The 72,089-nt window shown below is 39.6% G+C and overlaps 1 protein-coding gene across 1 annotated transcript; it reads right to left on the bottom strand.

Annotated features, from left to right (window-relative positions):
- Window positions 1–28,326: 28,326 nt before the first annotated feature.
- On the bottom strand, window positions 28,327–54,682 carry ZNF14 (zinc finger protein 14). The gene is given in 6 exon segments (XM_032625083.1): window positions 28,327–28,991; window positions 28,993–29,450; window positions 29,538–30,142; window positions 30,510–30,570; window positions 31,474–31,600; window positions 54,579–54,682. Coding segments are annotated over 6 exon segments (1,623 nt in total). The 5' UTR covers window positions 54,618–54,682; the 3' UTR covers window positions 28,327–28,658.
- Between the last annotated feature and the right edge of the window lie 17,407 nt (window positions 54,683–72,089).

The following is a 72,089-nucleotide window of genomic DNA, read 5'->3' as shown; positions in this document are numbered from 1 at the left end:
ATTATCATATGGTTTTTATCTTTCAGTTTGTTAATATGGTGTATCACATTGAATGATTTGTTTATATTGAAGAATCCTTGCATTCCTGGGATAAACCCCACTTGATCATGGTGTACGATCCTTTTAATGTGCTGTTGGATTCTGTTTGCTAGTATTTTGTTGAGGATTTTTACGTCTATGTTCATCAGTGATATTGGTCTGTAGTTTTCTTTTTTTGTGATATCTTTGTCTGGTTTTGGCATCAGGGTGATGGTGGCCTCGTAGAATGAGTTTGGGAGTGTTCCTCCCTCTGCTACATTTTGGAAGTGTTTGAGAAGGATAGTCATTAACTCTTCTCTAAATGTTTGATAGAATTCCCCTGTGAAGACATGTGGTCCTGGGCTTTTGTTTGTTGGAAGATTTTTAGTCACAGTTTCAATTTCAGTGTTTGTGATTGGTCTATTTATATTTTCTATTTCTTCCTGCTTCAGTCTCAGAATGTTGTGCTTTTCTAATAATTTGTCCATTTCTTCCAGGTTGTCCATTTTATTGGCATAGAGTTGCTTGTAGTAATCTCTCATGATTGTTTGTATTTCTGCAATGTCAGTTGTTACTTCTCCATTTTTATTTTTAATTCTATTGATTTGAGTCTTCTCCCTTTTTTTCTTGATGAGTCTGGCTAGTGGTTTATCAATTTTGTTTATCTTCTTAAAGAAACAACTTTTAGTTTTATTGATCTTTACTATTGTTTCCTTCATTTCTTTTCCATTTATTTCTGATTTGATCCTTATGATTTCTTTCTATTAACTTTGTTTTTTTTTTTTTTTTTTCTACTTTCTCTATCATTTCTCTGAATTCTTTTTCAGGCAGATTGTGTATTTCCTTATTTGGTCTTGTAGATTTTTACCTTGTTCCTTTATCTGTGACATATTTTTTTGCCATCTCATTTTTTTCTTTTTGTAGGGTGGGATTTTTTTCCTGTCTTACTCATTGTTTGGCCTGAAGCTTCTAGCACTGGAGTTTGTAGGCTGTTGGATAGAGCTGGGTCTTGGTGCTGAGATTAGGACCTCTGAGGGACTTCACGCTGATGAATATTCCCTGGAGTCTGATGTTCTCTGTTACTCCAGGGGTTTGTACTCAGAGCTCCCACTGCAGGAGCTTTGGTCTGACCCCTTGCTCATGAACCAAGATCCCGCCAGCTGCACAGGGTGACAAAGAAGAAAAAAAAGAAATAAAGGAGCAGAATAACAAAGATTAAAAAATAAAATTAGATTAGGAAACTAACAGATATGTTAGAAAGAATATAAAAATAAAAACATAGATGAAACAACAAACAGAATGTTAAACATAACCACAATAGTAAAAAAAGAGGGGAAAAGGCCTTGGCTGTGGGTGTGGGGATCAGGCTGGGGTAGGGTTTAGGCAGCGGGCGCAGCCTATGCTTAGGACCCACAGGGCTGCTAAAGGTCCTCGTGTGGAGTGGGGGGTGGGGCTTAGGGTCAAGCAACAGAAGGGTCCCAGGTGTGCCTCTAGTCTCGGTGAGTGTGGGACCCGGCCTGGGAGTCCAGCAGGCTTCCTGGGCCCGAGTGGGCAGAGCAAATGCCCTCTGCACCTCTCATGCTCCTCTGGTCCTGGAGGGCCCCTCCTGCCTTCCTCTCCTGTTCTCCCCTGGCCTCCCTCCTACGCCCCCAGGACCAATGCTGCCCTGAGGGGTCCTTGGAGGGCAGGGGACCCGGCCTGGGAGCCCCAGTCTTCCCGGGCCAATTGGGCAGGGGAAACGGTAGGTGACCTCCCCCCGATCCAAGCCCCTGAGTGTCCCTCCGGGTGTGGGAACCCATTCCTCCCAGTCACCCCTCAGGGGCATCGGTCCTGTCCGGGCTCCACTTCTCCTCCACACTCAGTCACCCCATATCCTACTTGGTCGCTTGTGAGTTCCTCCCATCTCCTTGGACATCGAGGTCCCCCAACAGTGTCTGGCAGGTGCCCTCGTTGTGGGGAGACATGAACTGCGTGTCTTCCCATGCTGCCATCCTGACTCTGTCCCACCCTATTTCTTTTGATTGGAACATTTAGTCTATTGACATTTAACTACTTATTGATAGATATGTACTTACTGCCATTTTTTTCTTACTGCCATTTTATTACTTGTTTTCCACTTGTTTTTGTAGTTCCTTTCTGCTTATTTCTTTTTGTTTCTTCCCTTGTGATTTGTTTCTTTGTTTAGAAGTATGCTGTGTTCCTTCATTTTTAGTATTCATGCATCAATTATAGGTTTTTGATTATCCTGGGGCTCACATATGTTAACCTATAATTATATCTACTTTTTTTTTTTTTTTTTGCAGTATGCGGGCCTCTCACTGTTGTGGCCTCTCCCGTTGCAGAGCACAGGCTCCAGACACGCAGGCTCAGTGGCTATGGCTCATGGGCCCAGCCACTCCACGGCATGTGGGATCTTCCCAGACTGGGGCATGAACCCATGTCCCCTGCATTGGCAGGTGGACTCTCAACCACTGTGCCACCAGGGAAGCCCTATCTACTTGTTTTTAAACTGGTATTCCTTTAAGTTCAGACATGTTCTAAACTTTTTTTACTCTCCCTCCTCACGTTTTTACTCCCCCACCTCACATTTTCTGTTTCTGAAGTCATATTTTACATCTTTATGTTTGTCCCTTAACTGTGTATTGTAGTTATAGTTACTTTTATAATTTTTTGTCTTTTAAACTTTGTACTAGCTTATTTGAGTTGTTGATCCTCAGTTTTTAATATATATTTGCTTTCCTAATGGGATTTTCTCTCCCCTATAGATTCTTAATTTCTTTATGCTTAGAGAAGACCCTTCAACATTTCTTTTGGAGTAGGTTTATTGTTGTTGAACTCGTTTAGTTTTTGCTTGCCTGAGAACTTCTTTATCTCTCCTTATATTCTAAATGATAATCTTGCTGGGTAGAGTATCTTTGTTGCAGGTTTTTCCCTTTCAGAACTTTGAATATGTCATCCACTCCCTTCTGGCTTGCAAAGTTTTGGCAGAGAAATTAGTTGAAAGCTTTATGGGAATTCCCTTGTAAATGTCTCTTTGTTTTTCTCTTGTTGCCTTTAGAATTCTCTCTCTTTAACTTTTGCAATTTTAATTATGATATGTCTTGGTGTGGAATCACTGGCAGTGGAATTGCTGCCATATTAGTGCTCTGAGGTGGCCCATAGCCCCAAGCAGTGTGCTAAATTGTGCCTGTGGTTCCTTATCTTGTGGGTGCTGGGCAGTTTTCAGGTCTACAACTCCTCTAGCTCCTGCCAGATCTCCTTCTTCACCTTCTCTGGGTCGTGGACCAGGCCTGTGTGAGGCTTCACATTGCAGGGGTCCAGTCTCTCAGTCATGTCACCCATCCTCTGGATCTTCTCTTTTGACTTCTCTTAACCCTGGGCCAGTTATCAAAAATCCATCAAATTGGGGCTTCCCTGGTGGCACAGTGGTTGAGAGTCCACCTGCCGATGCAGGGGACATGGGTTCATGCCCCGGTCTGGGAAGATCCCACATGCCGTGGAGTGGCTAGGCCTGTGAGCCATGGCCGCTGAGCCTGCGTGTCCGGAGCCTTTGCTCCACAATGGGAGAGGCCACAGCAGTGAGAGGCCCACGTACCGCAAAAAAAAAAAGAAATTCCATCAAATTGGAGGAAGACCAGAGACATTATGGTGGAGTAGAAGGACTTCAGCTCACCTCCTCTCATGAAAACACCAAAATCTCAACTAACTGCCAAACAACCACCTACAAAAAGGCTGAAACCTACCAAAAAAGATAATATACATCCAAATACGAAGAAGTAGCCACAATGAGACAGTTAGGAAGGGAACATTTGCAATACAATACAATCAAATCCCATTCCCACTGGGTAGGTGACCCATAAACTGGAAACTTGCAGAAGTTCCCCACAGGAGCAAAGTTCTGAGCCCCACATCAGGATCCCCAGTCTAGGGGTCTGGCATTGGGAAGAGGAGCTCCCAGAGCATTTGGCTTTGAAGATCAGGAACTCCACAGGACTGGGAGAAACGGAAACTTCACTCTTGGAGGGTGCACACAAGGTCTCATGCACACTGGGACCCAGGGAAAAAGCAGTGACTTCATAGTAGCCTGGATCAGAACTACCTGCTGGTGTTGGAGGATCTCCTGGGGAGGTGGGGGGAGGCTGTGGCTCACTGTGGGGACAAGGACAGTGGTGGCAGAGGTACTGGAGAATATTCATCAGCTTGAGCTCTCCTGGATGTCACCATTTTGACACCAAGACCTGGTCACACCCAACAAAGTGTAGGCTCCAGTGCTAGGATGCCTCAGGCTGAAAAAGCAACAGGGCAGGAACACAGCCCCCCACCCCCACCCCATTAGCAGACAGGCTGCCTAAAGTCTTTCTGAGCCCATAGCCACCTCTAAAGACACCCACTGACATGGTGCTGCTCACCAGGGGGAAAAAAACCCAGCTCCACCCACCAGAAGCCTCCACAGGCCTCTTAGACCAGCCTCACCCACCCACTAGGGGGCAGACACCAGAAGCAAGAAAAAATACGATCCTGCAACCTGTGGAACAGAGACCACAAACACAGAAAATTAGGCAAAATAATATGGCAGGGGAACATGTTCCAAACGAAGGAACAAGAAAAAACCCCAGAAGAACCACTAAGTGAAGTGGAGATAGGCAATCTATCCAAAAAAGAATTCAGAGTAATGATTGATAGTAAAGATGATTGAAGATCTCAGAAAGAGAATGGAGGCACAGACTGAGAAGATACAAGAAATGTTTAACAAAAAGATATAAAGAACAAACAAACAGGGTTGAACAATACAATAACTAAAATGAAAAATACACTAGAAAGAAACAATAGCAGAATAAATGAGGCAGAAGAACGGATAAATGAGCTGCAAGACATAATGGTGGATATCACTGCCATGGAACAGAATAAAGTAAAAAGAATTAAAAGAAATGAGGAGAGTCTCAGAAACCTCTGGGACAACATTAAACACACCAACATTTGCAAAATAAGGGTCCCAGAAGAAGAGAGAGAGAAAGTGTCTGAGAAAATATTTGAAGAGATTACAATGAAAACTTCCTTAATATGAGAAAGGAAAAACTCACTCAAGTCCAGGAAGCACAGGGAGTCCCACGTAAGATGAACCCAAGAAGGAACATGCTGAGAGACACATTATTCAAACTGACAAAAATTAAAGACAAGTATGTTAAAAGCAACAAGGGAAAGGCAACAAATTACAAGGGAATCTCCATAATATTTTCAGCTGACTTTTCAACAGAAACTCTGCAGAACAAAGGGGAGTGGCATGATATATTTAAAGTGATGAAAGGGAAAAAGCTGCAACCAAGAATACTCTACCCAGCAAGGCTCTAGTTCAGATTCTATGGAGAAATCAAAAGCTTTACAGACAAGAAAAGTTAAGAGAATTCAGCATCATCATGCCAGCTTTACAACATTTGCTAAAGAAACTTGTTTAGTTGGAAAAGGAAAGGCCACAACTAGAAACAAGAAAATTACGAATGGGGAAGCTCACCAGTAAAGGCAACCATGCAGTAAGGGTAGGAAATTATCCACACACAAATATGATACAAAACCAGCAACTGTGAGAAGAGGAGAGTACAAATGCAGGATATTGGAAATGCATTTGCAATTAAGAGACCAGCAACTTAAAACAATCCTGCATATATAGACTGCTGTATCAAAACCTCATGGTAACAAGAAACCAAAAATCTAAAATAGATACACACACAAAAAAGAAATCTAAACACAATACTAAAGATAGTCATCAAATCACAAGAGAAGAGAACAAAAGAGAAAGGGAAAAAAAAGACTAGGAAAAAAACCCCACCAATAACTGAAAACAACAAAATGGCAATAAGAACACACATATCAGCAATTACCTTAAATGTAAATGGATTAAATGCCCAATCAAAAGATAAGAAGGGCTGAGTGGATACAAAAATAAGACCCATATATTTGCTGTCTACAAGAGACCCACTTCAGATTTAGGTACATATACAGACAGAAAGTGAGAGGATGGAAAGCAACATTAAACGCACCAACATTCAAATTATAGGGGTCCCAGAAGCAGAAGAGAAAAAGAAAGGAACTGAGAAAATATTTGAAGAGATTATAGTTGAAAACTTCCCTAATATGGGAAATGAAATAGTCAATCAAGTCCAGGAAGCACAGAGGGTCCCATACAGGATAAATCCAAGGAGAAACATGCCAAGACACATATTAATCAAACTATCAAAAATTAAATACAAAGAAAAAATATTAAAAGCAGCAAGGGAAAAACTACAAATAATATACAAGGGAATCCCCATAAGGTTAACAGCTGATCTTTCAGCAGAAACTCTGCAAGCCAGAAGGGACTGGCAGGACATATTTAAAGTGATGAAAGGGAAAAATCTACCACCTAGATTACTCTACCCAGCAAGGATCTCATTCAGATCCGACAGAGAAATTAAAACGTTTACAGACAAGCAAAAGCTAAGAGAATTCAGCACCACCAAACCAGCTTTACAACAAATGCTAAAGGAACCTCTCTAGGCAGGAAACAGAAGAGAACGAAAAGACCTACAATAACAAACCCAAAACAATTAAGAAAATGGTAATAGGAACATACATATCGATAATTACCTTAAATGTAAATGAATTAAATGCTCCAACCAAAAGACATAGACTGGCTGAGTGGATACAAAAAGAAGACCATATATATGCTGTCTACAAGAGACCCACTTCAGACCTAGGGACACATAGAGACTGAAAGTGAGGGGATGGAAAAAGATATTCCATGCAAATGGAAATCAAAAGAGAGCTGGACTAGCAATTCTCATATCAGAAAAAATAGTCTTTAAAATAAAGACTATTACAAGAGACAAAGAAGGACACTACATAATGATCAAGGGATCAATCCAAGAAGAAGATAAAACAATTGTAAATATTTATGCAGCCAACATAAGGAGCATCTCAATACACAAGACAAATGCTAACAGCCATAAAAGGGGAAACTGACAGTAACACAATCATAATAGGGGACTTTAACACCCCACTTTCACCAATGGACAGATCATCCAAAATGAAAATAAATAAGGACACAGACGATTTGAATGACACAGTAAATGAGATGGACTTAATTGATATTTATAGGACATTCCATCCAAATACAACAGAATACACTTTCTTCTCAAGTGCTCATGGAACATTCTCCAGGATAGATCATATCTTGGGTCACAAATCAAGCCTTGGTATTTTTAACAAAACTGAAATCGTATTAAGTATCTTTTCCGACCACAGTGCTTTGATACTGGATATCAATTACAGGAACAAAACTGTAAAAAATACAAACACATGGAGATGAAACGATACACTACTAAATAACCAAGAGTTCACTGACGAAATCAAAGAGGAAATCAAAAAACACCTAGAAACAAATGACAGTGAAAACACGAGGACCCAAAACTTATGGGATGCAGCAAGAGCAGTTCTAAGAGGGAAGGTTATAGCAATACAATGCTACCTCAAGAAACAAGAAAGATCTCAAATAAACAACCTAGCCTTACACCTAAAGCAATAGAGACGGAAGAACAAAAAAACCTCCAAAGTTAGCAGAAAGAAAAAAATAATAAAGAACAGATCAGAAATGAATGAAAAAGAAATGAAGGAAACAATAGCAAATATCAATAAAACTAAATCTGGTTCTTTGAGAATATAAACAAAATTGATAAACCATTAGCCAGACTCATCAAGGAAAAAAGGGAGAAGACTCAAATCAATAGAATTAGAAATGAAAACGAAGTAACAACTGACACTGCAGAAGTACAAAGGAACATGAGAGATTACTACAAGGAACTGTATGCCAATAAAATGGACAACCTGGAAGAAATGGACAAATTCTTAGAAAAGCACAACCTTCCAAGACTGAACCAGGAAGAAATAGAAAATATAAACAGACCAATCACAAGCACTGAACTTGAAACTGTGATTAAACATCTTCCAACAAACAAAAGCTCAGGACCAGATGGCTTCACAGGCAAAGTCTATCAAACATTTAGAGAAGAGCTAAAAGCTATCCTTCTCAACCTCTTCCAAAATATATCAGAGGGAGGAACACTTCCAAACTCATTCTACGAGGCCACCATCACCCCTGATACCAAAACCAGACAAAGATGTCACAAAGAAAGAAAACTACAGCCCAATATCATTGATGAACATAGATTCAAAAATCCTTAACAAAATACTAGCAAACAGAATCCAACAGCACATTAAAAGGATCATACACCATGATCAAGTGGGGTTTATTCCAGGAATGCAAGGATTCTTCAATACATGCAAATCAATCAATGTGATACACCATATTAACAAACTGAAGAATAAAAACCATATGATCATCTCAATAGATGCAGAAAAAGCTTTCAACAAATTCAACACCAATTTATGATAAAAACCCTCCAACAAGTAGGCATACAGGGAACTTACCTCAACATAAGAAAGGCCATATATGACAAACCCACAGCCAACATTGTCCTCAATGGTGAAAAACTGAAAGCATTTCCACTACAATCAGGAAAAAGAAAAGGTTGCCCACTCTCAACACTATTATTCAACATTGTTTTGGCAGTTTTAGCCACAGCAATCAGAGAAGAAAAACAAATAAAAAGAACCCAAATCAGAAAAGAGGAATTAAGTCTGTCACTGTTTGCAGATGACATGATACTACACATAGAGAATCCTAAAGATGCTACCAGAAAACCACTAGAGCTAATCAATGAATTTGGTAAAGTAGCAGGATACAAAATTAATGCAAAGGAATCTCTTGCATTCCTATACACTAATGATGAAAAATCTGAAAGAGAAATTAAGAAAACACTCCCATTTACCATTGCAACAAAAAGAATAAAATATCTAGGAATAAACCTACCTAAAGAGACAAAAGACCTGTAGGCAGAAAATTATAAGACACTGATGAAAGAAAGATGATACAAATAGATGGAGAGATATACCATGTTCTTGGATTGGAAGAATCAACATTGTGAAAATGACTCTACTACCCAAAGCAATCTACAGATTCAATGGAATCCCTATCAAACTACCACTGGCATTTTTCACAGACCTAGAACAAAAAATTTCACAATTTGTATGGAAACACAAAAGACCCCGAATAGCAAAAGCAATCTTGACAGTGAAAAACGGAGCTGGAGGAATCAGGCCCCCTGACTTCAGGGCCCCTTACTACAAAGCTACAGTAATCAAGACAGTATGGTCCTGGCACAAAACCATAAATATAGGTCAATGGAACAGGATAGAAAGCCCAGAGATAAACCCACGCATATATGGTCACCTTCATTTTTATAAAGGAGGCAAGAATATACAATGGAGAAAAGACAGCCTCTTCAATAAATGGTGCTGGGAAAACTGGACAGCTACATGTAAAAGAATGCAATTAGAACACTCCCTACACCATATACAAAAATAATCTCAAAATGGATTAAGGACCTAAATGTAAGGCCAGACACTATAAAACTCTTAGAGGAAAACATAGGTAGAACACTCCATGACATAAATCACAGCAAGATCCTCTTTGACCCACCTCCTAGAGAAATGGAAATAAAAACAAATATAAACAAATGGGATCTAATGAAACTTAAAAGCTTTTGCACAGCAAAGGAAACCATAAACAAGATGAAAAGACAGCCCTCAGAATGGGAGAAAAATATTTGCAAATGAAGCAACTGACAAAGGATTAATCTCCAAAATTGACAAACAGCTCTTGCAGCTCAATATCAAAAAAATAAAAAACCCAGTCCAAAAATGGGCAGAAGACCTAAATAGACATTTCTCCAAAGAAGATATACAGATTGCCAACAAACACATTAAAGAATGCTCAACATCATTAATCATTAGAGAAATGTAAATCAAAACTACAATGAGGTATCACCTCACACCCATCAGAATGGCCATCATCAAAGAATCTCCAAACAATAAATGCTGGAGAGGGTGTGGAGAAAAGGGAACCCTCTTGCACTGTTAGTGGGAATGTAAATGGACAGCCACTATGGAGAACAGCATGGAGTTTCCTTAAAAAACTAAAAATAGAACTACCATACGACCCAGCAATCCCACTACTGAGCATATACCCAGATAAAACCATAAATCAAAAAGACACATGCACCCCAATGTTCATTGCAGCACTGTTTACAATAGCCAGGTCATGGAAGCAACCTAAATGCCCATTGACAGGGGGATGGATAAAGAAGATGTGGTACATATATACAATGGAATATTACTCAGCCATAAAAAGGAACGACATTGGGTCATTTGTAGAGATGTGGATGAATGTAGAGACTGTAATACAGATGAAGTAAGTCAGAAAGAGAAAAACAAATATTGTACATTAACATATATATGTGGAACCTAGAAAAATGGTACAGATGAGCCAGTTTGCAGGGCAGAAATTGAGACACAGATGTACAGAACAAACGTATGGACACCAAGGAGGAAAAGCTGCGGGTTGGTGGTGGTGGTAGTGTGATGTATTGGGAGATTAGGATTGGCATATATACACTAATATGTATAAAATGGATAACTAAGAAGACCCTGTTGTAAAAATAAATAAATAAAATAAAATTCAGAAAAGAAAAGAAAGACACCTAGGAATAAACCCACCTAAGGAGGCAAAAGACCGGTACTCAGAAAACAGTAAAACACTGATGAAGGAAATCAAAGATGACAGAAACAGGGCTTCACTGGTGGCTCAGCGGTTAACAACCCAACTGCCAATGCAGGGGACATGGGTTAGAGCCCTGGTCCAGGAAGATCCCACATGCTGCAGAGCAGTAAAGCCCGTGTGCCACAACTACTGAGCCTGCACTCTAGAGCCCGTGAGCCACAACTACTGAGCCTATGTGCCACAACTACTGAAACCCATGCACCTAGAGCCCGTGCTCTGCAACAAGAGAAGCCAATGCAATGACAAGCCTGCACAGCACAAGGAAGAGTAGTCCCCACTCGTTGCAACTAAAGAAAGCCTGCACACAGCAACGAAGACCCAACGCAGCCAAAAAATAAATAAATAAATAAAAAGGCAAAGATAACAGAAATAGATGGAGAGATACACCATGCTCCTTGATTGGAAGAATCAATATTGTGAAAATGACTATACTACCCAAAGCAATCCACAGGTTCAATGCAATACCTATCAAATTACCAATGGCATTGTCCCCAGCACTAGTACAAGAAATTTTACAATTTTTATGGAAACACAAAATACCCTGAACAGCCAAAGCCATCTTAAGAAAGAAAAACGGAGCTGGAGGAATCAGGCTGACTTCAGACCATACTACAAAGCTACAGTAATCAAGACAGTATGGTACTGGCATAAAAACAGAAATATAGATCAATGGAACAGGATAGAAAGCCCAGAGAGAAACCCAAACATATATGGTCACCTTATTTTTGACAAAGGAGGCAAGAATATACAATGGAAAAAGATAGCCTCTTCGATAAGTTGTGCTGGGAAAAATGGACAGATATATGTAAAAGAATGAAATTACAACACACCCTAATACCATACATAAAAATGAACTCAAGCTTCCCTGGTGGCACAGTGGTTGGGGGTCCGCCTGCCGATGCAGGGGACACGGGTTTGTGCCCCGGTCCGGGAGGATCCCACATGCCGTGGAGCGGCTGGACCCGTGAGAAATGGCTGCTGAGCCTGCGCGTCCAGGGCCTGTGCTCCACAATGGGAGAGGTCACAGCAGTGAGAGGCCCGCGTACCACAAAAAAAAAAAAAAAAAAAAAAAAAAAAAGATGCTCAACATCACTAATCATTAGAGAAATGCAAATCAAAATCACAATGAGGTATCACCTCACACTGGTCAAAATGGCCATTTTCAAAAAATCTACAAACAGTAAATGCTGGAGAGGGTGTGGAGAAAAGGGAACCCTCCCACACTGTCGGTGGGAATGTAAATGGATACAGCCACTGTGGAGAACAGTATGCAGGTTCCTTAAAAAACTATAAACAGAACTACCATATGACCCAGCAACCTCACTACTGGGCATATACCCTGAGAAAACCATAATTGAAAAAGAGTCATGTACCACAATGTTTATTGCAGCACTATTTACAATAGCCAGGAGATGGAAGCAACCTAAATGTCCATCAATAGATGAATGGATAAAGAAGATGTGGCACATATACACAATGCAATATTACTCAGCCATAAAAAGGAACAAAATTGAGTTATTTGTAGTAAGGTGGATGAACTTAGAATGTCACATAGAGTGAAGTAAGTCAGAAAGAGAAAAATACTGTATGCTAACACATATATATGGAATTTTAAAAAGCGGTACTGATGAACCTAGTGGCAGGACAGGAGCAAAGACGCAGAGTAGAGAACAGACTTGAGGGCACAGGGGGCAAAGGGGAAGCTAGGATGAAGTGAGAGAGTGGCATTGACATATATACGCTACCAAATGTAAAATGGATGGCTAGTGGGAAGCTGCTGCATAGCACAAGGAGATCAACTCGACGCTTTGTGATGACCTAGAGGGATGGGATATAGAGGATGGGAGGGAGGCTCAAGAAGGAGGGGATATGGGGATATATGTATACATATAGCTGATTCACTTTGTTGTACAACAGAAACTAACACAACATTATAAAGCATTTATACTCCAATAAAGATGTGAAAAAAAAGTCTGTCCAAAAAAAAGAAACAAACAAAAAAGAATTTCTCACCTCATAACTTTAGTTAGGTAAAATTCTAAAAGTGCATTAATAATTTTTCCTTTGATTATTTCTTAAACCATCTAGTTCAGGGAACATAGTGAGATAAAAGGCAAAGCTTCTTAAATAAAACATGTTTGAGAGTTGCATGTGGATAGGGCACTCTTTTACCTTTTTTACAATGATTATCAAAAATTCATACTTAGGATCATTTGGATGTCCCTCTCGGTCCTCAGGACAGGCTGCCCCAAGATAGGCTACAATGGTATATTGAATATAGTAAACTAAATTTCCTTGAGAAACCGCTGATGAAACAAAATTATATTTACAAGCACTCTCTGCTCCCCCTCTGCTGGAAGAGGAAAGAAATCAAATCTCCCATGTGAAGGTACTGTCAGTATAACAGGATAATAGAAAGCATCCTTATCACCAGATTTGGGAATTCTAGGCTAAGGAAGCTATGTAAACAAAGTTTGTTACTTCTTCATAAGTTTGCTGCCCGAAGCACAAACCCCTCTGTTTTGTTAAATCTTCACAAATAATTGTTTCTTTCTCTAAAAATGATATATGAGTGGCTGCTTTAGTCTCTTCAAAAGTCTCATTTCTATGAGACCTCTGTTCATATAAATTAAATTTGTTTATTTCTTTGTTAATCTGTCTGGTGTGAATTTAATTGTTAAACCATCTGAAAGAACTAAGAAGGGGTGAGGGCAACTTTTCCTCCTTCTCAACAGTTGTTTTAGTTGCCCGGATACTAGCTGGACCCACTCTCTTCCCCTTAGGGCTACAGAATTGAGAGGTACTGTGACCACAAACTTAAGCTGGCAGAAGGTAAAAGTTGTTAACAGATTAGCCTTCTGGATCTCTGCCTGGAAATGCCAGTGGAAGTGAAACTGATAAAAGTCATTTTTCTCTATAAACTTAGATTAGCAGGAGAAAATATGTGTGGAACTTTGTCATAGCAACTCAAATAAAAATATGGTAAATGAGTGATCTTCATTTTTATTGGTCATTTCCTCCCAGAAAATGTCTCTGCTTTTCTTTGTCTCTGTGTGTTGTGTCATTTGTCCTAAGGAGGAAGAACCATAGGGCAGAATAGCAGGCATAGGTTCTTTATAAAATTGCTGTTCAAGCCAGCCTCACAAACTGGTGAGTTCATGGTTGTCACCCACTAGTGTTTGTTTAGACAAATGTTGCTGTGGGTCCCTCATGGAAAAGACAGAAGAGTTTATTCCTTCCATCTTGGTCTATATTGTGAGAGCTTGACTTTATGACCAGTGAGAATATTCTATCTGGTCACTGCATTCTGAAATGTGCACTTATTGGGGTGGATCTATTTGGTGGCCAAATAGACTGGGGCATGAGACAGGAAATCACAAGCATCTCTCTCTTCATGTGGCAATGCCAGATTTCACAGGTACTTGTCATAAGGGGTCCTAGTCTATAGAGGCATTTCTTGTGTCAACATTCATTGCTTTGTGCTGAGAAAGTCTCATTCCAGTAGCACTGCCTGGTGCCAAAGATGAGTAGATTTATGACTGGAGGCATCTCACATTGTCATGACAGAACAGAGACAACATTTGATTACACCATCCTTACCACATGTGCAACAGAAGTCTTTACTGTCTTAGACTATATTGGGAGTAGACCTTTGGATTATGGGGGATACATCATCTGCACCCACATTAGGGATGCCTGTTTTATACATGGTAAAGATTTATTCTAAGTCTAAAAAGTTACCTCTGTGTCTTTCCATAAGAAGTCTTACTGGATCGAGTCATTATTGAAATAAACAAACTAGTGGAAATCCCATTCGTCAGTGACAGGATAATGAATCGTTTTAACTGGAAAACTTCTATGTTTGAAAATCTTTTCTTTTTACACAGTTTTATTGGAGTATAATTGCTTTACAATTTTGTGTTAGTTTCTGCTGTACAACAAAGTGAATCAGCTGTATGTATACATATATCCCCATATCCCCTCCCTCTTGAGCCTCCCTCCCACCCTCCGAATCCCACCCCTCTAGGTTGTCACAAAGCACCGAGCTGATCTCCTGAGCTTTGCAGCTACTTCCCACTAGCTATCCATTTTACATTTGGTAGTATATATATGTCAATGCTAGTCTTTCACTACATCCCCCTCATCATAAACAACTGTCATACTGGTATTTACAGGAAGATCTAATTGAAAAGAGAACACAAAATGGTATGATGCTATTCTTAGGGAATCCTTTAATAAAATGAATTAACAGAAGCCAGACTTAGAAAAATTTTTTAAAAATCTGAAGTAAATTCCCCTTCTCTTCCCTTTTATACTCCTCTTCAATCCCAACTCCCTGCACCTAGCCTCCATAAGATCATTTGGACCTCTGGGATCCTGGTATGACCTATCCCTCAAAACCCAGCTCTATCACCTCATCCAGTTGTCCTAAATCTTAAAACTCCTGCAACCTTCCCATAAAGCACTCACCTGGTTGTTTTGATTTCTCTTTTTAAAAAGATTTTTCGGAGAGCACATTGGCTTGACCTCTAGTCCTGGGGAATACAGATTATTTTGTAAATGCTGACAGTCAGAAGTGAACTCAGCTGAGTACTTGAGAAGCACAATAAAGCTCACTTTGCAGTCCCTTATAAATCCTAATTTCCAGGTCTTGCTAACCAGCCTCTGCCAGCTTCAGGCATTCCTATGCAATGTCCTTTGTAGAAGTATACTGTACCCCATCCCCAAAATTTCAGACCCCTTGTAAAACATCAGATCTTTAAATTATAAAACGTTTTACCTCCAGTCTCAGAAGACCCAATCAATTCAGGGCAGAATTAGAAAGGTTACTTGTTATTCACAACCCCAATCATAGGGACCTTAATTGACTGCTAGAGGATTTTCTTCCAGCCCACAGTTATACCGTATCTATTAGGTAGGCCAGATGACACTCTGGGTAAACAAAACCCCTTCAGAGAGGAACAGAGAGGCCAGCACCTCTCCCAGTCAACCAAAGTAGAAATGACCTAAATAAAAGCTAATATTCAAGGTTCGATAGGAAAAATATTAAAGGCCTTTGCCCATAAATTTAGTTGGTCTAAGGTTGAATTATGTATTCAAAAAAAGGAAAGAATCCAGAAGCTTTTGTTGAATGTTTTATACAAAATTTTTAGCAGAAAACTGCATTGAAAACAGAAGCCCAGAGCACAGGAAACACTAATATCTGCTCCAGTGAGAATTTTTCACCCTGACACTGGACAGCAAATTCAAAATAACTGCAAGTGTGGTAATTGAGGATACAACTCAATTCTTTGAAAGTAGCTTCTAGGAATGCAGAAAAAAAGTTTAATAGCCACAATTCTTGCTTTACAACTTGAATATTTAGAGAAACAAAAACATAAATCTGAGAATAATTTGAAGCCCTCTTCCTATTTGCCTCCAGACAACTGCAGATATTGTAAGAAATCAGGAGGTTGTAAGAGAAATTGTCCTGCAGTTAAGAGAAAGGTTTAAGAAGCAATCCCTTTGTGCCCCAGGACTGCCAGTAGGTTCATTTTTCTCCTTCTGAGGGACAGTTCCCCCCCAAATGACAGGGTCAGCTCTTCCTCTGTTGTGCCCCATAGCTTGTCATTAAACCTAAAATACAGAATCAGGCACTGGATTCTTAATTGACACTGGTGCAACGTCCTCTACCATCTGCTCAGTGGAGTTGCCTCTACCTGTGATTTTGTTCAAGCAGTTGAAAACTCTGGGTAGACTATTTCATTGCCAATATTTCAGTCCACCCCAATATCTTTAGCTCCTCCCCCCCATAACATGCACTGGGCCGTTCTAGTTTCCACCTGTTCACCAGTAAACTTCTTGGTGGAGATTTTAATGTAAATTTAATGCCGCTATAAAATGTAATGGGAGGGGCTTTTATTTCCCTGCTCTCAGATAAAGCCTCACACTGTTACCGAATGCAAGTTCATGTGCCCAATGCACAGCGAGGCCAAACAAACCGAAACTCTCTGGAAGGTTTCAACAAAGCACTTTTAAAAGCAAGGTGACAAAAAAAAAAAAAAAGCAAGGTGAGGTAGGGGTGTGTTTGGTTGTGGCAAACTTCTTGGTGTTGAACTCTTTTGTTCTTGCAGCTGTCCATGTAAGTCAGGTCATGATGTTCCTGTAACCCCCCAACAAGACAAATGCTATTCTCTGTTCTGCAACTTTTTATCTCTGTATGAATGGACTCTTAAAGGTTAGAGCCCTGAGAATAGACTATCCTGTATACTTAAGGCTATAGGCAACATTCAAAAAGTGCAGAGCCAGCATGACTAAGCACAGGCAACAAGGCGCAAAGTTTAAAGTAAAGAGGAACAGATCTAATATGGAGTCAGAGTTGTTCTTCCCTGTTCCGACACCTCCTGCTTTCCTTACTGGAAAGTCAGCCTGATTAAAATCCATCTGAATTGGATGGACCTTTAATAGATGTCCCAATAAATGTCTGGGCCACACAGGCAAATGAATTTGCATTGCTACTATTGATATATGAAGTGACTGTGTATATTACATGGAAGAAAAATTAACTTTTCCATCAGTAGACTAACATGGTGTACATATTAAAAAACAAACAAACAACCTTTTTCTGAATAATGAACACATTACCCATATTTATTAATCATGTATTAGAAAACTGCCTGGAGAGTACTTGTCTCTCACTGTCCTACTTCACTCTCTAGGTCTCCACTATAGACTATTTTTTTTTTAACATCTTTATTGGGGTATAATTGCTTTACAATGGTGTGTTAGTTTCTGCTTTATAACAAAGTGAATCAGTTATACATATACATATGTTCCCATATCTCTTCCCTCTTGCGTCTCCCTCCCTCCCACCCTCCCTATCCCACCCCTCCAGGCGGTCACAAAGCACCGCGCTGATATCCCTGTGCTATGCGGCTGCTTCCCACTAGCTATCTACCTTACGTTTGTTACTGTATATATGTCCATGCCTCGCTCTCGCTTTGTCACAGCTCACCCTTCCCCCTCCGCATATCCTCAAGTCCGTTCTCCAGTAGGTCTGTGTCTTTATTCCTGTCTTACCCCTAGGTTCTTCATGACATTTTTCTCTTAAATTCCATATATATGTGTTAGCATACGGTATTTGTCTTTCTCTTTCTGACTTACTTCACTCTGTATGAGAGACTCGAGGTCTATCCACCTCATTACAAATAGCTCAATTTCGTTTCTTTTTATGGCTGAGTAATATTCCATTGTATATATGTGCCACATCTTCTTTATCCATTCATCCGATGATGGACACTTAGGTTGTTTCCATCTCCGGGTCCACTATAGACTCTTTTTCAAACTGTGTGTTGCTCTTATTAACCCTTACTTTTTCAGCATGCTGAGCACAAACCAAACGCTCCCTTATGCCTGTTTACTAAACACTGGTCAGGTTAACTAATCAATCTGACTGTTGGTTATATCAAATCTAGATAGAGCAAAAGAACCAGAACTGGTCTTCATTCCTGCTCATTGAACACCTGGTGGACTAAAGTAGAAAATATGGATGAATGACAAGCTATGGTATCCAAGACTGAAAAATAATCACTGCATTATTTTCTTCTGGTGAGTTATTTGGGACCCAGACCACCTGTATAGAAGTTCAAGGACCGGCCCTGGACCAGATAAAGACAATTAATGAAAAATGTTCTCTTTGCGTTGAAAACAAACATGACCTTGGAACTTCTCTTGGTGACATACTAGGAAAATGTTGTAACAAACTCTGTAGATTCCACAAGTGGCAACTTCAAACCTCTCTGGGAGATTGTAAATGACTCTAGCACTACCCTTTTTGGTACAGATGTCTGCCAAATCACCAAATGATTTGGATCCTGCACAAGCCACTCTTTGTACACTCTGTACAGTGGGTATTTTTAAAAATAATTAATTAATTATATTATTTTTGGCTGCGTTGGGTCTTCATTGCTGCACGCGGGCTTTCTATATTTGTGGCGAGCGGGGGCTACTCTTCGTTGCGGTGCGTGAGCTTCTCATTGTGGTGGCTTCTCTTGTCGTGGAGCACAGGCTCCAGGTGTGTGGGCTTTAGTAGTTGTGGCTCATGGGCTGTAGAGCGCAGGCTCAGTAGTTGTGGTGTGCGGGCTTAGTTGCTCCGCGGCATGTGGGATCTTCCCGGACCAGGGCTCGAACTCGTGTCCCCTGCATTGGCAGGCGGGTTATTAGCCACTGTGCCACCAGGGAAGCCCTGTACAGTGGGTATTTTAACTGTTCCCCTGAATAAGCTACCAAATACCACAAACTATTGTTGATGGATTTGTCGTTTTGTCAATATACAATCTCCTAGTTTGTCTTATTTAAGAAATTCACCTGAGTTTCTACGTTGTCTGAGATTAGGATTGCCACCATAGCATTCTTTTTACTATTTATATAGAAGCTATTTCCATCCTCTCATTTTTATCCTACTTGCGTCTTGGATCTAAAGTGTGTTTCTTGTAGATGATATGTAGTTAAATTACGTTTTTTTAAAAAAAATTATTGTCTCTCTCTGCCTTTTAATTGGAAATTAATTGTTTTTATTTTGGTAGTGTACCATTTAATCCTCTTCTCACTTATTCTAGTTATTTTCTTAATGGCTACCCTGAGGGTCAAAACTAACACCTTAAACTTAGAATAATCTAGTTTGAATTAATATCAACATAGTTTCTATAGTATAAGAAACTATGTAATACTACCAAAGGTAAAATAGATAGCTAGTGGGAAGCAGCCGCATAGCACAGGATCAGCTCGGCGCTTTGTGATTGTGACCGCCTAGAGGGGTGGGAAAAGGAGGGTGGGAGGGAGACGCAAGAGGGAGGGGATATGGGGATATATGTGTACGTATAGCTGATTCATTTTGTTATACAGCATAAACTAACACAACATTGTAAAGCAATTATACTCCAATAAAGATGTTTAAAAAACTCTATGTATTAAACATATATCCTTTATATTTTTACTGTCACAACTCTATATACTTGTGTCTATTAACACAGATTTATGTTAAAGTTTTACTCATTTGACTTTTAAATAATATAGGAAAAAAAGAGAACCCACGAAACTAAATACAATCATACTGGCTTTTATATTTATCTACATAGTTTCCTTTACCAGCATTTATTCTTCATGACACTGAGTAGTTCTCAAGTGACATTTTTTTCAGCTTGCAGGGTTCCCTTTAGCATTTCTTGTCAGTCAGATCTGCTAATGATTATCTCCCTCAACTTTTGCTTATCTTTGGAACATCTTTACCATTCATATTTAAAGATAGTCTTACTAGATGTAGAGCCCGGTTTGACATATTTTTTTCTCTTAGTACTTTAAATATGGCATTTAAATCAGGCTTTTCAGTGCATCCTGTCCTTTGTCATTGCTAATGAGAAATAAGCTGCTAATCTTATTGATGAACTATTATACGTGACAATTAGTTTTTCACTTGCCGCTTCAAGATTCTGCTTTTGTCTTTGTATTTTGACTGTTTGATGATAATATGTCCTGGCTTTGATTTCCTAGTTTATCCTAATTAGAGTCCATTGACCCTTTAGGTATGGAGATTCATATCTTTTACCAAATTAGAACATTTTCAGCCGTTATTACTGCAAGTATTATTTTTCTCCTTTCTCCTCTCTTTTAGGCTGAATATACATGAACATGATGGTTCTAGGGAACAGTAAGATGACCCTCAGGTGGGATGCACAAGTTCCAGTGTTTCTTTGCCAGCAGAGGGCATTCCCACAACATACATGGTTGTTCAGGCATAGGAAGTAATGATGATGCAGGCTAGAATAGTAAGGATATTCAATGAGTGATCAGTGAGTGGTTAACATAACATCTTCAATTCAGTTGGATCAGCGTCCACAAGGAGCTTGATAATGACCAGGACATCAAAAAGAAAATAACCCACACAGCAGTGGTCACGTAGAGGCCAAACAATGGACAGTGAAACCTGAAGGAGAGAGTTGGCAAGCCCTGTAAACAAGGACATGGCTGCAAGAAGGTGACAGATCTGTTGGTGCATGATTGTAGCAGAGTGGAGGGACCAGCAGATGACAACATAATGGTCAACAACCGATACAGTAAAAAGCACACACTCCATGGAGCCAAAAGCCAAAGCCACAGAATACTGAACAATGCAGCTTATGTAGCTGATATTCTTAACTTCTCCACAAGCTTACCATTATTTGAGGAACAACGCAGTTAGTAAAATGCATGTCCAAAATTGAGAGGTTTGGGAAGAAGTAGTACATTGGGGTGTGGAGCCTGCTATCCAGGAGGGAAATTAAGATGATGGCTGCGTTGCCTGTGAGTGTCATCACGTAGAAGACAGAAACAAAGAAAGGATGAACTCAACCTGGGGATACTCTGAGAAGTCAACTAAGATAATGTCTTCCCCTGAGCTGACATTATTTTCACCATCTTCTTATTTCATAGCAACTGAAATAAAATCAAGTATTCTCTCTATATTGCCAAAACAGATGGACAAAAATTAGTCAATTTTTACATAATAGTCCCTACTAATTCATAGGTTTTTCTAACAATTCCAAACAATGAGAACTCAAATTTCCTGATGTATAAAATAATTTAAATGATTTAAATGTAAATCCAAAGTCACAAAGAACGCAAAAACTTGATGGAGGTAGCCTAAGAGTACATTAAAGTCTTTTAGTGCTTCACTTGATCCCATTAATTAAATATTTGTCTAGGAAGCCTATAGTTTGTATTTCACTTAGATATCCACTCTTAATTGGTACACTCTTGATTAGTGTAGGAACGATGAGAGAAAAAATCAAGTGATAATAAAAATGAAACGAAAACTGGGATATGGTAGTTGATGTGATAAATTAATTCGCCCTGGCAATGAGTATGATACAATAGTGACTGTGATATTAAAATAAGCAGTGAGTGTTGGACCAAACTGACACAGCCACAACGATAAAATTTTTGTATATAGTTTCAATTGGTTTCATGAAACCAATAAGGTAATTTAGTCTTGTTTCCCTCACAAATACTAGTTTGCTTTATATTCTGTTGACATAAAACAAATAGATGACTAGTTGTTTCTTTAGCAAACATGAGGTTATTCAAGATCAAGAAGTAACTACATTTCCAGATTTGCAACCATGGTGAGACATGTGCATGTCCCCCACAAAAAATGGAGAGAACTGTTTTAAATAGGGGCAAATGAAGTTGAGATAGCTCTAGTAAACAGAGTCCACTGGAAAAATTAAGAGTTTGAAGTACAGTAGCTTTTCATTGGGTAAGTTGTGACAGTTTCTTATTGGCTGAGCTCTTGAAGGAAGGAAGAGGAAGTCTTTTTCGTTTTGGGCTCTGTTATTGTTATAGGTGTGAAAAGCTTCCCTGTCTGACATCCAGACTATCTTAAGTGAGATTTCCTTTTATTATTTCTTGACAATTTCTCCCTTTTTTTTTTTTTTTTTTAAATGTTTTTTTTTTTTTTTTTTTTTTCCGGTACGCGGGCTTCTCACTGTTGTGGCCTCTCCAGTTGTGGAGCACAGGCTCCGGACGCGCAGGCTCAGTGGCCGTGGCTCACGGGCCCAGCCGCTCCACGGCATGTGGGATCTTCCCGGACCGGGGCACGAACCCATGTCCCCTGCATCGGCAGGCGGACTCTCAACCACTGCGCCACCAGGGAAGCCCCAATTTCTCCCTTTTGATCAAGATTGTTCTCTGAAAGCATCACTGATTGAGAGTCAGGTTTTCTGGTTCCAGTGACTTTTTATCCCTCAATGCAAAGAAGGACATTCCTGGATGTACTGTCCTACATCAAATGGAAATTGCACAGATTTGAGACCTATTGACGTTCACATCTGAATCACAGGGACTTGTAAGAAGGAGAACGCTGAAGTACTTATTATGTGAAGTCCCTAAGTTAACAAGATTACAGAGATTGGTGATCATCTTTAGCATTGTGTCATCATCAAAGAGGAACTTCCAACAGACCTGGTCTATATATCTTGGGAAAGCTATCTCATCAGATATCAGCTGCTTCAGTTCTGGGAAATCTTTACTTTCAGGTCAACAGATGGCTGTCAGTTTGAGTCAAAGTTTCGTGCTTTCTTTAGGTGTGTTTGTGAATCCAAGAGTCTATTTCCTGAAATTTGGTGACACAAAGGTTGGTTATCAGTACCTGATAGAGGCCTTACAAGCGAGTTTGAAGATAGTCCTTCTGGAGCAGCTGTCCCCAACTTTTTTGGCACCAGGGACCGTTTCATGGAAGACAATTTTTCCACAGACGGATCGGGGGCAGGGGGATGGTTCAGGCGGTAATGCGAGTGATGGGGAGCGGCAGATGAAGCTTCGCTTGCTCGCCCACCCGCCGCTCACCTCCTGCTCTTTGGCCTGGTTCCTAACAGGCTGCGGACCGGTACCGGTCTGTGGCCCGGGGGTTGCGCACCCCTGTTCTGGAGATTTCATTTCTAAAATCCCCAAATACCCAGGTTGCAAGTGTGAGGCTTAAGACCTTTGTCTCCCATGAGTGCACTGTGAAAAGATCACTTTACCAAAACATGCTTACTTTTAGTAGAAGAAATTAGGACTTCACAATATTGGAGTACCTCTCCATTTAGCAGTTGTGGGTCAAAAGAGGCAAGAGTCAAGTGCATTGGGTATCCTGTGGCTATCTCAAACAATGAGCATTTATGAGTTCCAAGAGGGTGGATGTGATGTCTAGGAGAATTTACAGCAATGCTTTTGGGCAAGTTATTTGGAGGGCCTCTACAATTTTTTCCAATTGGGACTTCATGCCTTCACCTAAACCAGAGGAATGAGGGTGGTAAGTGCAGTGACAGTTTTGTAAAACTGACCAAACAGCACAGATGTGTTGAAGTACTTGACCACTAAAACGGATTCTTTGACCTTTATGCAGTTAGAGAAGAGTTTCCCAGGTGGGGACAATCTTTTCCTAATGGTTTTAAGCCACAAAAGAGGGAGTAACCTGTCTGCAAGGGAAGGCTTCAGTTCAGTGTTGAACAGGCCATGACTAAAACATATTTATATCCACAAGACTGGGGAAGTTGTATGAAATTCATGTGCCAGACCTCAAATGGTTAATTAATCAGTTTAAAAAATCAGGAAACAGTATGAACAAGCTTCCCTGGGTTGAGCTTTGGACAAGTGGATCAACTGAGTTAGGCATTTTTGCAGGATTTTAAATAATTCCCCACAAATATTGATTCATGAACATTGTTATCTTGTCAATAAACCTATGGTTTAATGCAGGCACAGGGGTGAGGAATGAGAATTTTAGAGTGTTAGGTCCAAACCTAGTTTTCTCTTTTATCAAACCAACAGTTGTTGAATTTCCATCTTGCTTTTCCTTTTCTGAGGATCACTGCTGGGCTTCTCTAGTGAGATTTTCTGTGTTATAATTTAGAGAAATATCCCTTTGGACCATGAGAGTTTTGGCTGCTGTTGGGTCCTTAAAGGGCAGCATTCCTTCTGGAAATGTCAGCAAGGTGATTTCCCTAGCTTTCAGAGAGTCAAGTTTAGGATGACCTGAAATATTAATAATAGCTGAAGTGTCAGTTTGAAGCGCTGCATCCAATAATTCCTGAACATAGGGGCCATTTAAAATTTTATTTTCCCTGGAAGTAAGGAGCCACACTGCTTCTAAAACTTTCCAAAATCACGAGCCACTCCAAAAGCTTATGTACTATCAATATAGACATTGGCAGTTTTGTCCTTGGCTGAAGTACAAAACCATATCAGAGTACATAATTCAGCCTCTTTGGGAAAAGTAGTCATAGGTAAAGGTGCTGCCTCAACAGTATCCACGGAAGTTGCTATAGCATAGGGAGAACAATATTTGCCATTATTGCCTTTTAAATAAGAATCTTTGGTGAGCCATGAGAAATTGACTTCATTGGTGATGGAGGTGAGAAGACTAGCAGGGTTAAAGTGATTAAAACATCAACAAGAAAAATATGGCAGACACCTATTTTCTCACCCAGGGTTTGAGTGTCCTGGTAGGGTCATTGCTCTTGCCCTTTGGCAGCTTGGCTGGTAGTCAGATCAAGGATGAAGCAAAACAGTTCTTTAGAAGTGACCACAAAAACAACTGGGCAGTTTTGGCATGTACATCCCAATTCTGGTTTAATTATCAACATGTTACAAATATTCTATATGTTTATAGAACTATTAAGAGGCTAGGTGTTCCTGACAGGACAAGAAAAAGAAGATGGAAACACTTGGGGTGGAAGACTGAAGATTTAAATGGTGGTCAAGACAAGATGGTGGAGTAGAGGAACCTTGAGCTCACCTCCTCTCATGAGAACACCAAAATCACAACTAATGGTGGAACAACCATCAATAAAAAAGACCAGAACCTACCAAAAAGATATTCTACATCCAAAGACAAAGAAGAAACCACAGTGAGATGGTAGGAGGGGCACACTTGCAATATAATCAAGTCCCAAACCCCACAAGTGTGCAACCAACAAACTGGAGAATAATTATATTGCAGAAGTTCTCCCATAGGAGTGAGGGTTCTGAGCTCCATGTCAGGCCCCCGGCCTGAGTGTCTGGCAATGGGAGGAGGAGCACCCAGAGCATTTAGCTTTTGAAGGCCAGTGGGTCTTGATGGCTGAGGCTCCACAGGACTCCACTCTTGAAGGGCACACACAAGGTCTTGCACACACAAGGACACAGGGCAAAAGCAGTGACTTCATAGGAGCCTGGACCAGACCTAGTTGGTATTGGAGGGTCTCCTGGGGAGATAGGGGCCAGCTGTGGCTCTCTCTGGGGTCATAAAAGCTGGCAGTAGACATAGCAGGGAGCATTCATCTATGTGAATTCTGACTGGAGGCAGACATCTTTGGTACTTGGCACCAAGACCTGGCCCCTCCAACAGTCTGTAGGCTCCAGTGTTGGGATGCCTTAGGCCAAACAGAAAAAGGGTGCAAACACAACCCCACCCATCAGCAGAGAGGCTGCCTAAAGACTTCCTAAGCCCACAGCCACCTCTAGACATGCTGCTTGACATGGCCCTGTCCACCAGATGGCCAAGAACCAGCTCCAACTATCAGTGGACAGGCACCAGCCACTTCCACCAGGAAGCCTGCACAAGCCTCTAGACCAGCCTCACTCATCGGGGGACAGATACCAGAAGCAAGAAAACTATAGTCCTGCAGCCTGTGGAACTGAGTCCACAAACAGTTCAGAACCAATCTTGGGACCAGATGGTCCCTGGACCTTGGGTGATGAGAAGGTAGTGTACTGCTGGATATATATGACATCCCCTACAGAGGACCACTTCTCCAAGGTTGAGAAGCATAACTAACCTTCCACATACATAAACATACAAGTAGAAATTTAGACAAAATGAGAGAGCACAGGAATGTGTTCCAGACAAAGGAACAAGATAAATCCCTGAAGAAAAACGAAGTGACATGTAGATAAGCAATCTACCTGAGAAAGTGTCAGAGTAATGATTGTAAAGATGATCCAAGAACTTGGGAGAATGGATGCACAGAGTGACAAGTTACAAGAAGTTTTCAACAAAGAGAAAACATAAAGAACAATCAGAGTTGAAGAATATAAGAACTGAAACGAAAAATACACTAGAAGGAATCGACAGCAGAATTAATGAGGCAGAAGGACAGATAAGTGAGCTGGAAGACAGAGTGGCGGAAATCACTGCCATAGAACAGAATAAAGAAAAAAGAATGCAAAGAAATGAGGACAGTTTAAGAGACTTCTGAGACAATGTCAAACACCAACATTCACATTATAGTGGTCCCAGAAGGAGAAGAGAGACAGATAGGGTCTGAGAAAATACTTGAAGAGATAATAGCTGAAAACTTCCCTAACACAGGAAAGGAAACAGTCACCCAAGTTCAGGAAGCACAGAGAGTCCCATACAGGATTAACCCAGGGAGGAACATGCTGAGACACATAGCAATCAAATTGACAAAAAGTAAAAATAAAGTGAAAATATTAAAAGCAACAAGAGAAAAGCAACAAATGACATACAAGAGTATTCCCATAAAATTATCAGCTGATTTTTCAGCAGAAACTCTGCAGGACAGAAAGGAGTGGCATGATATATTTAAAGTGATGAAAGGGAAGAACCTACAACCAAGAATACTCTACCCAGCAAGGCTCTCATTCAGATTTGACAGAGAAATCAAAAGTTTTAGAGACAAGTAAAAGCTAAAGAATTCAATAACACCAAATCAGTTTTACAACAAATGCTAAAGGAACTTCTCTAAGAGGAAAGGAAAAGGCCATAACTAGAAACAAGGAAATTATGAAATGGGAAAGCTCTCCAGTAAAGGCAAACATAGAATAAAAGTAGGAAGTCATCCACACACAAATATGAAATCTAAACCAGTAATCATGAGAGGAGGAGAGTACAAATGCAGGATATTTGAAATGCATTTGAAATTGAGATCAGCAACTTAAAACATATATATGTATACATATACACATATACATGCTCCATACATATATACAGCACTACATATATATGAACCTCAAAATCTATAATAGATATACAAACAAGAAAGAAAATAGAATCCAAACACAACACTAATGATAGTCATCAAATCACAAGAGAAGAGAATAAAAGAGGGAAGGAAGAAAAAAGACCTACAAAAACAAATCGAAAACATTTAACAAAATGGCAATAAGGACATACATACCGATAATTAACCTTAAATGTAAATGGATTAAATACTCCAACCGAAAGGCATAGATTGGCTGAATAGATACAAAAACGACCCATATATATGCTGTCTACAAGAGACCCACTTCAGATCTAGGGACACATACAGACTGAAAGAGTACCCTGCAAAGATCCACCTTGTTGACTATCAAGTAAAATAAAAGAACATATTCTAGAGGAAATAATACCCATAGGACCAAAAAATATGCCACCAGAAAGCCTGCTCTTCTAGGGGAAAGTGCAGTGAAACACAGTATGTTTGTAATAGACGTTCTGTTCCCCTGCACAGAGGTGCTTGCTATACACCTATCACACTCTAAAGAAATATTAGAATGCTTTAGTAAGACATGTACAAAGTTTCAAATAAATACATTAAGTGCAAAAAAAGTTGTTGATATTTACTCAAACGTGGGTGTTTCAATATTCATTTATGTAACAAATTGCCAGCCACAGGTGTTAAGTTTCTGCAAAAATCCCCTGGTCAATAATGTGTTAATGCAAACTCTTTATTATTCAAATCCTAGCCAGAAGGAATGACAAAGAGCAAAGGGCAAAACATAGAAATTCACATGAGACTATATACACTATGATATTTACAAATTTATGCCACCTTTTACTAGCAAGGAAAATGAAATAAGGCTCTTCTAGCCAAAACAAGAGTAGATTTTCTCATAAGAAGGATGGACTATATATGGGTAAGGAATATCCACTACCTGGCACTACAGGAGGCCAGTACGAAAATCCCAACAAATACCAAACTGTCATTTATCAATAGCCCCACACAAAACAATCAAAACATAAAAATTAAACCAACCTGCATATTAGAAATACATGTCAATTCAACCATGGAACAAACAGGCTTCAAAATGAAAAGAGAAAAATGTTAATTGATTTAAGGACAAAACAATACCTGTTAATCATTATGTAGTACTGCTTACAGAGTACTTACAGAATTCTCTCACTTCAGTGTTCATTTTTGAACGTGTAAGTAGTAAATATCCAGTCGAGAGATCCCCTTTAAGAATGAGGCACTGATAAAGACAATATAACTCTAAAAATTATTCTTTTCATGTTATTTTTTTCTGGAACATTATACATGGATTAATTTGTATCAGGCTTTCTCAGATTTCTTACACATACAGGGTTTCTTTCCAGTGGGAGTTTTCACATGTAAGAATGAAGGCCAACTGATGTTTTCCCCACATTGCTTACATTCAAGAGAGGTTTCTATTAAGTATGAGATCTTTCATGCCTTCGAAAGGAATTGGGTCGACTGAAGGCTTTCCCACATTCTCTACATTTGTAGGGTTTCTCACCAGTGTGTATTCTCATGTGCCCTCAAAAGGTAGTGCGATAAGTGAAGGCTTTCCCACATTCTGTACATTCATAAGGTTTCTCTCCAGTGTGAGTTTTTTCATGTGTTCGAAAGGATGTGTAACAACTGAAGGCTCTGCCACATTGCTTACATTCGTAAGGTTTCTCTCCTGTGTGAGTTCTTTGATGTATTCGAAATGAACTGGGAAAATTGAACGCTTTCCCACATTCCTTACACTTATAGGGTCCAGTGTGCTCCAGTGTGCATTATCATGTGTGTTCGAACACTTGAGGGAGAAATGAAGGCTTTCCCACATTCTTTACATTTATAGGGTTTCTCTCCAGTGTGCTTTCTCACATGTCCTTGAAAGGTTGTGCGATAAATGAAGGTTTTCCCACATTCTGCACATTCATAGGGTTTCTCTCCAGTGTGAGTTCTTTCGTGTATTCGAAAGGAACTGGGCCAACTGAAAGTTTTACCACACTGTTTACATTCATATGGTTTTTCTCCAGTGTGAGTCCTTTCATGTGATCGAAACGAACTGGGACAAATGAAGGCTTTCCCACATTCCTTACATTTATAAGGCCCATCTCCAGTGTGTGTTATCATGTGTGTACGAATGCTTGAAAGAGATATGAAGGCTTTACCACATTCCTTACATTCATAGGGTTTCTCTCCAGTGTGAATTCTTTCATGTATTCGCAAACCTAGAGGAGAACTGAAGGTTTTCTCACATTGTTTACATTCATATTGTTTCTCTGCAGTGTGAATCCTTTCATGTCTTCGAAAGGAACTGGGACAACTGAGGGCTTTACCACACTGCTTACATTCATAGGGTTTTTCTCCAGTGTGACTTCTTTCATGTATTCGCAAACCTAGAGGAGACCTGAGGGATTTACCACACTGTTTACATACGAAGGGTTTCTCTCCAGTGTGAGTTCTTTCATGTGCTCGAAATGAAGTGGAACAACCAAAGGCTTTTCCACATTCCTTACATTTATAGGGTCCTTCTCCAGTGTGTGTTATCATGTGTCTTCGAAAGGTTGTGAGCCATGTGAAGGCTTTACCACATTCCTTACATTCATAGGGTTTCTCTCCAGTGTGAGTCCTTTCATGTCTGTGAACAGATTTGCGGTAACTGAAGGCTTTCCCACATTCCTTGCATTTATATGGCTTCTCCTCATCTTCATGATACTCATATGGTTTGTGTCCACTGTGAGCTCTGATGTGTCTATTAAGGAATGAATGATGCATGAAGACTTTCCCACACACAGTACATTCACATGGTCTTACTCCAGAAAGAGTTTCCTCATTCAGATTAAGATTTGGAATCTGGCTGACAGTTTCTCTATCTTGATTACCTTCTTTGCTTTCACAGAGTTTTTCTACCATATGACTTCTGTAAAAAATGAGAAATTATTAATGATTTCTTTACCAATTTCACATTAGTAGGGTATTAGAATTATATTTTATAGCGAAAGTGAAGGTTTTTTGCCCTTTCTGAATTTTTTGAGGGTGATTTATACTGAAAGCTCTGTAAGAGGACTTGACATAGCTATTATGAAAACAGTAATATTAATATATTGGGTTTCTTAATATTGTTTCCAAAAACACTGGACATCTATGTCATGTTTAAGTAAATGTTTTCGGTGAAAAAAATTTAAGGATAACTTTGAAGCTGGGGTTGTTTTTTCATTTATTTTAAAAAGTTTATGACATACCAGGATTCTCATGGGGCACACTGCTATCTACTGTGTGTGACTCACCTTAGTCTTCTCCCTTGGGTTTTGTACCAGTCTTCAATGTTATGATTGTCCCATTTTTTTCCTAAAATGCAGACCCAGAAAAATAATGCAAATTATTGGAAATTATAGAAAAATATTAGATTCTAGGTCCACGATGAGCTGTGACCATGCAGTCCCCCCTTACCCACAGTTTTGCTTTCTGTGGTGTCAGTTACCTACGGTCAATTGCAGTCTGAAAATATTAAACTGTGCACCCTTCCAAGTAGTATGATGAAATCTTGCAATGTCCTGCTCTGTCCTGTCCAGGATGTGAATCATCCCTTTGTTCAGTGTATCCATGCTGTATATGCTACCTGCCCATCAGTCACTTAGTAGCCATCTCAGTTTTCAGATCACTGTGGTGGTACTGCAGTGCTTGTGTTCAAGTAATCCTTATTTTAATTAATTATGGCCCCAAAGTGCAAGAATAATGATATTGGTAATTAGGATATGCCAAAGAAAAGTTATAAAGTACTCCCTTTAAGTGAAAAGATGAAAGTTCTTGATTTAAGGGAAGAAAAAAATCATACACTGATGTTGCTAAGATCTATAGGAAAGATGAAACTTCTATCATGAAATTTTGAAGAAGGAAAAAGAAATTGATCTTAGTTTTGCTGTCTCATCTCAAACTGCAAAAGTTATGGACACTTAACACTTATGCATGTTAAGTTCACGTCTATTATACGTGTTCTGTTCTTAGTTATCATTATCAATCTCTTACTGCGCACCAAATTTCTAAATTAAATTTATTATCATAGGTAGGTATGTATAGGATTCAGTACTATCTGCAGTTTCAGGCATCCACTGGTGGTCTTGGAATGTATCCCCTGCAGATAAGGGGGGACTACTGTATTCCTTTTCCATATTCTACATCTTGGAACAGTGTTGATGGGCAAGAAATACTTGTTCTCTAACTGAAGAAGTGAAGGAATGTTGTCATGCTTACCTATGGAGGCCAGGTTCCTCAAGGTTTCCTGCATCACATTTCTGTAAAGTTTCTTCTGCGAAGGATTCAGTAAAGCCCACTCCTCCTGGGTGAAGTTCACAGCCACATCCTTGAAGGTCACTGAGTCCTAAAACATCCCAAATATGTTTCCAGTAAGATGTGTGAATCTGACAGAACTGGGGATTTATACTCAATTTATAGGAAGATTACATATGATTCTGTCACCTTCAAACATTTATTTTATGTCTTGGTCATCAGAAACTGACTCTATGTCCTTACTTCTTCATGAATTTAACAGCATAATGAACACGTGCAAATTATTTATTCATTTTCACTCTGATCACTTTAAATGTTATTGCTCTCTGATGTCAGGGTCTAGAGCACCTTGGAGAAATGAGAGAAACGCTACACAAATGAATCAAATATCATTTTAAACACATCAATCTCTTGTGAAAAAAACTCATCTCCTTGTTATTACACACCATTTAACTCTGTACACTCCACTGATGTATGAGGTCAAATATGCAGGAGTTTTTAAGGAATAAGACACAGTGAAGAACTGGAAGCTTTTTCTTCTATTCCCATCACCAAACATGACAGTCCAGGAGGCCTGTGGAAATCCAACTTGTGAAAAGGATCAGTTTGTCTTACTGGCCTGAGAATTACTCCAGGTGATTAGAAATAGCCAGGTGCAATTGGCTAGATTAAAATATTCTTGTAAAGAAGTAGTACTTTTAGCTTGTGTAAAATTTATTGCAGACTCAGTTTCTCCATTCTCTCTCTGTCCCATTCATGGAGCTAGGAAGTTATTCAGAAGTTAAGGCTCAGACAACTTCACATGATATGGCATGCTAAAAAGACAAAACTACTTAGACCTCAACAAAACCCTATACACAATGAGCCTCAGAGCTGTTTCTCACCAGTTTTCAGCACACATAATGAAATGATAAAGTGCCAAAAGATTTCTTTTTGGTCAAAGCCCTTGCTAAATAACCTTGAGGAACAGGTTAAGAGCTGCGTTTTGCACAGGAATTCACTACACTCCATAAAGGTCTGATGGTGAATCTGCCCATGATTATATAATGCATAAAGGATTCACAGCGCTTTCCTCCGAAGAATGTAAAACCTCCATTCTCTAATTTCAGGTGGAAGTTTCCTGGCCAGCCACTCCAGAGGCAATCCTCCCAACATGTCTCATTTCTGAGCTCCCATATGGTGCACAGAAGCATAACGGCCCAGCACTAAATATAGGAATACGTAAATTGATGACACCACACACTGCCAATAGTGTACAAAAAGGTTTATTACTTCCATAATTGAGGTCTCTGAGGAGTAAGGCAGGCCTCTCAAGAAGGCATGAAATGGCTTGAGAGCGCAAGGAAAAGTACATGAACTTAATTTTTAGTTGAGGTTGTGGGTGGACTGAAGAGAGAGTTCACATACAAGGGCAGGAGCAGGCATGAATTGAATCTCTTGTCACTGCCACAGGAAGGAAACTAAGGCTTTCCTATCATCATGGATACATGTGGGTCACAAGAGGAGGAAGGAGGGATGAGGCTTCAAAGCTGTCAGCAGTTAAACATAAAAAACTGGAGACAGAGACTTCTCTTTTCTTGTTCATTGTATAATGAACTTAGAAACTATCATTCCTAACCTCACAAGAAAAAAAACAAAGAACTGAAGACACAGAGCAAACCAGTTTCCAAAATTGGAAAGACAGAAAGAAGCTATTTTGAAGCAGCTATTCTTTTTTTTTTTTTTTTTTTTTTTTTTTTTTGCTGTACGTGGGCCTCTCACTGTTGTGGCCTCTCCCGTTGCAGACCACAGGCTCCAGACGCACAGGCTCAGTGGCCATGGCTCACGGGCCCAGCCGCTCCGCTGCATGTGGGATCTTCCTGGACCGGGGCACGAACCCGTGTCCCCTACATCAGCAGGCGGACTCTCAACCACTGTGCCACCAGGGAAGCCCCGAAACAGCTATTCTTAACAAGGCCTATCCTCAGAAGAGACTATTTCACCAGGGCCTAATGCAAAGACAAAAAAGAATACAACATCTAAGAACTCTGGGACAATGACAGCAGGTGTAAAATACACACAATGAGAATACCTGATAGAAAAGCAGAAACAAAAAAATAAGTGAAGCAATCATCACTGAGATTTTCCTAACATTAGTGATAGTCAGCAAACCGCAGATCCAGGAAACTAAGAAAAACACAAAACATGAAAAACAAAAAAAGAACACCAAAAACTTCACTGCCAAGCACATCATTTTCAACTGGAGAAAAATCAAAGACAAAGGGAACATTCTGAAAGAAGCCAGAGGGAAAAAACAAACCTTAGTTTTACTTAAGGATAAGAATTAAATCAGACCTCTTTTCAAAAACTATGCAAGCAAGAAATATCATGTAACTGGAATCAAACTGTATTTATCCTCTGGAATCTGGGTTCTTTCACTTAGCAATAAATATATGTATAAGATTTATCCATGTTGTTGCACATATTAACTGTTCATTACTTTTTATTGCTGAGTAGGATTGCATGTACAGATGTACTATAATTTATTCATTCATCAGATGACATTTGAGTTGTTTCCAGGTTTTGGTGATTATGAATAAAGCTGCTGTAAACATTAACATACCAAAACCAAACAAAACAACAACAACGAAAAACCCCAACTATGCCACCAAGAAGAGAGTGGAATGAAATATTTAAAACTCTGTGTCAAGCAAAATTATTCTTCAAAAGTGAGGGAGAATATTTTGTAATAACCTATATGGGAAAAGAATCTGGAGAATAATTATATATATAAATTAAATAACTGAATATATATATAATAACTGAATAACTTTGCCATATACCTGAAGTGAACACACACTATAAATCAACTATACTTCAATAAAAAAATATAAAAAAGCCAATAAGCCTTTGTAATAAAAAAAAAAATCTCTAGGACTGCTGCATCTCAGGAAAAAAAAGTGACGGAGAAATACTTTCTGAGAAAAATTGAGGGACTCTGATATCAATACACCTGGTTTTACAAGAAACAGTAAAAGAAATTCATTAGAAGGTACAGGCATACCTTGGAGACAATGAGGGTTCAGTTCCAGACTACCACAGTAAAGCAAATCACATGAATTTTTTGGTTTGCCAGTGCATGTAAAGTTATGTTTATACTATTCTGTACTCTGTTAAGTGTGCACTAGCGTTATGTATAAAAATACAATGTACATACCTTAATTTAAAAATACTTTATTGCTAAAAAATGCTAACCATCATCAGAGCCTTCAGCAAGTGATGGCAGTAACATCAAAGATTACTGATCACACACCACCATAACAAATGTAACAAAAATTTGAAATATTGTGAGAATTACCAAAATGTGACAGACACACAAAGTGAGCAAATGCTATTGAAAAAAAGGTGCCAATAGATTTGCTTCACACAGGGTTACAACCAACCTTCAACTTGCAAAAAATGCATTACCTGTAAAGTGCAATAAAGTGAATTGCAATAAAATAAGGTATGTCTGAAAATGATATAAACAGGTGAAACATTAGAAAAGAGGACCCTTTAAGAACTGTTCTCAGTTCACTATAGCCTTGTTGGTCTCATGGACACAAGCCCCACTGGTTTTCAAAGCTAGATGTTTTGGGACTTCCCTGGTGGTCCAGTGGTTATAAGATTCTGCCCTTCCACTGCAGGGGACATGGGTTCCATCCCTGATCAGGGAACTAAGATCCCACATGCTGTGCGGCTAGATGTTTGGGGGGCTTGTCTTCATGTGTGACTCTTAAAAGCTGGGGTGCCAAGTGTGGGGTCTAAACCCTTTGCTCCTCAAGGAGAAGCTTAGAGTTTTGAGTGCCTTCCTGAAGGTGGGGTGCCATGTGTGTGGGGGGGTTGGTTATGGTAAGATTGTGCCTCAGCTTCTACCCACTTTGATGTGGGTGTTCTCATTTGCCCTGTGCATAGGGAATCGCCAGTTATGGGCAACGAGAGATGAGCTGCTGCATGTTCCTGTATGCATGACAATGTCTGCTGCTGCCCTGCTGGATCACACCCCAGGCTCTCAGGCTGTCTCTGCATAGCTAGACTGAGTCCTCTCCCAGGGCCTGTCTGCCCGGGATTCCTGGGGTGCTGCCCTGTGTGCGCAAGGACAATGGTTGCTTCCAGCCGCCCCACCAAGATCACACCCAAGACCCTTGGTCTTTGTGTCCAGACCAAGTTTTTCCCTAGGGCCCAGTTGGCCCAGATCTCCCACCAGGCTGTGGCGTGGAGTGTGCAGGGCCAGGGTATTTGCCCAATTCAGACTGGGGAGTGGCGAGGCTCTCTCTGCTCTGATTGTTGACAAGCCAGCATGTGCACAATCCTTGCGAGTAGTGTCTTGGCCTCTCCAGCCCTTCTGACTGTCCTAGTGGTTCTCCAAGCAGCCAAGGGAGCTAGTCTCCTCTCTGCAGGATGCCAGGACTGGGACACAGACTGTGGCTCCACCTGCTTGCTCCCCAAGGTGAGGGGCTGCCCGTGTGGACCTTCTCTTCCTTTCAGATCCCTCCCAGGGGCACAGATCCCAACCTGATGTCTTTTTTTCTGTCCTACCCAGTTACATGGAGATCTTTCTTGCAGCTTTGGTTGTACAGAAGTTCTTCTGGGGACCTCCCTAGTGGTCCAGTGGTTAAGACTGCGCTTCCACTGTAGGGGGCGTGGGCTCGATTCCTGGTTGGGGAACTAAGTTCAAGCTGTGTGGTATGGGCCAAAAAAAAAAAGTTCTACCAGGTTCCATTTAATTTTCTGTGAGAACTGTAGAAGTTTTTTTGATGTGTTTGTAGGGGTAGGTGAGTTCCACATCCTCCTACCCTGTCATCTTGATTCCCCTTTCTCCTTTCAAATTATTAAATTATTATACTATTTGTTATGGTGATCTGTGATCCATGATCTTTGATGTTACTACAATGACTCACTGAAGGCTCAGACAATGATTGGTATTTTTTAGCTCTAAAGTATTTTAAAAGTAAGGTATGTACACTTTTTATACATAATACTATTATACACTTAATAGACCTTGATATAAGGTAAACATAGATTTATATACACTAGGAAACCAAAATTCATGTGATAATTGCTTCATTGTGATAACTGCTTTATTGCAGTGGACTGAACCTGCAATATCTCTGAGGTATGCCTGTGGTAGATACACAAAAGATAAAGATAAGGAATCTAAGCATACCAAAAAAGACAGGAATCTAAGCAAGCGAAGAAGACAGGAAAATAGGAATTACAAAACAGCCAGAAGACAGTGAACAAAATAGCAATAAGGACATACCTATCAATAATTACTTTAAATGTAAAAGAAATAATAAATTCTCCCATCAAAACACAGAGTGGCTGAATGGATTTAAAAAAAAAAAAGACTCACCTATATACTGCCTACAAAAACCTCACCTGAGATAAAAGTGCACACAAAGACTGAAAGAATGGAAAAAAAATATTCCATGCAAATGGAAACCAGAAGAAAGCTGGGGTAGCTATACTTGTAACAGTCAAAATAGACTTAAGACAAAGACTGTTATAAGGAACAAAAAAGGTCATTATATAATGATAAAGGGGTAAATCCAAAAAGAGCATATAACATTTGTAAACACTTATCCACTCAAAATAGAAACATCTGAATATATAAAACAAAATTTAACAGATCTAAAGGGAGAAGTAGAAAGCCATACAATAACAGAAAGGGACTTTAATACCCCAATTTCATCAGTGGATACATCATTCAGACAGAAAATCAATAAAGAAACACTTGCCTTCAGTGACATATTAGGCCAATCATTCTGTCCAAAAGCAACAAAATACACAATCTTCTCAAGGGGACATGGAACATTCTCCAGGAGAGAGCCTATGTTAGGCCACAAAACAAGTCTTAATAAATTTAAGATTAAAGTCACATTAAGCATCTTTCCCGACCACAATGCAATACAACTAGAAATCGATTATGAGGAGATAACTGGAAAATTCACATGTGGAGATTAAACATGATACTGAACAACCAATAGGTTAAAGAAATCAAAAGAGAAATTTTAAAAAGTACCTTGAGACAAATGAATTGGAAATATAGTAGAACCCCATTATCTGTGAGGGATACATTCCAAGACACTGAGTGGATGCCTGAAACCATGAAGAGTACTTAACCCCACAAATATAATGTTTTTTCCTATACATACACATGCACACACAGTGTGCATACAACGAACAAAGGGATGATTCATATCCCAGGCAACATGGAGCAGGATGGCACAAAGTTTTATCACACTCCTCAGCACAATGCACAATTCAAAACTTTATTTTAAAAAATGTTTAATGTATTTTTAAGTGTTTATTTCTGTAATTTTCCATTTAATATTTTAAGAGCACAGTTGACTGCAGGTAACTGAAACTGTAAAAAGCAAAACTGCAGATAAAGGGGGACTATTGTGCAACATACTGAAACTTACAGGATGCAGCAGAAGCACTTCCAAGAGGGAAGTTCATAGTGACAGTGATAAATCGAGAAACAAAAAAGATCTCAAAAAAACCTAACTTTACACCTCAAGGAACTAGAAAAAAAAGAAAAAACAAATGCCAAAGTTAATAAAATGAAGGAAATAACAAAGATCACAGTGGAAATAAATGAAAAAGACTGAGAATAAAAAAAAAAATCAATGAAACTAAGAGCTTTTAAAATATAAGACAGACATCCAGTAGAGACAGTGGAGGAATAAGACGTGGAGATCACCTTCCTCCACACAAATACACCAAAAATACATCTACATGTGGAACAACTCCTATAGAACACCTACTAAATGCTGGCAGAAGACCTCAGACTTTCCAGAGGGCAAGAAACTCCCCATGTACCTGGCCGGGTGGTTGACAGGGTTTTGGTGCTCCGGCCTGGTGCCAGGCCTGAGCCTCTGAGGTGGGAGAGCCGAGTTCAGTACACTGGACCACCAGAGACCTCCTGGCTCCATGTAATATCAATCAGCGAGAACTCTTCCAGAGAGCTCTGTCTCAACCCTAAGACCCAGCTCCACTCAACGGCCAGCAAGCTCCAGTGCTGGACACCCAATGCAAAACAACTAGCAAGACAGGAACAACCGGACCCATTAGCAGAAAGACTGCCTAAAATCATACTCAGTCACCCCATAACACACCACTGGACACAGCCCTGCCCACCAGAAAGACAAGATACAGCCCCACCCACCAGAACACAGGCACCAGTCTTCTCTACCAGGAAGCCTACACAAGCCCCTGAACCAACCTTACCCACTGGGGGCAGACACCAAAAATAACATGAACTACAAACCTGTAGCCTGCAAAAGAGAGACACCAAACACAGTAAGTTAAACAAAATGAGAAGAGAGAGAAATATGCAGCAGATGAAGAAGCAAGGTAAAAACATACCAGACCAAACAAATTAAGAGGAAATAGGCAGCCTACCTGAAAAAGAATTCAGAGTAATGAAAGAAAAGATGATCCAAAAATCTTGGACACAGGATGAAGAAAATACAAGAAATGTTTAACAAGGACCTAGAAGGACTAAAGAGCAAACAAACAATGATGAACACCACAATAAATGAAATCAAGAATTCTCTGGAAAGAATCAACAGCAGAATAAATGAGGCAGAAGAAAGGGTAAGTGACCTGGAAGATAAAATAGTGTAAACAACTGCTGCAGAGCAGAATAAAGAAAAAAGAATGAGAAGAATTCAGGACAGTCTCAGAGACATCTAGGACAACATTAAATGTATCAACATTCTAATTATAGAGGTCCCAGAAGAAGAAGAGAAAAAGAAAGGGACGGAGAAAATATTTGAAGACATTATAGTTGAAAACTTCCCTAACAAGGGAAAGGAAATAGTCAATCAAGTCCAGGAAGCAGAGAGAGTCCCATGCAAGAGAAATCCAAGGATAAACACGCCAAGACACATATTAATCAAACTGTCAAAAATTAAATACAAAGAAAAAATATTAAAAGCAGCAAGGGAAAAACAACAAATAACATACAAGGGAATCCCCATAAGGTTAACAGCTGATCTTTCAGCAGAAACTCTGCAAGCCAGAAGGAAGTGGCAGGACGTATTTAAAGTGATGAAAGGGAAAAACCTACAACCAAGATTACTCAACCAAGCAAGGATCTCATTCAGATTAGACAGAGAAATTAAAACCTTTACAGACAACAAAAACTAAGAGAATTCAGCACCACCAAACCAGGTTTACAACAAATGTTAAAGGAACTTCTCTAGGCAGGAAACACAAGAGAAGGAAAAGACCTACAATAACAAACCCAAAACAATTAAGAAAATGGTAATAGGAACATACATATTGATAACTACGTTAAATGTAAATGGATTAAATGCTCCAACCAAAAGACACAGACTGGCTGAATGGATACGAAAACAAGACCCGTTTATATGCTGTCTACAAGAGAGCCACTTCAGACCTAGGGACACATACAGATGGAAAGTGAGGGGATGGAAAAAGATATTCCATGCAAAGGGAAACCAAAAGAAAGCTGGCATAGCAATTCTCATATCAGACAAAAAAGACTTTAAAATAAAGACTATTACAAGAGACAAAGAAGGACACTACATAATGATCAAGGGATCACTCCAAGAAGAAGATATAACAATTGTAAATATTTACACACCCAACATAGGAGCACCTCAATACATAAGGCAAATACTAACAGCCATAAAAGGAGAAATCGACAGTAACAGAATCATAGTAGGGGACTTTAACACCCCACTTTCACCAATGGACAGATCATCCAAAATGAAAATAAGGAAACACAAGCTTCAAATGATACATTAAACAAGACGGACTTAATTGATATTTATAGGACATTCCATCCAAAAACAACAGAATACACTTTCTTCTCTCAAGTGCTCATGGAACATTCTCCAGGACAGATCATAGCTTGGATCACAAATCAAGCCTTGGTAAATACAGGAAAACTGAAATCATACCAAGTGTCTTTTCCGACCACAGTGCTATGAGACTAGATATCAATTACAGGAAAAAATCTGTAAAAAATACAAACACATGGAGGTGAAACAATACACTACTTAATAACCAAGAGATCTCTGCAGAAATCAAGGAGAAAATCTAAAAATACCTAGAAACAAATGACAATGAAAACACAACAACCCAAAACCTATGGGATGCAGAAAAAACAATTCTAAGAGGGAAGTTTATAGCAATACAATCCTACCTCAAGAAAAAAGAAACAAGCAATACAATCCTACCTCAAATAAACAACCTAACCTTACACCTTAAGCAATTAGAGAAAGAAGAACAAAAAACCCCAAAGTTAGCAGAAGGAAAGAAATCATAAAGATTAGATCAGAAATAAATGAAAAAGAAATGAAGGAACAATAGCAAAGCTCAATAAAACTAAAAGCTGGTTCTTTGAGAAGATAAACAAAGTTGATAAACCATTAGCCAGACTCATCAAGAAAAAAAGGGAAAAAACTCAAATTAACAGCATTAGAAATGAAAAAGGAGAAGAAACAACTGACACTGCAGAAATACAAAGGATCATGAGAGACTACTACAAGCAACTACATGCGAATAAAATGGACAATCTGGAAGAAATGGACAAATTCTAGAAAAGCACAACCTTCCAAGACTGAACCAGGAAGAAAGAGAAAATATAAACAGGCCACTCACAAGCACTGAAATTGAAACTGTGACTAAAAATCTTCCAACAAACAAAAGCCCAGGACCAGATGGAGTCACAGGCGAATTCTATCAAATATTTAGCAAAGAGCTAACACCTATCCTTCTCCAACTCTTCCAAAACATAGTAGAGGGGAGGACCCCTGGTAGCAAAACCAGACAAAGATGTCACAAAAAAAGAAAACCAAAGGCCAATATCACTGATGACCATAGAAGCAAAAATCCTCAACAAAATACCAGCAAACAGAATCCAAAAGCACTTTAAAAGGATCACACACCATGATCAAGTGGGGTTTATCCCAGGAATGCAAGGATTCTTGACTATACGCAAATCAATCAATGTGATACACCATATTAACAAACCGAAGGATAAAAACCATATGATAATCTCAATAGATGCAGAAAAAGCTTTCAGCAAAATTCATTTATGATAAAATCTATCCATTTATGATAAAATATCTCCAGAAAGTAGGCATCGAGGGAACTTACCTCAACATAATAAAGGCAATATATGACAAACACACAGCCAACATCGTTTTCAATGGTGAAAAACTGAATCCACTTCCTCTAAGATCAGGAACAAGACAAGGTTGCCCACTCCCACCGCTATTATTCAACATAGATTTGGAAGTTTTAGCCACAGCAGTAAGAGAAAAGAAAGAAATAAAAGGAATCCAAATCAGAAAAGAAGAAGTAAAACTGACCCTGGTTGCAGATGACATGATACTATACATAGAGAATCCTAAAGATGCTACCAGAAAACTATTAGAGCTAATCAGTGAATTTGGTAAAGTAGCAGGATGCAAAATCAATACACAGAAACCTCTGGCATTCCTATATACTAACGATGAAAAATGTGGAAAAAAATTTAAGGAAACACTCCCATTTACCACTGCAACAAAAAGAGTAAAATACCTAGGAATAAACCTACCAAAGGAGACAAAAGACCTGTATGCAGAAAACTATAAGACACTGATGAAATAAATTAAAGATGATACAAACAGATGGATATATATGTGTGTGTGTATATGTATATATATATATATATATACATATACACACACACATACACACACACATACACACCATGTTCTTGGATTTGAAGAATCAACATTTTGAAAATGACTATACTACCCAAAGAAACCTACAGATTCAATGCAATCTCCATCAAACTACCAGTGGCATTTTCCACAGAACTAGAACAAAAAATTTTACAATTACTATGGAAACAAAAAAGACCCCGAATAGACAAAGCAATCTTGAGAAAGAAAAATGAAGCGGAGGAATCAGGCTCCCTGACTTCAGACTACACTACAAAGCTATAGTAATCAAGACAACATGGTACTGACACAAAAACAGAAATATAGATCAATGGAACAGGATAGAAAGCCCAGAGATAAACCCACGTACCTATGGTCAACCTATCTTTGATAAAAGAGGCAAGATTATACAATGGAGAAAAGACAGCCCTCTCAATAAGTGGAGCTAGGAAAACTGGACAGCTACCTGTAAAAGTATGAAATAGAACACTCCCTAACACCATACACAAAAATAAATTCAAAATGGATTAAAGACCTAAATGTAAGGCCAAACACTATAAAACTCTTAGAGGGAAACATAGGCAGAACACTCTATGACATAAATCACAGCAAGATCCTTTTTGACCCACCTAGAGAAATGGAATTAAAAACAAAATGAAACAAATGGGACCTAATGAAACTTAAAAACCTTTGCACAACAAAGGAAACCATAAACAAGATGAAAACACACCCTCAGAATGGGAGAAAATATTTCCAAACAAAGTAACGGAGAAAGGATTTATTTCCAAAATATACAAGCAGCTCATGCAGCTCAATATCAATAAAACAAACAACCCAATCCAAAAATGGGCAGAAGACCTAAATAGACATTTCTCCAAAGAGGATACACAGATTCCTAACAAACACATGAAAGGATGCTCAACATCATTAATTGTTAGACAAATGCACATCAGAAGTACAACGAGGGCTTCCCTGGTGGCGCAGTGGTTGAGAATCTGCCTGGCAATGCAGGGGACACGGGTTCAAGCCCTGATCTGGGAAGATCCCACATGCCGTGGAGCAACTGGGCCTGTGAGCCACAACTACTGAGCCTGCGTGTCTGGAGCCTGTGCTCCACAACAAGAGAGGCCGCGACAGTGAGAGGCCCATGCACCGCGATGAAGAGTGGCCCCTGCTCTCTACAACTAGAGAAAGCCCATGCATAGAAACGAAGGCCCAACACAACCAAAAATAAATAAATTTTGAAAAAAAAAAGTACAATGAGGTATCACCTCACACCGTTCAGGATAGCCATCATCAAAAAATCTACAAACAATAAATGCTGAAGAGGGTGTGGAGAAAAGGGAATGCTCTTGCACTGTTGGTGGGAATGTAAATTGATACAGCCACTGTGGAGAACAGTATGGAAGATCCTTTAAAAATTAAAAATAGAGCTGTCATATGACCCAGCAATCCCATTACTGGGCATATACCCTGAGAAAATCATAATTCAAAAAGAATCATGTACCACAATGTTCATTGCAGCTCTATTTACAATAGCCAGGACATGGAAGCAACCTAAGTGTCCATCGACAGATGAATGGATAAAGAAGATGTGGCACATATATACAATGGAATATTACTCAGCCATAAAAAGAAATGAAATTGAGTTATTTGTCACGAGGTAGATGAACCGAGAGTTTGTCACACAGAGTGAAGTAAATCAGAAAGAGAAAAACAAATACTGTATGCTAACACACATGTATGAAATCTGAAAAAAAAAAGGATCTGATGAACCTAGGGGCAGAACAGGAATAAAAAAGCAGACATAGAGAATGGACTTGAGGACACGGGGAGGGGGCAGGGTAAGCTGGGATGAAGTGAGAGAGTGGCACTGACATATATACACTACGAAATGTAAAGCAGATAGCTAGTGGGAAGCAACCACATAGCACAGGGAGATCAGCCCCATGCTTTGTGTCCACCTAGAGGGGTGGGATAGGGAGGGTGGGAGGGAGACGCAAGAGGGAGAGGATATGGGAATATATGTATACGTATAGCTGATTCACTTTGTTATACAGCAGAAACTAACATAACATTGTAAAGCAATTATACTCCAATAAAGATGTTAAAGAAATAAAAGATAGGGGCTTCCCTGGTGGTGCAGTGGTTGAGAGTCCGCCTGCCGATGCAGGGGACACGGGTTCATGCCCCGGTCTGGGAAGATCCCACATGCCGTGGAGCGGCTGGGCCCGTGAGCCATGGCCGCTGAGCCTGCTCATCCGGAGCCTGTGCTCCGCAACGGGAGAGGCCACAACAGTGAGAGGCCCACGTATCGCAAAAAAAAAAAAAAAGAAATAAAAGATAAACTGAAAAACCTTTAGCTAGACTCATGAAGACAAAAAAGAGAAGATCCAAATAAATAAAATCAGAAATGAGAAATGTTACAACAGGTACCACAGAAATACAAAGGATCAGAAGAGATTTCTATGAACAATTACACGCCCCCAAAATTGGACAACCTATAAGAAATTCCTAGAAACATACAACCTCCCAAGACTGAATCATGAAGAAATAGGAAATCTGAAAAGGCCAATTACTAGTAAGGTGATTCAATCAGTAATCTAAAACCCCCCATCAAAGAAAAGTCTAGGGCCAGCTAGCTTTACTGGTAAATTCTAACAAACATTTAGAGAAAACTAATATCAATCCTTTGCAAACTCTTCCAAAAAATAGTACAGAACACTTCGAAACTCATTTTACAAGGCCAACATTCTGCTCATACCAAAACCAGACAAGGACTCCACAAGAAAATTACAGGCCAGGAAGAAAGTAAATATAAGAATCCTGAAGAAACTATTATTATACAAAGTTCAACAACAAATTAAAGGGATTACACACCACGTTCATGTGGGATTTATTCCAAGGATGCAAGGATGGTTCAACAGCTGTGTATCAATCAATGTGATACACCACATTAACAAAATGAAGGATAATAACCACACGGTCATCTTGATAGATGCAGAAAAAGCATTTGACAAAATTCAACATCCATTTATGATAAAAATTCTCAATAAAGTGCGTATAGAGGCAATGTACCTCAATATAATAAAGACCATATATTACAAGCCCACAGTTAACATCATACTCATCAGTGAAAAGCTGAAAGTATTCCCTCTAAGATCAGGAACAAGGCAAGGATGCCCACTCTTGCCACTTTTATTCAACATAGTATTGGAAGTCCTAGCCATAGCAATCAGAGAGAGAGAGAGAGAGAGAATCTAAATTGGAAAGGAAAAAGTAAAATTGTCACTCTTTGCAGATGACATAACACTATGCACAGAAAATCCTAGTGACACCAAAAAACTACTAGGGCTCATTAATAAATTTGGTACAGTTGCAGGATACAAAATTAATATACAGAAAAGCTGAAAGCTTTTCTTCTAAGATCAGGAACAAGACAAAGATGCCCACTACATAGTATTGGATAAGCTAAAACAATTAGGCAAGAAAAAGAAACAAAAGGCATCCAAATTGGAAAGAAAGAAGTAAAACCGTCACTATTTGCAGATGACGTGACATTATATATAGAAAGCTCTAAAGACTCCATCATATCTGTTGGAACCAATAAACAAATTCAGTAAAGCTGCAGGATACAATATCAATATACAAAAATCTATCTCTATACACTAACAATGAATTACCAAAAATAGAAATTAAGAAAATAATACTAACTAGGAGTTTGGTATTAACAGTTACACACTACTATATATAAAATAGATATAAATAAGGACCTATGATTTAGCACAAGGAGCTATATTCAGTATCTTGTAATAACCTATGATGGAAAATAATCTGAAAAAGGATTATATATAACTGAATCACTTTTACTGTATACCTGAAACTAACACAACATTGTAAATCAAGTATACTTCAATTTAAAAAAAAGCCAATTAGTAATTAGCAAATCAGATCATATTCTAATTAGATCAAACTCTTGAAAACCAGGAATTTCAGTCTGAGAGAAAAGAGATACACATTTACTAGACAGACCAAAATCCTGTAGTCCTGTGGAAACATCAGTCTAAACTTAAATTTTATCTTTTGTAAAAAAAAAAAAAAAATTCTCTACTTCAGTGACAAAAAAAAGAGAAAACAATCCTATTTACAACTGCATTAAAAAGAATAAAATACCTGAGAATAAATTTAACCAAGGATGTGAAAGACTTGTATACTGAAATTTATAAGGTGCTGATGAAAGAAATTGAAGATACAAATAAATGGAAAGATATTTTGCCCTCATGGATTGGAAATATGTCCATTCTACCCAAGGCAATGAACAATTCAATGCAATCCCTATCCAAATTTCAATGGCATTTTCCACAAAATAGAACAAACAATACTAAAATTTGTATGGAACCACAAAGACCCTGAATAGCCAAAGTAATCTTGAGAAAGAACAATACTGGTACCATAATGCTTCCTGATTTCAAACTATATTACAAAGCTAAAAACAAAACAGTATGGTATTGGCATAAAACAGACATATATAGATCAGTGAAACAGAATAAAGAGTCTAAGGAAAAAACCCCATGCGTATATGGTCAATTAATTTTTGGCAAAGAAACCCAGAATATACAATGGGGAAAGGACAGTTTCTTCAATAAACGGTTTGGGAAAACTGGACAGCTACATGCAAAGGAATGAAACTGGACCACTATCTTACACCATATACAAAAATCAACTCAAAATGAATTAACTAAATTGGAAGATTGGGATAGACATACACACACTAATATATAAAAAATAGAGGACTTCCATGGTGGTGCAGTGGTTAAGAATCTGCCTGCCAATGCAGGGGACACAGGTTCCATTCCTGGTCTGGGAAGATCCCACATGCCGCAGAGCAACTAAGCCCATGCGCCACAACTACTGAGCCTGTGCTCTAGAGCCCACGTGCCACAACTACTGAAGCCTGCACGCCTAGAGCCCATGCTCCGCAATGAGAAGCCACTGCAATGAGAAACCCGCGCACCACAATGAAGAGCAGCCCCCGCTCTTTGCAACTAGAGAAAGTCTGCATGCAGCAACGAAGACCCAACACAGCCATAAATAAATAAATAAATAAATTCAAAAAAAAGATAGTAAGGACCTACTGTATGTATAGCACAGGGAACTCTATTCAATACTCTGAAATGACGTATATGGGAAAAGAATCTAAAAAAGAGTGGATATGTGTATAACTGATTTACTTTGCTGTACACCTGAAACTAACACAACATTGTAAATCAACAATACTCCAATAAAAAAAAATTTTTTTTAAATGGCATAAGACTTGACATAAGCCTCGATACCATAAGAATCCTAGAAGAAAACACAGGCAGTAACCTCTTTGATATCAGTCTTGGAGATGATTTTTTTGGTTTTGACACCAAAAACAAAAGCAAGAAAAGCAAAAGTGAACAAGTGGGACTATATCAAACTAAAAAGCTTCTGCACAGCCATGGAAACCATCAACAAAATGAAAAGGCAAATTACTGAGTGGGAGAAAATACTTGCAATCAAATGTGATAAGGAATTACTATCCAAAATATATAAAGAACTCATACAACTCAACAGCACAAAAACAATCTGATTTTAAAAAAATGAACAGAGGATCTGAACTGATACTTATCCAGAGACATACAGATGGCCAGTAGGTACACGAAATGTGCTCAACATTACTACCACAATGAGGTATCACCTCACACCTGTTAGAATGACTATGATCAAAAAGACAAAAACAAAAACAAAAACAAACAAACAAAAAAAAAGACAAAAACAAGTGTTGGTGAGTAAGGGCAGAGAAGGCAACTCTTGCACATTGTTGGTGGGGATGTAAATTGATGAAGCCACTATGGAAACCAGTGTGGAGGTTCCTCAAAAAATTTAAAAATCCAAATTTTTTGGCCAACCCAATATTTGCACCCCCATGTTCTCTGCAACACTATTTACAATAGCCGGGACATGGAAACAACCTAAGTGCCCAATGATGGATGAATGGATTTTAAAAATGTGTACACACACACACACACACACATGCATATATATATATATATATATATATATATATATATATAATGGAATATTAGTCAGTCATAAAAAGGAAATCTTGCCATTTGTGACATGGATGGACCTTAAGGGTATTATGCTAAGTGAAATAAGTCAGAGAGAAAAATACCATATGATCTCACCTATATATGGAATCTGAAGCAAAGAACGAAAACCCTGAGTATTCCCTGGCAGTCCAGTGATTGGGATGTGGTGCTTTCACAGCCGTGGGCCTGGGTTCAATCCCTTTTCAGGGAACTAAGATCCTGCAAGCCATGCAGCAAAACAAACAAAAAACCCCAAGTTCACAGATATGGCGAATAGACTGGTAGCTGCCAGAGGTGGGACGTGAAGGTGTGTGTGTGGGGGGGGGGGTGTTGAGGGGTGGGCGAAATAGGTGAAGGCAGATCAAAAATTACAAACTTTCAGTTATAAAATAAGTCAGGGGATATAATGTGCAGCATTGTGACTATAATTAATAATACTTTATTGCATATTGGAAAGCTGCTGAGAGGAAATTTCAAAAATTTTCATCACAAGAAAAAAAACTGTAACTGTGTGATGATGTTATACTAGTTTAACTAGACTTATTGTGGTAATACTTCACAATGTATACAAATATCAAATCATTATGTTGTACACTTGAAATATATCAATTATATCTAAATAAAAATAAGTTAAATGACCAAAAACAGAAATGATTAAGGAAGACATAAAAATTGCAGGAATAGAGACTATCAACAAAACCAAAAGCTGGTGTGCTTTGAAATAATCAGTAAAATTGATAAAGGTCTAGTCAAGCTAACTGAGTAAAAAGGGTAGACAGAAGTTAGTAATATCAGGAATGAAAGGAGTGTAAATAAAATGGAAAAGCATTTGACAGAATCTAACATCCACTTATGATAACACACTAGGAATAGAGGGGAGTTCAGGCTCTTGAGATAGAACATCTTCATGAAACTTGTAGGCAACATCACAATGGTGAGAAACTAGATGATTTTTTTTTTGTAAGGTAAGAAACTAGGTAAGGAAGTCTCCTCTCACCACTCCTATTCAACACTGTACTGGAAGACCTAGCTAATGCAATAAGGCAAGAAAAGGAAATAAAAATGTATACAGATTGGGAAGAAAGAAATAAAACTGTCTTTGTTGTGTATGACATGATTTTCTATGTAAAATATCTGAAAGAAACCATAACACCAGAGATCCCTCCAGGAATTAATGAGAGTATAGAAAGACTGAGAATACAGAAGTCAACTGCTTTCTTATAGACCCAGAGAAATATAGCCAACTGATCTTTGATAAAGGACTAAAAGGCAATTCAATGGAAAAAAGAAAGTCTTTTCAACAAACAGTACTGGAAATAGTGGATATCCACATGCAAAAAACAAGTAAACCTAGACACAGACCTTACACAAAACTTAAAATAGACCATAGCTCTAAATGTAAAATGCAAAAGTAAAAAACTTCTAGAAGATAACATAGGAGAAAATCAAGGTGATCTTGTGTTAATTGATGAATTTTAAGATACAACACCAAAAGCAAGATCCAAGAAAGAAAACAATAAGCTTCACTTCATTAAAATCCCCTGTGCTACAAAAGACAGTGGTAAGAGAATATAAAGACAGTCACAGATTGGGGAAAAAATCTTTGCAGAACACTTATCTGACAAAGGACTGGTATCCAACATGTCTAAAGAACTCTTAAAATGCAACAGTAAGATGACAAACAATCCAGTTAAAAAATGGGCAAAATTCGGGACACTTCCCTGGTGGTCCAGTGGTTAAGACTCCACGCTTCCAATGCAGGGGGCGTGGGTTTGATCCCTGGTTGAGGAACTAAGATCCCACATGCTGTGTGGCACAGCCAAAAAAAAAAAAAAGGGCAAAATTGAAAATAAGCAAGAATCCCTGGGGAAAAAAAAAAAAGTCCCAAACATGGGGGAAAAAATGGGAAAAAATTTGCACACACATCAATAAAGAAGATATACAGATGTTAAATAAGCATATGAAAAGAAGCTCAACATCAAATATCATTAGGAAATTGTAAATAAAACAAATAGATACCACTAAACGGTTACAACGGGTAAAATACAAAACACTCAGAATACCAAATACTGATGAAGATGTAAAGCTAGAGGAATCCTTACTCATTGCTGATGGGAATGGAAAATGGTATGCCTACTTTGGAAGACAGGCAGTTTTTTCACAAAACTAAACATACCCTTATCATAGGATCTAGCTCCTAGATTATACTCCTTGTATATTTATATTTACCCAAATGAGTTGAAAACTTGTCTTCACACAGAAATATGCAAATAAGTGTTTACAGGTGTTTTATGCATAATTGCCAAGACTTAGAGTTAAGCAAGATATACTTCAATAGTTGAATAAACAACCAGTGGTATATCCATATGATGAAATATTGTTCAGTGATAAAAAGAAATGAGCTATCAAGCCATGAACAGACAAGGAGGAAACTGCTGTGTACTGGTTTGTTATAATTTTAAATTTACGCATTTATGGCTTAAGTGAAGTTGTTTTGATCTACTTGTTTATGGCTCAAGTAAAGATGTTTTGGTCCAAGAGTGAATTTGTTTACTTTGGGAGGCCATGTCAGGATGACGCCATCAAAATTGTGCTTACCATGATGAACATGTGGAGGAGTGACAATCACGTGACGGCCATTTAAACTTTAAACACCAAGAATCTGTGAGGACTTAAGTTGAGTGTTCAGTCTGGGTAAGGCTACTCTTTGCTAATCTAAAAAGCTCTCAGAGGATCACGAGACCCTTGCTCCTGCTGTGGCCAGGTTACTCTTGGATAGCAGTGGAGTTAAACCAAGCAGCAGCCTCAGGAAGAGAAGGGACATATTTGTTTCTGCCTTGGCGAGCCTACTCCTCATAGGCAGTGGTGCAAGCCATGAAATGGTCCCTGGACCAAGCAGCCTACCTTGCCTGCCAACACTAGTGCCTTTGCCCAGCAGGGAAGGATCTAAGCGGGCATCTGATACTCAGCGTTTAGTTGGAAGGACGGACGCTATCAAGAACCAATTCATATAAAGGTGCAACTCAACTAAATTTGGACTTTATTTCTTTCATCTTCCCTTTGGCTGGAACAACAGTGTAATTAAACTATCATTGGTTTGGGGTACATTATGTCTTTACTGGCTTATTAAGAGACATTATCCTATTTGCTATTGGCTTGTGAAATATTATAAATTATAATTCCTGCAGTGAACCTGTGTTAAATAAATTACTGGCAAAGACAATCTCAGTCTCTGAGCATAATTTGCCTGAACGAAACAGGAAACTTAGAAGCATATCGCTAAGTGAAAGAAGACACTCTGACAAGGCTACATACTGTATGATTCCAAGTATAGGACATTCTGGAAGAGATAAAACTATGAGCCAGTAAAAAGATCTTTGCTTGGGAAGGATTTGGGGGTTTGAGGGAGGGATGAATGGATAGGTGAAGCACAGGGTATCCCTTAGCAAAGTTAAACTATTCTATAGAAATGATGGACACATGTCGTCATACATTTGCCAAAATCCCTACATTGTATAACACAAAGAGTCAAGGCTAATATAAACAGTGGACTTTATAGCATCGATATTGATCCATCAATTGTAACAAATATACCATAATAATATGAGATGTAAAAAAATAGTACAAACTGTGTGGATGCAGAGGGGTCAAGTGGAAACACTCTGTACTTTCTGATCAATTTTTCTGTAAGCCTAAAATGTTCTAAAAAACCGGATATCTCACTGTTTCATACCTTACTATTTTTTAAATTCTTTACAAACATTATTTAAAATTAAGAGAAATTTATATACACCGTACTTTCCTACCTAGTAGTCTGTTTTTAATTAACTGTTGCTACTTTAAATTTATTTTTAAATTAATTTTAATTTTTCTACATAGGAAATCATTCTAAATTTAATTCTTTAAACACTATTGGGTATAAAACTGCAAACTGTAGAAAGTGAAAAACTTCAAATGTCTAACTAAAAGGACAAATGACATCATAGTTTGTCCCTCCACTATATTTCACACTCAGGATATGGTCAGGAATGAGTAGCATATTATAATGCATTAGGGGTTTGCATTTAATCCATGAAGAAACCTACTAGGATTTTCAAAGACTTTCCTAAGTTTGAGTAGTTTCTCTCATATCAATTAAAACAGAAATTCAACAGTTTTTTTCACTCATCAACACAAGTAGAAATTCACTTGCCTTAAGAATTGTACAGCCTTTTAAATATCAAAGTTCTCTAGGGACAAGCACATACAAAAACTGATCTAAAAATGAAAAATGTGCCTGAGAACCTAAACATACCCATCTCACAGCTTAAGATTCTGTTGCCTAAAAGGCACAGAAATTCTGTTTGGTTCCAGGATTTTCTTGCCTTAAACACATATTTTTCAATCAACTTATATTTTTCAAAGCCTAAGAAATCAAAAATCATATACACTCACCAAGGAAATAAAATTGCAAACTGCTAAGGGAAACTAGAGTTAAAGGACTGAAATATCCAATAGATAAAGGCATCTAAAGAAAAGAAACACAAATATTCAAATCGGCTCAGGTAAGAAGTCTGCTTGCCCACAGTCAAGAACGAAAACCCACATTCAGAAAGTTAAACACATTCCCAAGCTTGGGGTCTAGATACCCAGGTTGAGATACAACCCCTAAGGTGGGTCAGTCCCTGGTGAAGGAGGGTAGGGACACCTGAACAGTCACCGGGGAGAACTCTCCTCACATTCTCACAAGTGAGGAAATTCTCAGGTAGATTCAGTTTAAGATCCGACTTAAACTCCCAAATGCATAAACTTTTTGTCCAGGAGACAGAACTGACCACAGACTTTTTTAATACACAAAATACACTCTGAGTGCACCTATATCATGGATGCAGAACTCAAACATAAAACATCTAGGCCAAAGAAAACCCCCCCACTGCCGGCTCCAGATGGGAACTTTAGTTTGGAGTCACTGGCCTCAGGCCTCTACTCCAGTCACAATACTTTGGATCACCAATGATAATTTAAATGACATAAACCCGGTGATTCAATAATCCAGAAAAATCACTCAACCCAGTATTTATGTGTAAAGGAAGAGAGAAGACTGTAAGGCAATTTTATTTTTTCAACAGGAAAATCCCAAAACACCTATTCCTGTCGGAAAATGAAGATGTCAATGAATTAATTCCAAAAAAAGAAACTGATTTGTAAACAATCGTATTGGAACACTTCTAGATTTTGCAAGTCTAAGTCCTGATATGCCATTGGAAATCACCCAAAAGACCTCAGAATATTACTACATCCACTCAGGGTGGGGGAAAAAAAAAAGGAAACAAAAATTTTAACACACAGAATGTAATAATGAAATATTTTTCTGAAATTCACCTTTCTTGCCTCTTTGGAAAAACTTTATACTGTCTCCCCAGATCTACTGAATAAATAAAATTTACACTTATTGAAAAACTGAGTCTCAAATAAGTGAATAAATCTTTTCAAAGAGAGAAACTCAGGAACGGAGGCAGGGCTGAAAAAAGATCACCCAGGAAAGTTCCTCAAGAGGACCCTCCACCCAAAGGTCTTCCCATAGGATGTCCGTGACCAAGAAGATTTTGAGAGGAGAGGCGCAAGCATTCCATATAACATATTCCAGGCAGTGGTTCTCTGCTTTCCTCTCAAGTAAAACAGCTGTAACAATAAATCTTTAAAAAGAGCCATCCATGGCTCCGTTGATAAATGATTAAACAATTAAAATACTGCATCCGTTTGCAACGCACCACGGAGAAAAACAGTTATTAGTGATACTATGAACTGTAGAGGGGAAGATGGCATTTGGGAATGCGGGGAAACATCTGTAAATTTAGGGATTTATTGCCAGCCCTAGGAAGAGCTAGGCTGGGGAGACAGGGTCGTGGATTTGAGATCCTGTTCCTCAAACATTTAAAAAAGTGAGAGTAAAATGATTCCCCTGGAGAGAAAGGGGGAACCGGACACCCCCAGACCACAGCTGCTCCCACACGTGAACCCCAGAGACCGAGTCACGATTGCCCCGAGTCCCTCCTTATGGCCACCGCGCCGTGTGGGGGAGACTCGGGTTCGCAGGGACAGGACAGGACACCCGAGGGTCCCCGCTGTCGACCCAGCCCCTAAGGCTGTTGTGGCACGCTACCGGCTGACTCGGGTCCGCAGACTCTGGAGATGGCCGCATGGGAGGCCCGGTTCCATCAGTCCCACCGCCTCCCTCTCCCAACACCCGACCCCGCACACTCACCGTTTTTCGGTTTCTGGAGTTTCCGGTTGTCCACCCCATGACCGCCGCGGCAAGTGCCGGTCACAGCGACACAGAATGCGGCATAACCACCTGGAGCCTTTAAGGGCAGCAGGAGCTGATACGGCCACTGTCAGAACAAGCGGCACTGAGCACGCAGTCCACTCCTCCGGCGTTATCGTAGCAGTACCGCCACGTAAAATAAACGGCGACTCCCCTGATTGGACAGTTCACAGGGCCCCGCCCCCCCATGCCTGAGTGCCAGGAGGGCGGAGGTCGCGTCTTTGAGCCAACCTTGTCCTGGCAGTGGGTGGGAAATGTTCTCTCCAAGGACACATCGTCAAACCGTAAGGCCACTGAGGCCTGGCACAGAACTGTGACCCCTCACAAACATGGACACTTCTGTGTCCTCACTATTCGGTAATAATGAGGCTGTTCCAGGAATTCCCTGGCCGTCCAGTGGTTAGGGCTCCGTGCTTCCACTGCAGGGGGCACGGGTTGGATCCCTGGTCTGGCAACCAAAGTCCCGCAAGCCCCGCAGAGCAGCTCTCCCACTCCCCCCCACCACCAGAAAAAAGAGTGTTCCGTTCTACTTTCATCTTTTCACCATTTCCTTTAGGAGAATTCTGTCCCCCCTCCCCACCCCCACTCATCTGGTACTTTAAGTCCCCTGGCCTCAGGGGCACTTGGCTCTGGTGGGAGATGAACCCCACAGTCCTAGACTAGCCCTGAAGCCTCAAACACTAGCATGTGTGAAACACAGGCAGAGAAACCACCTTTTCAATGGAATTCCATCAATACTCGTTTGTCGAAAGGTCAAAGGACATAAAACTGAAAGAACACTGCTGAGGGAAAAATATTTAGATGGTAAGGGTATGTAGATAAACAAATCAGGACAGTGGTCATGAATGGGGCAGGATGGAGATAAGTCAGGGATGGGAACATCAGGACACCTCACCACTGCCCACAGGCCATTTAAGAATCTTCATGATGATTCCAAGGATGTGTATATTATTACTAAATCTTACCACAAAACATTTTGTACATTTTTTCCCTGAATATATTTTACGATAAAAATTTTAAGAAGAAATTCAGTTTGGAAAATAAGATAATTTGTATATGTTTTTTTGCCCTGTCAGGTGGCAATCTGAGTTTTCATTCATGGTTTTGGCAGCAAAAATTAGTAATATCGACTGAAAAAAATGCACAATATAAAAGTTGAGAATTATGTTTTATGTGGCAGACTTCCTGAGGACTCAAGCCTGGGAGGCCGTCTCTCAGGTAGCTCTGAGGGGCTCCAAAAAGGTAAGGGAGAAGCCAGGATATAGAGGAGTTTTGCGATAAAAACAAGGTAGTGGAACATCAAAAGATTATTGTTAATTAAAGAAAACCAGATATCTCAAGTTAATGAATTAGCGCTTTTCTACATGTGGGAAGATGTGAGAGTCTGGGCTCACTGAAAACATTCCTTTGATATGCACCTTAACTATCTAGGGCCAGTATCCTTTTTTCCACCCTGAATCCCCTCAGGGTGCACAGTTGGGGATGGCTTGATGGCTGATGACTTGATGGCTGCAACATCCTTTGTTTATCGATATGGCAGGCAGCATTTTTCATCCACAGTAACAAGCCATGTATCTATTGGGTTGGTCAAAAAGTTCGTTTGGGTTTTTCCACCTTATGGAAAAACCCAAATGAACATTTTGGCCAACCCAATATTTAGAAAAAATGGATTACATAAATTCATCATCATTTGTACCTTCTAAAAATAAAGGGTGGCGTGCATTGATACGTAAAAATCTGGAGTATTTATCAATAGAACAATTAATCAAAGTGTATTGATAAAGATACTGAGAAATAAAATATTGCCTGCCATATCAGTAAGCAAAGGATGTCACAGTCATCAGGGATTGCAGCGCGGAAAAGGTGAGCCGGTGAGCCCGGAGGAAACTCAGGATGTGAAAACACAGGATACTGACCCCAGATAGCTGAGATGCATATCAAAGGAATGATTTCAGTGAGCCCAGACTCTTGCATCTTCCCATACATAGAAAAGTGCTAAATTCCTTAACTTGAGATACAGTAAGTCCCTGCAAACGACCCTTCAAGTTGCGAACTTTCAAAGATGCAAATGAGCGTTCCATCAACGTTAGGCGTGAGTGAAACTGCAGCTTGCCCTCCACCTCCTACTGCTGAGGTCCTTCAGCTCTACCATCTCCCACCTCCTCCCTCTCCTCCAGTAACTCTTCTTGCCTGTTCACTCGATGCCAGCCCTGTATGCCAGCTGTTGTACTGTACTACTGTACTTTTCAAGGGACGGTACTGTAAGATTTAAAATGTTTTATTTTATTTTATTTTTTTTAATAAATTTATTTATTCATTTATTTATTTTTGGCTGTGTTGGGTCTTCGTTTCTGTGCGAGGGCTTTCTCTAGTTGTGGCAAGCGGGGGCCACTCTTCATCGCGGTGCGCGGGCCTCTCACTGTCGCGGCCTCTCTTGCTGCGGAGCACAGGCTCCAGACGCGCAGAGCTCAGTATTTGTAGCTCACGGGCCCAGCTGCTCCGTGGCACGTGGGATCTTCCCAGACCAGGGCTTGAACCCGTGTCCCCTGCATTGGCAGGCAGACTCTCAACCACTGCGCCACCAGGGAAGCCCTAAAATGTTTTATTTATTCTTTGTTTTTTTATGTATTATTTGTGTGAAAAGTATTATAAACCTATTTCAGTACAGTACCATATAGCCGATGGTGTTAGTTGGATACCTAGACTAACTTTGTTGGACTTTCAAACAAATCGGACTGATGAACGTGCTCTCAGAACCAGAACTCATTCTTATGTAGCGACTTACTGTACCTAGTTTTCTTTTATTAACAGTAATCTTTTGTTCCTACTACCTGCCCTTTGTTGCAAAACTCCTATATATCCTAGCTCCCCTCTCGCCTCCTCAGAGCAGTTTTCTCAGGGTTACTTGAAATGCTGCCTCCGGACTTGAACTCCTCAGTATGTCCACTGAAGAAAACACAACTCTCAACTTTCAGGTTGTGAATATCTTTTTTCAGTTGACAATACCTTACCCCTTCTATAACTGTTATGGTAACCTACTGTGTTAGGGGGGTCCCTACCCTAGGTTTGACTGACAACACATTACTGTCAGGAACATATGAAAGAGTTTATTACTTCCATAATGGAAGTGTCTGGGGAGGGCAGGGAAGGCCTCTTAAGCAGGTGGGAAATGCCTTGACAGAACAAGGCAAGGAGCCTGGCCTGAGATTTTTTTGTTTGTTTTTTTAAAAATTTTTATTGGAGTATAGTTGATTTACAATGTTGTGTTAGTTTCTGCAGTACAGCAGAGAGAATCAATTATACATAAACATATATCCACTCTTTTTTAGATTCTTTTCCCATATAGGTCATTACAGAGGACTGAGTAGGGTTCCCTGTGCTATACAGTAGGTCTCTATTAGTTATCTATTTTATTTATTTTAACTAAAAAAAATTTTTTGGCCGTACCACGCAGCACATGGGTCTAGTTCCCAGACCAGGGATTGAACCTGTGCCTCCTGCATTGGAAGTGGAGAGTCTTAACCACTGGACACCAGGGAAGTCCCTCTATTTTATATATGTTAGTGTGTATATGTCAATCCCAATCTCCCAATTTAACCTTCCCCACCCCCCTTTCCCCCCAGTAACCATGTTTGCTTGTCACATCTGTGACTCTATTTCTGTTTTATAAATAAGTTCAGTTGTGCCATTTTTTAAGATTCCACATATAAGCGATATAATATGATATTTGTCTTTCTCTGTCTGACTTACTTCACTCAGTATGAGAATCTCTAGGTCCATCCATGTTGCTGCAAATTTTTGCCTGAGGGTTTTTTTTTTTGTTTGTTTGTTTTAATTGAGATTAGGAGGTGGACTAGTGTGAGATTTTGCACATAAAGGCAGAGGCTACCAAGGATTTAATCTCTTACCAGCACCAAAGAAGTAAGCACTCAGGGCTTCTTGTCATCTTGTACAGATGTGGGGCACCAGGAGAAGGAAGGATGAGGCTTTAAAAGTTGTCAGCAGTCAAACATAAAAAAATGGAGTCAGACTTCTAGATTCTCATCTGGCATGTAAAGAGCTTAGAAGGGGACATTCCTATAATCCTCACCAGAAAAAAGCAAACAAACTTAAAATTAACGACTCAGATCTATCAAACCATTAATCACAGGGTCCACTGCTGTCTCCAAAATTGGAGAGACAGTAAAATAGCAATTTTGAAATATGCCCACAATATTCTGCTCTTAACAATGCCTGTCCTCAAAAGATTCTGTTTTGCCAGTGCCTAACTGACATGGTGGGAGGTTGAAGTAGGAGATAGATGGGCCCCTGGGCCAGACAGCTGGTGTTTGTCAAGTGGAGCAAAACTGAAGTTTTGTCCTCAGCCAGACAAGAATGATGCCAGTTTCCCTTCCTCCACTGATATGGAGGGAATGAACTAGCAGTGGGGAATTTGTTGCAGCAAAAATAGAAATGAAGTTTTTCCTTTCCTGAGAACAAGGAAAGTTAAGGGAACAGTGATCAGGCTAGAGAAGAAACAAACAGGCCTGAAAGAGTTAATCACTCCTAGCTATATTTTAACTGGTACTAATCTGTAGTGTCTGTAACTAGATTAGTCCTTCACAAAGCTAACCTATCACTACCTGACACTATGTGAATTACATCCTGCACCTATCACCCCCTAACTCTGTGTGATGTAAATTACATCCTGCACCTGGTGTTTAAGCTCCCTGCACTCCCTTGTTACAAGTCACTCCTTGTCGCTTTTTGCATTTCAGAAAGGTCACAGGCCAATAAACCAGAGACAAACAGGCCGGGTTACCGGGATAGGCTGCCTGACTCCAGCTGTGACTGTTTTGAAATAATGCAAGAAGAAGAAAAATGCAAGACCTTCATGATTTGATCCTTATCATACACCCCCGGACTTCCGAGCCCCACCTATAAGATCTCCTCTGACTCCTCAGGAAGTGAGGGCACAGTTCTTGAGGTGCTAGCCTGCTGTGTTTTCCCCTTTGCCTGGCAAAGAATTAAAAGCTATCTTTCTTTTCCTCCAAAAACTCTGTCTCCATATTTCTGTTCAACATCAGTGCGCAGAGAGACAAGGTTTTTTTGGCAACAGGGGAAATTTGCTAACTTGAGTCCCCTCTAGCCTTTCTGCCTGACCTAAGTTGAGGGAGAGAGAGACCTCAGAAAGACTTGTGAGGTTGAGAGTTTTGTTTTGTTTAAACCACAACAGCAAACATGTGGTGTGTTTTCTGAAACCACTTCACCAGCTCTCCAATTCCAACTGGGTGTCTTACAACTCAATTCTACCACTAACCAAAGTTAACATCAAATTCCACAGTTGAAGGGCCCAGTCCTGTTGTTGGGGGAACCTCTGACCGAAACTGCCCACCCTGGCCAGACACGATAGTAACCACTTGCAATGAGTTATCTTACAACAGGAGGTTCTGGTAAGGAATGAACTAACAGCTACCACCAACCGTAAGAAGTCGGCAAAGGTCAAAAGGAGAAAAGAGATGCCAGTCCGTATATCTTACCAACCTCCCAGAATCCTTCTCACTGGAATCCATCTTGGCTGAGCGATGGGCGTGCCACCAGGAAGGACCCTGAGTCAGAATGATCGGCCAGAGACAACCCAGAAACGAACCCCATTACTATAAAACGTGAGACTTTGAGCCATGTGGCAGAGCAGTTCTTCTGGGTTCCCCTAGCCTGCTGCTCTCCACCCGGGCGCCCCTTCCCAGTGAAATCTCTCGCTTTGTCAGCATGTGTGTCTCCTTGGACAATTCATTTCTGAGTGTTAGACAAGAGCCCATTCTCAGGCCCTGGAAGGGGTTCCCCTTCCTGCAACACCACAAGACGGCCCCCGTGTCAGATGCCAGCTGCAAATGCAAGGCCCAGGCCACACACGTTTCTGGATGGTTGACTACAAATTCGGAAGTTCCCTATAACCCCTCATGTCTGTTAATTTGATAGAATGACTATTAGAACTAAGAAAAATGCTTTACTTATTATTATCAGTTTATCTGAAAAGATACAAGTCAGGGGGCTTCCCTGGTGGCGCAGTGGTTGAGAGTCCACCTGCCGATGCAGGGGACACGGGTTCGTGCCCCGGTCCGGGAAGATCCCACATGCCGCGCACTGGCTAGGCCGTGAGCCGTGGCCGCTGGGCCTGCGCGTCCAGAGCCTGTGCTCCGCAACGGGAGAGGCCACAACAGTGAGAGGTCCGCGTACCGAAAAAAAAAAAAAATATATATATATATATATATATATATATATATTAGGTGTTAGGATTAAATGAGATCTGGATAAGGTGTTTGCACAGTCCCTGATATATGGTGAGCATTAAATAATTTTTATTTCCATTAATAATACTATTGATTTTATTATTAAATAAATGAACGCATAAATTTTCCTCCCTGGAAAAATACATACCGCGTCTGTTTGACATACACCACGGAGGACAAATAGTTGATAATGATACTGTGAATTAGAGACACAGTTGGTTTTGGGAAGGCGGGGAGGGACTTGGAATTTATGGATTTAATGCCAGCCCTAGGAAGAGCTAGGCTGGGGCGACAGGTTCGTGGATTTGAGATTCTGCTTCCCCAAACATTTGGAGAACTCAGGAGAAAACGGGTCCTCTTGGGGAGAAAGGTGGCACTGGGGTCCCCACAGACTAAAGCTCCACCCACACTTAAAGACCAGACACAGAGTCTGAAGACTCTACCCGAGGTCAATGCACAATCTGAGGAGAGACGGGTTGCGGGTGCAGAGCTGCCCAGAGAGGCTCCGGGCCAAAGTCACCACGCACAGCGATGGGACAGGACGCCCGAAGTCTCGGCTGCTGGCCCAGCCCCCGCGCTGAGAGCTGGAGGGGGCTTAGGTCTGAGCTGAGCCCCAGGCGGACTTGGGTCTGCAGACTCCGGAGTTGACCGCAGCAGGGTACGGGTCCCACAGTGGCAGGTTCCGACTCAACCCCTCCTCCCTGTCCTGGGACACCTGGCCCCTCAACTCACCATTTCCTGGCTTCTGGGGTCCCCCTGGGGTCCTCCCTTCCACTCCTGCCGCCTCTGCAGTTCACAGCATCATATACGCTGCAGACAGACACCTGGGACCCGGGAGAGCCGATGAAACGCTACGCTGAGCACCTACAGGTGCCTCTAAGCGGTCGGCTAAGTGTTGCCCCACCCACCTTCCCGTGCTGCGCCCCTGATTGGACAAGTCATGAGACCCCACCCCCTTTCCCTGAGTGACAACAGGGCAGAAGGTCACGAAGTGGTTGAACTTAATGAGTTTCAGCCAGTGGGCTGGAACTTGCCCCCTCCAGGGAAGTTTGCTTTTAAACAAGACTTTTTCATAGGTGTTCCTAACCAATATTGTGCATAATCACACAGTGAAAGCCACAGGGCTTATGGAAAAAATGGGATTGGGTGGGGTTCAACACTCAAAACTTGTCACTGACATTTAAAGAAAAAAAAAAAGAGGGCTTCCCTGGTGGCGCAGTGGTTGAGAGTCCGCCTGACGATGCAGGGGACACGAGTTCGTGCCCCGGTCCGGGAAGATCCCACATGCCGCAGAGCGGCTGGGCCCGTGAGCCATGGCCGCTGAGCCTGCGCGTCCGGAGCCTGTGCTCCGCAACGGGAGAGGCCACAACAGTGAGAGGCCCGCGTACCGCAAAAAAAAAAAAAAAAAAACGGAATCTAATAAAACAGCATTTTACATATATTGAATGGTTAAGAAATACAAAAGCATTACAAGAAACAGCACTTTACCTTGAAAGAGGCCTGTCCTTTGCTTGTAGAAGTGATCATCAGAAGGATTGACACTTGTGAGTTATAATGAAGAGGTGGAAGGAGAGTTAACTAAAATCAGAAAGTCAGAACCCAGATGGATATGGGGATCCCTCATAACACTGAGAGGCACTGAATGCGCTGGCAGTGTCTTGAGCTGTGCGCATGTGTTTTGTGTATTTCTGAGCAGCTATGTTCACCTGGGTGCCGTTTTCTACAGTTAACTCCTGTTTCTCTTGTGTGCCTTGCGGATGAAATTGCACATAAGCAAACATGAAATTAACATTATGCTCAAATTGTTTCCAAATTTATCAATACCCAGAAAAATATCATGTTTTCAAAACAAGCATTATAGCAGAACTGACTGCATTTAGATGTAGATATAATTTTTTTCTGAACCATTTGAAAGTTGAAAATATCATGACACTTCACCATTAAATATTTCAGCATGAATCACCCAGAATCAGGACATTGTCCTGTGTAACCATAATACCAATACCACGCTTCAAAAGTTAAGACTATTTTGGTATCATCTAATATTCAGTCCATATCAAACCAAGCAGAACCTGTGGGGACTTTACAGGGGACAGACCCCTGTATCCCCCACCTGATACTTATATTGTAGAAAATCTTTAGCCTCCTAGGCCTTCCCGGAGTTCCAAAGAGCAAATTTAATAAGAGAAGGGGGAGAATGCTGAAACAAAGGAAGAGGGTCAAGAAAGACAAAATAATAATAGTTTAGCCAGAAAACAAATTCAAGGACCGAGTTCCTCCTCAAGGGTATATATAATAATCTGAGCTGTATCTTTGAATTGTTTTTCTCATAATAAAACTCCCACCAGGTGGAAGATGTTAACTGCATGCTGACCACAAACACATGGACCCCAGAGTGGCTGGAACCAGAAAGTTGATGCTGTTAACTCCTGAAATACCACCCTGTTACCTCACCATCCACCAATCAGAGAATTGTGCAGTGTGACCCTCTTCCTCACTTTGTCTATAAAACACTTCCCTTAAAGCCACTGGGGGAGTCCAATTTGTTGATAAGTCCAACAAAGTTAGCCTAGGTACCCAACTAACACAATCGGCTATATAGTACTCTACTGTAATAGATTTATAATACTTTTCACACAAATAATACATAAAAAACATCTTTTTGCCTCCACTCTCTCAATTATTTTCACTTTTTTTTCCATTGTTATCCCTTGGTGCTTCTTCACTGTACCAGCTACGTCACCGCTGCTTTTACGCCTGCTTCCAGACATCCTGGGCTTGAAATAAAGATCCTGTGCTACTGTACTCTATAGGTACTGTACAGTAAAGTACACAAAAGCACAACCACTTGTAGAAGATGCACGCACGTGCCAATGTATGCCAGACATGTGAACTCACTTACATGATTGGACATGCGAACCCATGTTCGCGTCTTTGAAAGTTCACAACCTCAAGGTTCATGTGTAGGGGATTTACCGTATTCCAACTGTCTTCAAATATTTCCTTTTTTGTAGGAGGCTTTTTTCAAACTACGATTCAATCCACCTTCCTATATCAATTAGGTTATTGACCTTTTAGTGTCTTTTGATTTAGTCCTACTCAGAACCTCACCTTCCCCGCCTCGCTCTTTTTTATTAAGACATTGACTCTTAATGACGCCAGAACAGAATCTGGCTTTGTCTGCTTGCTTTAAATATACTCTTGAATAAAACTATACTTGAAAGGAATTATTCATAAAGTAAATCTTATTAAATGAGAAAATTGGGTAAATTGGAAAAAAATGTTAGTGGGCAAATGGCTCCTCAGGCAAGTTCTCAAATGAGGCATTGAAGGATAAACGTGCCCAGGAGTGTCCTCAAAGTTGCCCTGGTAGGAGGAAGAAACAGGCTCAAGCCAAGACTAGTTGTTCTTCCTGATTACCTATTTCTCATATGTTCCTATGCCAATCCAACCCAGCATAAGGGTTTTGAAAGATTTCAGGGTTGAGCAAGAAAAAAGATACGACCACACACAAGGTGGCAGTAGCACACACAAGCTTTACTAGGCAACACGTGGACAAGTATGAATGCAGGGGAGGTACCTGGGAGCATGACATTTTGAAGAGGTTATGGCACGGAAATCACTACTCAGAAGGGTAGAAGGGCAAGGGAACTCTCACTAGAGAGAGGGGAGGTGGTCAGTGAGGAAACTTACATGTCTAGTTGATATCACTCAGCAGCCTCGCCGGGATCTCTGGCTTAGACCACTCTAAAGGACAGCAGGGATTAAGGCATTTTACAGCCACAGGGTTTATCTTTTTTATGGTATCACATGTTGTGTGCAGTTTCACAGGGTGTGCAAAGCAGGCAGATTCTAAATGAAATGGCAACTTTATCAAACAGTAAGCCTCTATATTAACAAGGGATTGATTCTAGAGCCTCTGTATCTTATTCAATATTTTGGTTTTTTCCTCTGATAATGAACTCTGGATATTATTTTGGTATATTACTATTTTCCATATTCTCTCTCATGTTCCCCCACCCCAAATGTCTTAGTTCTCCTTTAAAAATTCCCTTCCTTGTGAATTTGAGAATCTACATCTTTACTTTCTAAAAATTACATTATGGTTTTAACTATATTATATTAAATCAAATACTTTGGGCGAAAATCAGCTATTTCCAATACTGTAACCATTGATAAAGATGGTACATCTCTACTTAATCAGGGCTTTTATTTCCTGCCATATTACTTCATCATAATGTGTTTCCTTTTCTCTATTGTATTTGTTAATTTATTTTAAAAATATTTATTTATTTGGTTGCTGGGTCTTAGTTGCGGCAGGTGGGCTCCTTAGTTGCAGAGGTGGGCTCCTTAGGTGAGGCTCCAGGGCTCCTTAGTTGCAGCTCCAAGGGTCCTTAGTTGCAGCACATGGGCTCCCCAGTTGTGGCATGCAAACTCTTAGTTGTGGCATCCATGTGGGGTCTAGTTCCCTGACCAGGGATTGAACCCGGGCTCCCTGCATTGGGATTGCGGAGTCTTTATCCATTGCACCACCAGGGAAGTCCCTATCGTGTATAAAATTCATTGATTTGTCATTATTTTTATGGTTACCTTCCTTCCAATCCTCCAAATTTACTCTTCTCTTCTTTTTAAAATTTCCTGAGGCGGGAGCTCAGATTATTGATTTCAGACATTTCTTCTCGTCTAACATAAGCATATAGTGCAATAAGTTTCACTCTCGGCACTATTTTATTTCCATTCTACAAACTTTGAAGTGCTGTATTTTCATGTTCATTACTTTTGTCTATTTAAAAATTTTTTTTGACGGGTTTCAATTTTTACCATAGGTTAATTTATAAGTGTGTTGAATAATTTCCAATTATTTGGAGATTTTCCAGTCATTTTTATGTTATTGATTTTTTTTTTTTTTTTTTTTGCGGTACGTGGGCTTCTTTCTCACTGTTGTGGCCTCTCCCGTTGCGGAGCACAGGCTCCGGACGCGCAGGCTCAGCGGACATGGCTCACGGGCCCAGCCGCTCCGTGGCATGTGGGATCCTCCCGGACCGGGGCACGAACCCGTGTCCCCTGCATCGGCAGGCAGACTCTCAACCACTGCGCCACCAGGGAAGCCCTATGTTATTGATTTTGAAATTGGTTCCATCATGGTCAGTGAACATCCTCTGTATGATTTCAATTCTTTTATATTTCTTGAGTGTTTTTTTAATGGCCCAGAATATGTTCTATTTTGGTGGATGTTTTATGGGGGCTTGACAGTAACGTGTATTCTGATGTTGTTGAATGGAGTGTACTATAAATTTCAACCCAGTGTTCTATAAATGTCAACATGATACTGATGTTTGATGGTTGCTCAGTTTTTCTATATTCTTGCTGACTTTTTGTTGAGTAACACTATCAATTCCTGAGAGGAGCTACTGAATTCCCCAGTTATAATTTTGGATTACTCTATTTTTACTTTCAGTTATGTCAGTTATTTTTTTAGATTTTGATTTTATCGTGAATATTTTCAAAAGTACAGAAGACCTTAAAGAATTTTAGGTGAACACCTGCATACTCACAACATAGATTTTACCATTTTTTGTACTTGCTTTGTCTCATAGCTATGAACAATATATCAATGAACCCATGTTATGTTTTGATATGTCTCACTCTTTTTTCCCAGCTTTATTAAGGTATGATTGACAAATTAAAATTATATTACTTAGGTTGTCCAATGTGGTTTCTCTTCTTTTTAAGATGCAAAATATCATGATATATCATGTTTTTGTTTCATGTATTGGGTTGGCCAAAATGTTCGTTCGGGTTTTTCCAAAAGAGCGTACAGAAACCCGAAGGAACTTTTTGGCCAACCCAATACTCTGATTCTCTGTTGTAATCACTATGTTCTTGGTGGATCGACATTTTATCATCAGGTAATGTGCTTTTTTGTCCCTAGTAAATTTTTTGATACAAAATATACTTTATTTCACGGATACAGATACTCGGGATTTTATTATTACTATTGGGTTGACCAAAAAGTGACTTTGGTCTTTAAGTAAAAATAAAAGACACATTTTTCATTTTCACCAAGGACTTTATTGAACAATGTATTCACCTTTTTGTTCCACTACCCTCCCTCTGCCATTTTCAGGCAACTTCATAATTCCATCTTCCCAAAACTTTTTATCTTTTTGAGCAAAGTACTGTTCCAGGTGCTTTTTACAGTCTTCCAGGGAATTGAAATTTTTTCCATTAAGAGAATTTCGTAAATATCGAAATAAATGGAAATCCAAAGGTGCAATATCTGGTGAATATGGTGAATGAATCAGAACTTCCCAGCCAAGCTGCAACAGTTTTTGCGTGGTCATCAAAGAAACATGCGGTCTTGTGTTATTCTGATAGAAGATTTTGCGTTTTCTGTTGTCTAATTCTGGACAATTTTCGACGAGTGCTGCTTTAAGCTGGTCTACTTGGGAGCAGTACTTGTTGGAATTAATCGTTTGGTTTTCCAGAAGGAGCTTATAATAGCGGACTCCCTTACAATCCCACCATATGCACAGCATCACCTTTGGATGAAGACCGGCTTTTGGTGTGGTTGGTTCATTTCGCTTGCTCCATGATCTCTTCCATTCCATGTTATTGTACAGTATCCACTTTTCATCACCTGTCACAATTTGTTTTAAAAACGGAACGTTTTCATTATGTTTAAGTAGAGAGTCGCATGTGGAAATACGGTCAAGAAGGTTTTTTTCGATTAACTTATGTGGAACCCAAACATCAAAGTGATTAACATAACCATGCTGGTGCAAATGATTTTCAACGCTTGATTTGGATATTTTGAGTATGTCGGCTATCTCCTGCGTGGTATAACATTGATTGTTCTCAATTAATGTCTTGATTTGATAGCTATCAACTTCAACCGGTCTACCTGGCCGTGGAGCATCATCCAGCGAGAAATCTCCAGCACGAAACTTTGCAAACCACTTTTCACATGTTCGATCAGTCACAGAAACTTCTCCATACACTGCACAAATCTTTCTCTCTTTTTTTGCATTTCAGTTGCTTTTTTACCTTTCTTGAAATATTAAAGCATAATATGCTGAAAATGTTGCTTTTTTTCTTCCATCTTCAATATTAAAATGGTTACACAAAAATTCACCAATTTTGATGTTTTTTTTGAATGCACACTTATATAACAGCTGTCACAATACAATCTAACAAAATTGTTTCGAATGAAGTTAAAGACAACCAAGTGCTACTGGAGCCACCTTATGGAAAAAACAGAATGAACATTTTGGCCAATCCAATGTTATTATTGTTTACATGTTATAACTTTTCCAATACATACAGTAAATTTACACTTGTTAAAATTGAAATTAGATTTAAAGAAAACCACGTTCCATTTATTTTTTGAGGGGTATCCCACTGTAGTAACGGGTCCTGTTGATTATCCATTCATGCAGTGAAGGATGTTGGAGTACCATCCAGGTTTTGGCAATTATAAATTGACCTTCTAAGAAGCATTTCTACCTGCAGGTTTCATGAATGTAAGTTTTTATTCCTGAAAAGCAACTATCTTGAGTGGGAAAGTTGCATCAATTGCTTTGTGATATAATAGTATAAAATACTGCACCGATATCTCAAGCGATTGTACTATTTTGCACTCCCACCAGCAATGGATGAGAGATCCAGTTGTTCCACGGCTTAAACAGCCTTTAGTATCATCAGCAATTTTCATTGTGGCCATTTTTATGGGTCTGTATTATGCAATTAATGTGCTTCTAGTATGGAAGTTTGAAGGCATAAATAATATAATGATTCCATCCAGCAATCCCACTCCTGGGCATATATCTGGACAAAACTATAATTCAAAAAGACACATGTACCCCAATGATCATAGCAGCACTATTCACAATAGCCAAGACATGGAAGTAACCTAAATGTCCATTCACAGACAAATGGATAAAGAGGATGTAGTATATATATAAAATGGAATACTCCTCAGCCATAAAAAGGAATGAAATAATGCCATTTGCAGCAACATGGATGGACCTAGAGATTATCATACAAAGTGAAGTCAGTCAGAAAGAGAAAGACAAATACCATATGATATCACTTATATGTGGAATCTAAAATATGACACAAATGAACTTATCTAGGAAACAGAAACAGACTCACAGACATAGAGAACAGACTTTCAGACTTGTGGTTGCCGAGGGGAAGTGGGGGTGGGGGAGGGATGGATTGGGAGTTGCAGATTAGCAGGTGCAAACTATCATATAGAGAATGGATAAACAATAAGGTCCTACTGTATAACACAGGGAACTATTGAATATATTCAATATCCTGTAATAAACCATAAGGAAAAGAATATGAAAAAGAATATGTATATGTATAACTGAACCACTTTGCTGTACAGCAGAAATTAACACGATATTGTAAATCAACTGTACTTCAATAAAATAAATTAAAAAGAACATAATGATTCTACATAAAAAAAAGGAGATAGGATAATATGTTTTGAATATTTCAATTTGTGAACAGCAAGCAACTTGGAAATGTGTAAAACTGTCAGAAATTCCTAAAATTTAAAAACTGCAATGAAGGCATTGTATTGTCTTCTGATGAATGGCTGCAACACCACATATGAGTGTATATAGCTAAAACCCCCAAACTGAACATGAGCCTCTAATTTCAACAATGACTTTCATGAGATGGTGAATGGCAGAGGAAAAAGGTAAATGGGTGGCAAGGACCAAAACCCAAACTACAGTAAACTTTGCAAGACACCTTGATTCCTTCAATAAATAATTCACACATTGGTGCACACCCACACAGATATCACAGTTGTACTCCAAGAAGTATGAACTACAGACATTAAAAATAACTTCAGGGCTTCCCTGGTGGCGCAGTGGTTGAGAGTCCGCCTGCCGATGCAGGGGATGTGGGTTCGTGCCCCGGTCTGGGAGGATCCCACATGCCGCTGAACGGCTGGGCCCGTGAGCCATGGCCGCTGAGCCTGCGCGTCCCGAGCCTGTGCTCTGCAACGGGAGAGGCCGCAGCAGTGAGAGGCCCGCATACCGTAAAAAAAAAAAAAAAAAAAAAATAACTTCAGAAACAGATCAGCCAATTGCAAGATATGGGTTTTAATAAAATCCTGACTCAAATGTTGATGAAATGTAAACTCAAGAAACAACGTTGAAAAACTAGAACCTCTGTATACTGACTAGATGATTGATTATGGAAACAACTTATTTTTATTTTTGTGTACGATAATGTTGTGCTTGTGTTCCAAAAGTTCTCATCTGGAAGAGAAACTGAAATATTTCAGTGAAATATTGCTGATGTGCTCTCAGCAATAAGCAGCTGGTTAATTATTGGGAAGTGGATGTAAGGATAAACAAGGCCAGACTGTTGATTAGTTGACAATATTTGAAGGAAGTGGTGGGCTCACAGAAGTTAGTTTTCTATACTATCAGATTTGGAGCGTTTTGAAAATTTTTCAGAATGAAATTTTAATAAAATATTATACTAACTGTTCACATTACAATACTAAAAAAAATGAAACATTGCAAATATAAAGGCATTCTTTAATTTCCTGACCTAGTGAAGCTATCTCTCTGTCTGGCTTCTGTGAATTAAGAAGCCACCAATTATTCATTTATCACATGTTTACTGAGTAAACATTTATTGAATAAACATGCTTATTTTGTGTTCTATGCTGTGAGCCAAGTCAATGAATTTCCTTGACTCTGGATCTAGTGTGGCAGTGAAGGCAATGAGATTCCTGTCAAGGTTCTCCAAGTGGAAAACACTCCTCCTTGGAGTATGATCATTGTTAAGGTTCCAAAATCAAAGCTACAGAAGTTGGTCCGGGAAATTATTCCAGTAACTGACGTCTGGAATATGCAGCTCGTCAGCCTTACTGGGTGTCTAGAACACAAACCATGTTTTTCTGCTTTGCCTCAGTTTCATGGTCTTCTTGTATCCTCTGTGAAGTTGGGGCATTTTTTTTTTGAGCTTTCTAAAAATAACATAAAATGTGAAATTTGAGCAAAATCGGAAAAAAGTCTGCCATCCATGGAGAACGTTTTTAGCTCATTTGGATATTCTGCCCTTCTTCTTTCCCTGGAGAAATGTGTCTCAAAGGAGAGAGTGTATCACAATCATCTAGAGGGTTTTTAAACCTCAGATTACTGGACCTCAACTCAAATAGGTCTGGGGTGGGAATGGAGAATTTTCATTTCTAAGAGATTCCCAGGTGATGTTGAAGCCTCTGATAGAGGCACCACACGTTGAGACCAGGATTTTGGGACATTATGAAGCGGATGTGAGACAAGGACAGAAAGATAAAGGTCATCAGCCAGTGTCTGGTCAAATCCAGACAGATTTATGTAAAAAATTATTCAAAGACTAAAATTTACTTTCTCAAAGATTTAAAAATCCATCTGCTACCTATATTTATGCAAAGATGTCATCTTTTCAGTGATACACTACAATAAGTTGGCAAATAGAGCTTAAGATTCCAAATTCTCTCTCCACATAATCCAATTATAAGATTCTAGTCTCAATCATCTGTTTAAAATATAAAATTGATCAGTTCAACAAAAATTTTCGTATATATCTGGTAATTTATTACATGGATTTGGTCACAGGGTATGAGGTGGAGAAGTCCCAGAAACTGCCACCTCCAAGCTGGAGAACCAGAAATGCTGGTGGTATAATTGAGTCTAAGTCTGAAGCCATGAGAACTAGGAAATCTGATTTCCAAGGTCAGGAAAAGATGGATGTCCTAGCTAAGGAAGAGTGAATGGATTCACCCTTCCTTCACCTTTTTTGTTCCATTTGGGCCCTCAGCAAACTGGATGAAACACACCCATATTGGACAGGGTGGATCTGTTTACTCAGTCTACCCAATCAAATGCTAACCTCTTCCAGAAAACCCTCAAGAACACCCCCAAAATAATGCTTAATTACCTAACTGGGTATCCCTTAGCACAGTTACAAAATACTGACCATCACACATGGCTTTATCCAGCCAACACCAATAGAAACATAACAAGGTGACCTATGTAGTTTAAAATCTTATAGAACTCACACGAAAGAATATAAACATAAGCAGAGGAAATATAAACATAAGCAGAGGAAACTAGTTTTTATAACATTTGTATTTAACAAAAAATATTGATATATTAGCATTTCAAAA

Source organism: Phocoena sinus, chromosome 3 (genome assembly GCF_008692025.1).
Source record: "Phocoena sinus isolate mPhoSin1 chromosome 3, mPhoSin1.pri, whole genome shotgun sequence".
Lineage (NCBI taxonomy): Eukaryota > Metazoa > Chordata > Mammalia > Artiodactyla > Phocoenidae > Phocoena > Phocoena sinus.
Note: the sequence above shows the minus strand (reverse complement) of the source record. Positions and strands in the feature narration are given on the sequence as shown.